Here is a 72089-nt window from a genome sequence, read left to right as displayed (position 1 = left end):
ACTCTATAACACCTCTTTGGCGAGCTTTAACCGGTCACAACTTTACTTACATCAAAGAATGCTCAGCCTCCTACATTCAAAACCCAATCATTCGGTGCACCTATCGATTCCTCACCGGTACTCTTCTAGCCCGCTGCGACCCCGCGGTCGTCAATGAACTTGACCTTGTTTTCATGGAATCTTACCTCAAAATACAAGGGCGGAGTGGTTACAACTTTAATGCACCCCTAGTACTTCTCCAGAAATGGGCCAAGTTTAGAAATGGGTACGATGATGGCATGATACATATTGTTAATGGAGGGTTAGTAACCAAGCTTGCAAAACACTTTAACCCCAACTTCAATCACAACAATGCTTACACCCCTCTTCTCGGAAAAACAAGGATCGATGAAATGTTACTTCTACAACAACATCATTGGATAGCCCTTGAGGGCTTTGATAAAAGGATAAAATGGATCATCAAAGGGAGCACCCCTATATACCTTCCCATTGAAGGTTTGACAAGGATTTCACCTAGAAGGGGCCCCCTCTCTCAAGTCCCATCTTACCTCATCCCGACAAATGCAAACCGGGCTAACCAAAACCAACCCCCTACTCCACCTCCATAACAAGAAACCCAAGCAAATGACAATGAGAAAGTTGTGATCCCACCATACCCCTTCCAATACCAACCTTACAACCACCCGAATCCCTTCATCCTCCCTAAGGATGATTTTATCACGGGTATATTTCAAGACATGCACCTACGGCAATATGAGGCCAATGTGGACAACTACTATGCTTTGTATCCACAATTCTACCGATTGGCCCGGCAAGGACACATTAGTGAGGAGGGAATGCTTCCCTCTTGGGCCCAAATGAATATCCTCTTTCCGAATTCGAAAAACGCCAATGGTGGAGCACATGGTCAAGAAGAAGAAGAGGGTGAAAAATCGATTGGTGGTGACACGGTGGAGTTAAATAGTGAGGGGGATGAGTTCATGGACTTTCATGAGAGTGATGCATCAAGAGAACCTTGGGATAGCGACTTCGGAGGGGATGATGACGACCTTTTAGGAATACTTCATGAGCTAGGTGGAGCGGGCACGAGGCACCCATCAAGGCCAAAGTGAAGTTTCTCTTATTCCCCCTCATTTCTTTTTCATGACAAGAATTTCATGATTTGTTAACTTGTTTTTTTATTGATTGTTTCCTTTTCTTGGGTGTCCTCGTAAAAAGGACTATTATTCCAACTAGGCAACATTTGGGTGATGTTAAATTAATTGTTCCCACATGTAAAATCCAAAATGAAAAATTTAGTTTCATGCATAACATTCTTGTGCATGAACTTTTCCATTTTTGACATTAGCAATAGTGTCTCATTTGGTTTTGGGAAGTTCAAGCATAAGCATTGGGACTTAATTAAAATTATGCTCTCCAACCAAACAAAAATTCATGCATCATATAGTGTAGTGTAGTTTGCATCACTTGTTTATATGTCATATAGTTTGCATTTAGTGTAGAAATCATGCATTCTCATATAGCTTGCATAATTTCCTATCGTATTGGCCCAATAAGGACAATGCCCATACTAGTGTGGGGATAGGAAATTCTAACATGACTTTTAAAACAAAAATAATAAAAAATTGAAAAATTGAAAAACCCAAAAACATGTTTATTTCATAGTGTAGTCTTATATATATTGTGTTTGTCTATCCTTTTTCACATTGATCGACTACGCCACATCCGAGACATGAGGATATTGAAGACCGGATGGTATGATCTTTCCAATCTCCTTTTCCCTCTTTATTTTGATGACTATGTGGCTTTATTTTGATTGATGCGGTATAAACAATGTGATTATAGGATTGCATTTAGATTATTTGGCATACTAATTGGTAGAAGCATGTGCATTAGGTTGTATAAATGTTAGTTGCATCATGGCAAGTAGTTGCATTTTAGAAAAAAAAAAATTGTGAAAACAATTATTTGGGAAGCTTGACAAGTGTATATAAGGTCCTTGTAGATACTTTTTCTTCTTAAGACTTTGCTTGTTAGAATACTTGTAAAACACCCTAGGATGTGTCAGACTAGTATCCTTTGACCCATGGATTAAGGCCTATTCAAGAGTACATTGTGGTGTGATAACTCATTGGCTACCGTCTATTCCAAGGTGACCCTTGAAGCCGTGCAACCATCTTCCATATTCTACCACATTTTGTCGTCAAAAAAAGGGAATGGGCACAAAAATTGTTCAAATTTGAGTTCAAGTGATGCGTGTCCTAAATATGATGTTTTACACCCTATTTTACACGTATTTCAGAGCTCAATTATGTAGTTTATGCTACTATTTTCCCTATTTTCGTCTAATTTCGTGTTTTTGTGTAATATTGCAGAAATGAGAAGAATGCAGTGGAAAATGAGCCGAATCCGTCCCCGAGTATTAGGCATAGGACCTGACGTGAAGTAAAGACTTGGGAAGCGAACTTGGTGCGCGTATCGAGGCCTGAAAGATAAATTTACGAGGCTTTTGGAGCAAAGTACCTGTTGAAGCAGTCGATCGACTGGTGCCCTTAGTCGATCGACTAGATCACGATTCCTAAATCAGATCAGAAGCTACTGTTCAGCGAAGCTTGGTCGATCGAGTGGTCCTACTGGTCAATCGACCACACAACAACTCTGACGTAAATTAAAGACGAGAGTTAAAAGCCCAATTGCATTTAGGTTTTTTAGAATAAGAGTCACGCTATACTCCTATATAACGTGAACCCTTTGTTTCAGAATAGCATCGAATTTTTAGGATTCAATACCAAGTTTTTATTAATAAACATTTAATACAATTAGCTTTATTTTTTCGTTAATAAAATTCGTGCTTTCGGATTCTGATTCCTTAATTTCAGTTCGCTTTTATTCATTCGTAGATTAAGATTGCATAGAGTAGTTTCCCAAAGCCTTATTTCGTTTATGTATCTTATTTGCTTAGTTTATTTAATCATGCATCCAATTTCGTTAATTGTTAATTTCGTTGTTGTTATAAATTTTATCATGAGTAGCTAAACCCTTCATGCTAAGATGTAGGAGACCTGTAGTGTAGGCGGCGTAGAATTCGTAAACCTGATTCGGGTCTTGGTCGATCGACTGAGCCCGTTGGTCGATCGACCGGCTCACGTAATATCTGCTCCGTTTTAATTGATTAAATTGCTTAATTTGACAAATCGAGTGCACGCGACTAGTTGAATACTTAGTAATTGACCGACCCATTAGATCGAAAGATAGGGGAGGGAATTAGACTACCAATTGAAACGACTAAATTATACCGAGATCGAAAGATAGGTAATATTTAGGCATTTAAGAATCACTTTTCAGGGCGAGAGTCAGTACTAGTGATACTTAGGGACCCGTGGCTAGATCGAAAGATGTTACCTGTTAAGAATAGACCGAGAGGATTTCTTATTTTCCCGTCTTACGTGATTATTTCAGACTTACCTAGGATACTACCATCGAAACTATAGTGAACCGACCATCTTAGCATCCTTTTAATATTTGATTTCATCTATTTTCTTTAATTGCTCATTTAATTGCTTTAGTTTAGTTTTAACTTTATTGCCTTTAGTTATAGAATCATTCAAATCAAACCCCCCGAAACTGTTACTTTAGACTTAAATTAGACAACTTTAAATTGCTTGCCTCCTTGTGGTTCGACCCTGACTGCCACTATCTATAGTAGTAGTTTGGATTATAAAATTTATTTTTGATACTCTACGACGGTATCAAATTTTGGCGCCGTTGCCGGGGAGGCAATTGTTTAATTTTTAGTTGTTTTTGTTTTAGTCTTTTTCTTGGTTTAAGGGACACCTGTTCCTTAAACTGTTCTCATATTCTACTTGTAGTTTCCTCTCATGCGCACGTCACAGGATGGTGAATTACGACCGTTAGATCCTGAGATCAAGAAGACTTTGCGTGAGTTGAGACGATCATCTAAAGTATTGCCGACAGAGGAAGAGTTGAGTACTCTGTCCAGTTATTACGAGAACGAGTTATTTGAGGAGGATCCACCTTCATCTCCTATTTCTACTTCTTCAACTGAGACCGTTACATCTCCAGATATGGCTGAAGAAGCAAGTATAGCCAGTCACTCCGAGCCAAAAGCTGAGAATCTCTATAAGGGATTCGCGTTGCCAGCCGGGACGGATAGAAAATTCAAAGCGAAACCGTCCTACATTAACTTGGTTGAGAGAAACAAATTTGGGGGAGCTGCGAATGAAGATGCAGCTAAGCATCTGGAGATATTCATTGACTAATGTTGTTCCATACCCCCACCAGTAGGTGTGACCCAGGACCAGATAAAAGAGACGATGTTCATATTCTCGCTCCGTGATGCTGCTAGGGAGTGGTACCGAGATCTGGATCGAGCTGCTAATGGGATTACTGATTGGAATTCGCTGGCCCTAGCATTTTATAAAAAATACTTCTCTGCATCAAAAACCAATGTGATTAGAGCTCAGATCACAAGCTTTAAACAGGGTTCGATGAGGATTTTCATGAGGCATGGGTCCGTTTCAAGAGACTGGTGCGATCTATTCTGCACCATGGGTTCGAGCAATGGTTCCTGTGTAATCAATTCAATAATGGGCTTTATGATGATCAGAGGGCTATCCTAGATGCTGCAGCTAATGGCATATTCCAGGAGAATAGTGGAGAGACTAAGGGGTGGAAGATTATTGAATATATGGCCACTCATAAAGCTGAGCATGGGAATTCTAGAGGAAATCAGAGAAGAGCAGCTAAATCTCCTACTACAAATTTGCAATAGAGGCCCTATCATCGCGAGATTCGACAAGTTAGATTTTGGGGGATCCCAAAAAGGTGGGATGTATAAAGTTAATGCAGTTTCAGACGGTCCCTTTACATGCAAAAGATGTGGAGGAGAGGGACATGTTTCAGAGTTTTGTACTAGTTCGAATGAAACATGTGCTGCCTTTCAACACTTTAGGCAGACTGGTACTTATCCCGATCCCTCTAATGTCCACCCCAATTTGAGGTGGACTAACCAGAATGTCCTTAATCCGGGTCCACCACTGCAGTAGTAGCAGCAAAACTATGTGCCCCCTCATAAGCAGCAGCAGTATCAAAAGCCTCCCTATGTGCCTCAGCAGCAACAATTTCAAGGTTCTGATATTTCTGAATTGAAAAACAAGGTTCAAAATTTGTCGGGTTTGCTGCAAAAGGTGTCTCTAGCTAGAGAGACTTCTACAAAAATGTTGGAGAGCCAAATTGCCCAATTGGCAAGCAAAAGTGCAACTAGAGCTCCGGGGCAATTACCGTCGCAGTCAGATCAAAAAGAGACTCTAAATACGATGACTTTGAGGAGTGGGTCTACCCTTGATGAGCCCACTATGGTCGAAGATGTTACTGAAAAAGATGAGGCAGAACCGAGTAAGAAAAAGGCTGGAATGAACAGTAGCAAGAAAAAGACGATCAGCAGGTAAAACAATCGATCGATCGACACACACTGGTCGGTCGACCACTCTGTAATGATGAAGTTTCAGTCTCGCGGAAGCGATCGATCGATCGACCTACATGGTCGATCGACTGAAGATACGTCTGATCATGAACCTTTTCGTCCTCTAATGCCAGATAACTTGAGGGACTATTTATTTCAGGGTACGATGACTCCGAAATTATCGAGGCAAGATCCAAATGCTTATGGGTCAGTTTCTATTCAAAAGTATGACCCTACGACGGTTAATGGTTTATTCCTGAGACGGGTTGAAGAAGGTTCGAGCTACAACAAGGACAAAGTAGTGGATTTTCAGCCTCAGTCCACTGATGCCGGTATGAGAGACCTAGAGGAGAGGGCTAAGTTGCTTCTTACAGCCCCTTACCCAGAGAGATTGGTGCCGACAAAGGAACAGGTATCGTTTAACAAGTTTGAAAATGTTATTCGTAGTTTAAACGTGCAAGTTTCTTTCCTAGAATTAGTTAATCAAGTGCCTGCCTATATGAAATTTATGAAACAACTGTTGTCCAAAAAGAAGTCACTTGATACTGTGTAATCTGTCGCATTAACTGAGGAGTCATCTTCCTATTTGACTCATACTACACCTCATAAGCAAGAAGACCCAGGTAGTTTTTCAGTCCCATGTAATATCGGCACCTTTTCTATTGAGAAGGCATTGTGTGACCTAGGGGCCAGCATTAGTGTTATGCCATTGAGTCTTGCTAAGAAATTGAAATTAACTAGGTTTGCAATTACAAACATGACAGTGCAGATGGCTGATCGTTCTGCGGTCCGGCCTATAGGAATCTTAGAGAACATTCTTGTGCAAATAGGAAAGTTATTTTTCCCAATTGACTTCATTGTGCTAGATATACCCGAGGATACTCACATTCCTATCATTTTGGGTAGACCATTTCTGCACACTGCTGGTGCAGTTATAGATGTTGGCTTAGGGACATTGACCTTTAAGGTAGGAAAACAGTCCATTGTTTTTTCCCAGACCTATAAGAAGAAGGATACTATGTACCCAGTAACTTGCAATGTAGTTAAATCTTATGTTGTGTTGCCTGATATGCCTGCCCCTATGCCTAATTCTTCTATAACACCTCTGCCCCAGATTGGGAGCAAATTGGAGGAAGATCCTTCTGTTTTGACTGTTGCAGGAGCTGGTTTGGGGAATTTAGAGCCGCATGTTGCTCCAGTTGTGAGAGAGCCCATTGTGCAGAGAGGCGATCTAGGGTGTCTGAGCTATGCAACTGATGAGGAGCCAGTAAAAGTTACGGAGTCCGATTTGGATTTTGATAAGACAAACGAGGTCCGTGATTGGGAAGATGTTAGAGATGTTAATCCGTTGAGTTCTGCGGATATTGGAGTTGTTAGGAGTACAGCTGAGAGGATGAGCACTGTAGAGGCTACCTCTTGTAGCCAGAAGCCGAGCAAGTGGGCCATTCCGTGGCCATTCTTGATCAACTATTAGTTGATCAAATTCTTTTAAAACTATTTATTTACTATTTTTTTGTTAGACTATTTATTGTTTTGGTGTGCGCGAAACTTCGCTTTATTTGGTTTGCATAGGATTTTATAAGACTATAGACTGTTATTTTTGGGTTTAGCGCAATTTTGGGCGCTGTATTATGTGCATTTGCAGGTTGTTAGACCATATTGACTCACGCTATTTGATTTAATTCGAAGAAAGCACTGTCCTCGTCAGGTATATCAGTCGATCGACTGGCCTGTGTTGTCGATCGACTGACCACTGCAGCAATAAGAGCTTCTGTTTCAGATGCCCTGGTCGATCGACTGGCCTGTGTGGTCGATCGACCACTTCCCATTCTTTGTACCTATTTTCGATCATTCCCCTGCTGTGTTTGGTCGTTTTGCGGAGCACGAAAATGAGTTTTAGGGAGTTTTCTCCTTGTTTTCTTTCCTTTTCATTCATCTATCGCTTTCTTCAGCTTAATTGTTTGCACATAATTACCGCTTCAACTTTGTTTTCTCGGATAATGCACGGTATTTTCTGTCCTTTCAGGTACTTATGGTAGCACTGCTGGCTACTGAAACCTCCTAGCTCACGCTGGTTTGGGGAGGTTTCCTTTTGATGCGCTTAAAGTCTTGTGAGTTCCCTATGTCTCATTCATGTCTTTTTAGTTACTATTATCGCAAATTCCCATTTCCCTTGATTATTTTCTCATATGATTTTGCACAATGAGGGCATTGTGTGATTTGGTTTGGGGAAGGGTTTTGCGTTGCATTCATTATGTTTTGCATTCACGTTTACATTTTTGTCTTGCATTGTTGTTTATTTTCCTCTTATATACAGAAAATCCAAACAAAAAAAATTCAAAAATTCAAAAAAATTCAAAAAAATGCACGTTTATTTTAACATTTAGTCGAGTCGGAACGATAGTATTTCAATGATGACATTGCATTTTCATCTGTTTACGCCTAAGCCGTGCTCATTGACATGTTATTAGTAGAGTCTTATTGCATATCTACGAGTTTTTGTTAAAATATTTGCTGGACTTGAAACTTGACTTAGATTTTGGCAAACTACTATATATTCGGAGTTTTAGAGCCCTATAACTGGCACATTCATGACCAGTTCATCTAGGATGTGAGTAGTACTCCTTATGAGACATGTTATATCAATATGCATAAATATGAACTTAATCTGCTTAAGACCTGTATGCAGTCGGGTTTGTGGTCAGTTGACACATGTGGAAGAGGCCACCCCTTTATTCATTTTTCCCATAAGCCTCACACTGCCAAAAATAGCCTTTTTGTCCTGTTAACTACATCCTATATTTAGCCAGCCCTTGTCAAGCTAGTAGTTTTAGTTTTTGGGATTGTTACTTCATTTTTGGTTGCATATGCTCTTATTGAGATGATTTTGGAAAGATGAGGAAGGAAAAGTTGAAAGAAAGATGAAAAAAAAGATGAAAAAAAAGAAAAGAGAAAGAAAAAAAAAAGAAAAAATCACATGATTGAATCTTTATAAGTTGGTGATTTTGTATTCCCATGTTGCGATTAATATTATTTGGGGAATTAAGTTTGTATGGAGAAAGTGAGATTTGTGCTTACTATTAGCACCGCTTTATCGTTTAATCTTGAGCAAGAAGTTGGAATGATTTATTAATTTGGTTCCCTTAGTTACCAGCTTGGCTTATAACTCTGTTTTTACCAAATTCGTCTTAGCCCCTTCTTACCCATAGCCTCACATATCCAAATTGTACCCTTGGAATGTGTCAATGGTCTTTAATGGTTGGAATGCATATGTACGGTTGTAGAGATTATTTTCATATTAGATTGCAGGCATGTTCTTATAGGTCGTAGTTAGGTGAGTGTCATCACAAAAATTACTTCTTTCTATCTTTTACATATATTCACCTGTACTTATGTGTGATATGAGCGATCCGTGAGAGTCCATAATGATAAGTCTCTATAGTTGACGGTTCATCAGTTTTTAACGACTACATAACTCGTTTGCATGATTCATATTACTAATTGATTGTTGATTTTTAGCATTAAACTGGTTTAGGCTTTGCAGTTTGCATTTAGCTCTGAGAATGAACGCGTTCCATTAGGCTTTAGGATCGAGTCTAGTTCTTGCTTGGGGACAAGCAAGGGTTTGGTTTGGGGAAGTTTGATGCGTGTCCTAAATATGATGTTTTACACCCTATTTTACACGCATTTCAGAGCTCAATTATGTAGTTTATGCTACTATTTTTCCTATTTCCGTCTACTTTCGTGTTTTTGTGTAATATTGCAGAAATGGGAAGAATGCAGCGGAAAATGAGCTGAATCCGTCCCCGAGTATTAGGCATAGGACCTGACGTGAAGTAAAGACTTGGGAAGCGAACTTGGTGCGCGTATCGAGGCCTGAAAGACAAATTTACGAGGCTTTTGGAGCAAAGTACCTGTTGAAGCAGTCGATCGACTGGTGCCCTTAGTCGATCGACTAGAGCATGATTCCTAAATCAGATCAGAAGCTACTGTTCAGCGAAGCTTGGTCGATCGACTGGTCCTAGTGGTCGATCGACCACACAGCAACTCTGACGTAAATTAAAGACGAGAGTTAAAAGCCCAATTACAATTAGTTTTTTTTAGAATAAGAGTCAAGCTATACTCCTATATAACGTGAACCCTTTGTTTCAGAATAGCATCGAATATTTAGGATTCAATACCAAGTTTTTATTAATAAACATTCAATACAATTAGCTTTATTTTTTCGTTAATAAAATTCGTGCTTTCGGATTCTTCTTCCTGCTTTCATTCGGTAATTCTGATTCCTTAATTTCAGTTCGCTTTTATTCATTCGTAGATTAAGATTGCATAGAGTAGTTTCCCAAAGCCTTATTTCGTTTATGTATCTTATTTGCTTAGTTTATTTAATCATGCATCCAATTTCATTAATTGTTAATTTCATTGTTGTTATAAATTTTATCATGAGTAGCTAAACCCTTCGTGCTAAGATGTAGGAGACCTGTAGTGTAGGCGGCGTAGAATTCGTAAACCTGATTCGGGTCTTGGTCGATCGACTGAGCCCGTTGGTCGATCGACCGGCTCACGTAAGATCTGCTCCAATTGATTAAATTGCTTAATTTGACAAATCGAGTGCACGCGACTAGTTGAATACTTAGTAATTGACCGACCCATTTGATCGAAAGATATGGGATTGCCTTTAGTTATTGAATCATTCAAATCAAACCCCCCGAAACTGTTACTTTAGACTTAAATTAGACAACTTTAAATTTCTGGCCTCCTTGTGGTTCGACCCTGACTGCCACTATCTATAGTAGTAGTTTGGATTATAAATTTTATTTTTGATACTCTACGACGGTATCATCAAGCATTGAAATGATAGTCAAAAAGTTTGCAATTGCATCAAAAGAAAAGAGGAGCAACAAAAATAAAAACTCCTATGCTTCAAATATAAGCACCCTTACTACAAATGAGGTAGCTTTGGAAATGTTCAAAAGAAAGTGCAAAAAGTTGAAAGTTTTCAAGTATTGAAATGCCAAACATCAAAAGAAATGGCAAAAAAAAAAGTGTTCTCAAATGTCAAATGCCACAAGAAATTGGGAGGAATAACAACAAAAAAAGAAAAATAACACATGAAACTCAAAATATATTGATCCCTTTTCCATCGAATCCACTTTTGTGCATGGTAGAGAGGGGACGACCTCTCTTCTTGTCTAGGCAAGAAGAGGAATTCTGCGATCCTCCAGTGTTTCTAAGATCATAGGGAGTCTATCTTTGACGAAAGCATTTAACGATTGAGGACAAAGGTACCCTAACTTGACACAACTTGGAGGTGATTTATTGGTATCCTTCTAGACTTAGTAGTTTGAAGAAATCATATCTATGAAGGAGTGTGTACCCTTAGATTGCTTCCCTTGTAAATAATTTCCGCCACTTAGATAAGGAAAGTGGCTATTCATTTTTGTAGATGCATCTATTACTTGTTTTGTGTGCTTTAATGCTTGGATGTGTCGCCATTTTGGCAAGCCCCACCTTGCCTTGCAAGAAGGCATCCTACCTCATGGTTGTCTTGTTGTGAGTTGAAGGGGCGGAGTGAGACCCCCTAATTGTCTCACATCGACTATATTAGTAGGTTAGTTTAAATAAGGGTCCTAATTTTTGTCACCTCTTTACTCGGGACGAGCAAAGGTTCGGTTTGGGGATGTTTGATGTGACTCATATTTGAGCACATTTAGTCCCTGAATTAACCTCGTTCCTATGCTTTATAGTGCATAATTGGGTCATTTACTATCTTTAGTTTCCCACTTTGCATATTCTTTGACGTTTTGTCCCATTGGTAGGAAAGGAGTGATAACCTTGCATTTACATGAAATGGAGCTAAATTGATCGTACCTAATGACCAAGCATAAAAGAAAAGACGATACTAGAAGGCCTATGTTGATAATAAAGTAAAATGGGCAATGACGAAAGCATCCTCGCATCCCTAAAATGATCCTCGCGGATTATAAAGGAAGAAAAGAAGAGAAGCAGTCTGCCGTGGGATCCGAGCGGATCACAAACGATCCGATCGTCTTCCTTCACCACCATCCGAGCGTCCCGCAGCCAAGACGCTCATCTTGAAGCAAGAGGATCTGAGCGTCTTCCTAACCAATCTGCTCGAATCACAGTCCAGAGAGCCCGTGCCACTCCCCAAGACGCACGGATCGTGGCGAGACTAGCAAAACGAAGATTCTCATTTCCTTCGAGAGGAGCATTTCCTCAACTTTTCTTAAGGACTTAATAGTCATTTAAGCCCTTAATAACCCTAATCCTTGTACCTAATCTTTAGTATAAATACCCCATTGTACTTCTTATATTAGCATGCTCTCTTAATACTTTCTTAATCAAGTTCAAAATCGTTCCTTAATCTTATAATCAACTTTTAATCTAGTCTTAATATAAATCTCAGTACTTAATCTTTTCTTAATTTCTCTATTGTTCTTCATTTATTTTGGGTAATTAGAAGATTATTTGGGTTTATTTGGAGGATTGACAACCTTCCATTAATCATCAAATACTTCTATTATTCTTTGCTTTATTATTTGGAATCATCTTCATAGGTATAATTCTCTCTTAACCGTGTTTAATTATCGTTAATCATTTTCATTTATTCATCATGTTTTGCTTTGCTAGTAAGATTCACAACCTTGTTAGCATGTTAAATTTGATAATGAGTGAGTAGTTTCTTTAACTAGGGTTAATGGGGAATTAGGGGAAATCAACATGGGGATTGATTCATGCTTAATCTAATATGTTTTCATAATTAATTTGCTTTCTTGTTGTGATTTCAACTTATGCACATGTTATGTTTGATGAAATGCGAGCCTATGAATCCTTGCATTTTTTACCCATCACCTATCTTTTCAATGAGACTTGTAAGCTTATACACCAACTCGAGTCTCATTAGACCATGCATATAGTTGAATAGGAAGGACTAAGTCGACTTGTAGGTGTTGTACAATCTAATCGATTCGGCTCCGGAACCCAAACCTTTTCCAACTCAATCCCATCACAACAATAAGTGCTTGCATCTAGTAGAGAACATGTTTGTATGATCAACTCCCATGCATCCCCTATGAACCAATGACACCCTAGTACTTTTAATCAATTGTGTACATCTCATTTAATCACCTTACTTGTTTTTATTAGCTTGCTTTTATATTGTTAATTAGTTTAGTTGATCTCCTATCTCAACCCAAATTGTGACACCCTAGGACACAACCATTTGCAATTGAAAATCCTACATCAATACACGTCCCTTGGGATCCGACCTTTACTTGCCTCTTTTCTAAGAGTAGTTTGTGAAGTTATAAATATTGTTTTGGTTAGGTAGCTTTTAACGACGAGTTATAAACCGACACCAGGTTTTAAGAGTGTTGTCAATAGACCAAGAAGAGCAATGAAAATGAATAGAAGAAAGTCACTGAGGGTCCAAGGGGTTTAACACTGAGTTGACCAAAACCACCAAAAGATTAAGGAGAAAAGATCAGAGTAAATCAAGACGAGTTGAAGTGATTAAGATTTTAAAATAGTCTAGGATGAAGGTCAAATTAAAGGAGTAGAAGGTAAGAGGGAGCTGACAAAACGAGGGACAGACCCACACAATATGGATGATGCTCTTAGAATGATGCTTACACATGCTAAAGAAGGCGAAACAGGCAAACCTCGAGAGGAGAGACTAACCTTATATGAGAGTATACCCCACCAAGCAAGCTACAAGAAAAGAAAATTATGATGCTGGGTACATGTGGAACATAATCTTTTAAGGTTGGCCATGAAAATAAGGGTAAGGTGAGAGTAAGAGCACTCTTTAGAATAAGAGAAAGGAGAAACTTTTAAAGTAGCACCGAGAGTTGATATAATAGTCACAACAGGGTTAAAAAGAAATTGAGTAACAAGAATATTTGATGATGAAAAAATAGCACATTAAACTCATTGTCAGAAACGTTTCAAGAGACATTGACAATAATAAGATATGAAACACATGGTTAAGGATGAGAGGATAGGTCCAAAAAGAAGGGATCTAAGAGGCTTAAGGGTATACAGCATGACTGCATCGATATTAGTCGTTTATCATACTTTAAATTCAAAGATCAAAAGAGAGGAGGCGTGTACATATTGTATGTAACACATGCAGGGGGTGTTTGGTAAACAGCGAATTGGTAAAATTTCAGCATATTCAAGTCGTTTAGCATGTTGAATGAGTAGATTGGAGCTTAATCTAGTGTTTTCCAATATGCTGCTCCACCCAGCATATTCACATTAGTGGATTGTGAAATATGAATCCGTCAACCATTTACATATAGATACAACAATCTATTAACCAAAATCTGCTAATTACCAAACACTTCTAATAAATTTGTTAATTGAAATATACTAGTCAAACCTGTCAATCTAATCTGTCATTTACAATATGCTTGACCAACCCGCTTCTGCTAATATTAATCTGCTGAGTACCAAATAGGGCCGCAATGTTAAACAATTAAAATACAAATGGTTTATCATTTTTTGTTTTATTTTACCAATTAAACCTCTCCAAACTACTATCTAAGGGAAAAAAATGTGCTATTCAATAAGTGTCGATTAGTTTAGCATTAACTACTATCTAATCAATATTTATTGTTAATCAAATATATTAGCATTAAAATTGATCTATAGACTATAGTCCCCTTTATACAATAAAGGCTAAAACATCCTTAAGCATTTTACATTTATTTAGACAATTATTTTAGAATCCGTGCAATGCACAGGCACAACACTAGTCTGTAATAAATTGAGCCAATCTACGATAAATGTGACGTTGTTATAAGAGCGTGTTACTATTAGAATATTACACCATTGTCTAACTCTCAATAGTAAATTTTTGGTTAATATGGTTTTTCACATAACTCAAATTTAAAATCATACATGATAAAATATATGAAAACTTGCTGAACCAAATCAGACTTGAACATAAAAACCTTCATATCCCAGTATCTTCTAATTTTTATTTTTGTACCACAGACGACTAATGTGCTCCAACAATCAAATGATGTCAACATTGATCTAAATTTTCTTACAACTTATAATATTTTTATCCTTTTTATTACAATGAGGAAGTAATTATTTTAATAATCCGCGGAGACAAGTGTTGGGAAATTAGCGCCAATTTCCCACGCGCAACAGAAACAACCAATTGACAAGTACACCGTAAAAGTAAAGAAATATAAGCAATAATAAGATGGGATAATATTTAGAGTCAAACCCAGGGCAAAACCTTCTAAACCGGAAATTAAACCCACAAGCCAAGTCAACTAGAATCCACTATAAAAAATATAGTACCAGTACAACTTAATCGTCCCAAATTAATACCAATTCAAAACCCACGATAATATAAGATAACAACTTCTAACCCTCCAGTAATATTAGTCAATTCCACTAATATCACCCCTAGAGTAACCTCCTAAAACTATTGTATAAAAACACCTGTTGTACTCCACCTCACCCTCAAACCCCGACTTTTTAGTCACTTTGTTTAATTATATTTTGTGAGATATTTTTTCCAAAGGAATTACATCCTTTATATAGCTTGTGAAATGACGTTATAATTTAATATCATAAATCATCTTACTTTATACAAACAAATGAATTAAATAATTCACTCGTTTTTTACCAAAAGTTTGACCAACTTTCACGTAATGTTAAATAATGAATTAACATTCATTTAACATCACCAATTGTTACATGTGCATTGTAACAATCCTAATTAAAACCTTGTGTTGGATGTTACCCAACAAATCTCCCTCTCCAACACAAGAGAACATAACCAAGGAATTAACCATTGGCCTTTTAAAATCACCAGCTGCACACCCGAGTTAGTATCCGGTTCTCACCCTAACTCACTATCACGGCCAATGCACCGTGTACAGCCTAAACCCAGTCAATAGCGTTACTTGACTCCAGAGCGAAACCTCTTACTCTCCGTCTTCCTACTAGCAGTAATTTTACCTTTGTGCCCGTCTGTAACCCGAAAAAAATCTACCTTCATCGCCTGTTCCGCAAGCGAAACACGACTTTTCCGTTTCCAGCTAGTCGTGAGGTTTTCATTGCATATCCATCCAGACGGTATAAACCACGACGTAAATCCCCCTTCACGAGGACCATAGAACCCTTAGTCACTTTCATAACTCCCCCATGAGTTTTATACCCATAACCTTCGGAGTTCAGCTAATTAACTAAGTGAAATTAGATTCCACCACAACTTTGGAACATAAGAAACCTTGTCCAAAGTGTGCACCACCCCATTTGACATTTTGATTTTCACCACCCCAATACTCATGACATCAACTATTGAGTTATCAGCCAAACTCAATTTCTTAGCCACGCCTTCCTAAAGCTCATCAAAACTATCCTTCTGAGTGCAGACATGGTTGACACAACCAGAATCTAATATCCATTCTTCCTTGGAAGACACGTCATTCACATCTGTGACAGCAAATATGTCACTATCATCGGTAAGGAGACAACCATTACTTCCTTCACCGGCAACTAAGTAGGTGCCGTTTGTTTTCTTCATTTTCCTATTTCTTAGGACAAACGCCTAATATACCCAAGGTCACCACACTTGAAACACTTCACATCATTATTTCTAGAAGCGTTCTAGGATTGAGACCTGCCATGCTTTGATCCATCCTCCCTGTTAAACGATCGAATTCTCCCATCCCGAGCAACTTCAACTGTACCTGTATTGTTGCTCCGTATCTCAGCTTTGTCCTTTTTCCTTGCATCAAAGGACATTAAAGATGTATGTGCTTGCTGCATCGTGATGGTGTCTTTCCCGCACAGAATAGTATCCACATAAGTCTCATACGTATCTGGAAGAGAATTGAGGAGTAATAACACCTTATCTTCCTCCTCAAGCTTTACTTCGATCTTCTTTAACTCGTCCAACAGTCCATTGAATAAATTCACATGTCCAATTAAATTTTCATCCTCGTCCATCCTTAACCGATACAATCGTCGCTTGAAAAGCAACTTGTTGGTCAAACTCTTTGCCATGTAGAGCTTCTCAAACTTTTCCCATATCACTGATGGAGAGTCATCATCAAGAACACAATTGATGACGGAATCTGAGATGCACAACCTTATGGTACTTGCACACCATTGTGCAAACCTCTTCCTAGTCATCATCACTCATCTTCTCCGGCTTACCATCATCTCCTTTCAAGGCTCTAGCCAAGCCAAGATGAACCAGGAGATCCTTCATCCTTCTTTGCCAAAGGGTGAAACTACTTTTACCGTCAAATTTTAGTATTGAAAATTGAGACCCCATACTTTGACATCCTTGCCAATTATATACCAGCCATCGGACCGAGCCTAGTGACTCGGATACCACAGTTGGGAAATTAGCGCCAATCTTCCATGCGCAACGAAAGCAACCAACTGACAAGTACACCGTAAAAGTAAAAAAAATATAAGCAATAATAAGATGAGACAATATTTAGGGTCAAACGCAGGGCAAAACCTTCCAAACCGGAAGTTAAACCCACTAGCCAAGTCGACTAGAATCCACCATAAAAATAAAGTACCAGTACAATGTAATCGTCCCGAATTAATACCAATTCGAAACCCATAATAATATAAGATAACAACTCCTAGCCCTCTAGTAATATTAGTCATTGCCACTGATATCACCCCTAGAGTAACCTCCTAAAACTATTGTATAAAAACACCCGTTATACTCCACCCCACCCTCAAATCCTGACTTTTTAGTCACTTTGTTTAATTACATTTTGTGAGATATCTTTTCCAAAGGAATTACATCCTTTATATAGCTTGTGAAATGACGTTATAATTTAACATCATAAATCATCTTACGTTATACAAACAAATGAATGAAATAATTCACTCGTTTTCACCAAATGTTTGAGCAACTTTCACATAATGTTAAATATTGAATTAACATTCATTTAACATCGCCAATTGTTACATGTGCATTGTAAGTTGTAACAATCCTTATTAAAACCTTGTGTTGAATGTTACCCAACAACAAGTGTCAAGTAAGGCAAAATAATTAAGATGGAGAAAGGACATAATGACATACGAGTAAATTCATAATGGAAACAAGGATGGAAGAAGTAAACGTGTTCCTTGACTTGGCTATTACATGAAGCTTTCGATAGGTATTACGTAGTATGGAGTATCATTTATCAAGTTGTTTTGCAACAGTTTAATTTGGATCATCTTCATTATTTTTTCTCCATTTTTTCTCTAATATACTTTTATTTTAATATATTTTCTCTCTCTATTCAATAAAACATGACTTTTATAAAATAATTACAACCATTAGATCGTCCCAAAATTTACTCCAGACCGTTCAAAAGTAATAAAGTCCAATTCTTTTCAAGTAATGGAGAGAATCCAGACAAACAAGAATTGGGAATACATATATTTACGCAACACATTGTGTGATAATTAGATACTAAAAAACATTGAAACCAAAAAACAGGTTGTAAGGAATCTTTGATATTATTCTTAATCTATAAGATAAAATATTATTATGTGAGATCTTGTTTTGATTTATCGTCATCAAATTTTTATAACTTTTAATAATATGTGATTAAAGATATTCACGTTGCAAAATATGTCTCAACAAGTGTTCGATAAATGTGATAAAGCAACTATCACCGTTGGTTTGGATGAAAGAGAATAATGTTTAGTTCGTCACACATGCACTACTAGTTTGTTTCACACGGGAATCAATTTGGTGGGAGGCTAGGTATGGTGGATGAGGCTTATCCACATATTTGTACTACTAGTTGGTTGCACCGCGCGCGATGCGTGCGGTACCCCCAAGATATACGATTCGTGCATGTTGAATGTTATGTAACGCTTAGTTATAGAAATTTAGTTGATTGTCTATTTTTTCGTAGATTTAATTTAATAAGGTGAGTTAAACTCCATTTGCCATTGAAATGATATCATTACATTTGGACCTATTATTATTCATTCTGAGTGCCTGTAAATTCCGCTGGCCCTTTTTTTTGCGTATTTGTAGAATTGACTTTTAGCAGCCTAGTAATTTCAGATGTACATCTGAATAAACGCTGCAAAAACATTGTCGTATGCACTTATTTCTTCGCCATTAGCTTCATAGTCTGCTGCATTTCTGAGCACACTTGATACCCAGACATATTGTACATTTCTTGTTTCGAAGTAGTGTTGATCATACTCTGTGGCAATCCAAAGGTATGGTTGGTATCGCTGTCTTTTGTAGGGTCTGTGGTTTGAAAATTTGCGCGGCCATGATTTGCTTTCTCAAATATTTTGGATAGCTTGAAAGCAGAAATGCATTGGTCAGTTGAACAACCAAACTCGGGTATCACGACTCCTGCAAACTCATCCTCATTTGCAAGCCAAACAGTGTGGATTTTGGTGACTAAGTATCCAATGCTTCTCAATATATCTTTTATTATTGTAAAGCTCATGCAAACATACCTGCCATCTTCATAATGGCCAGGTGCATTTGCCAAAATACAGGAGAATGGTTTAGTGTAGTTGATAGACATGATATTTCTGTATTAGTGTATGTTTTAGGTTTTTGGGAAAGCGTTTGAATGGTTGTTTAGATGTGAACTGAGAATGTGTTATTTATAGGCTAGCTTGTAAATTAGTTATTGATATTATATATAATGTTGATAGATTCTCCTACATGTATAGACAAAACCACTTTTGCATAGTATCGTTTCTTTTTCAGTTGTATTGAAAATGGTTCTGGAATGACAGGCATGCGCGTCACCTTTGCTGCTGCAAATGAATGTAGTTTGTCATCTAGTCTTAAACTGTTTCGATTAACCTGGCGTGGAAACATCAGATGGCCTGTAAACATATTCTACTTGTTTTTTTCTGCAATTGTTAATTTCTGGACGGTTTTCTTCCCGTTGATCTATTCAGATAAAATTGAATTTGTAAATGAATTATTGTATAATAAAAACATCAGTATAGTTTATCATTGGTAATAGAGACATGCATACTAATTCCATATTATTTGGAAAATCCACTATCTTTGGTTGTTTTTCAAATTGCTACATTTATGTAGCTATACATACATATATCATCATCTTCAGCCATGTATTTCCCTTTTTTTTCAATGTGTACGGGACCTTTTTACAGGTTGGTTTACACCCGAAGTGCTCCGAATCCCGCTTTGTAGCTATCCAAAGACATGGGCCTTATTGCGGCCTTTAAGCTACGTAGTACTCGTCCCTGCCACGTCCGACTTGTCCAAATTTCTCCGCTAATTTGAACGCCAATTTGCAGGCTGTATTATCTTCACCAAACTCAATTCGCACTATTCCATTGAAATGCATTGCTGGTGTAGAAGTAGTAGTGCACAACCCTTCAATGTTGTATCCCTGGCTGTTGAGAGTGTTGGCGAGCTTGTTCAGATTCCGTGGGACGTATTGGTCTCGTTCAATTTTCTCAGGAACATTAGCCAGAATGCAGGTGTATGGGTATACAAACATATTTGCCATTTAGGTGGGTTGAGTTAGGATTTTTGGTGTGGTATTTGTGGTTTGTATTGGTTAGATATGACTTATGGCGAAAACTTTATGCTGTTATATAGGGCCTGAATTGCTCTTGTTTTTTTATTTTTGACCGTTTAATAGTGTCTTGGGAATTTAAAGAGCACTTTATCTATTAATTGGTTGTTCATATGCATTCTTGATTCAATGGTTTCCCTCAATAATTGCCTCGTAAATGACTGATTATTTGTTGGTTTTGAATGCTATTTATTTGTTGGATTTGGATGGTGATTAATGCATACATTGAAATTATTGCTTAATGTGAAACTGCAAATTGATTGGTAATCCTTTTTCAATGGTCTGCATCTTTCCTCTGCCTAAATTAATGGCCTTTGAATTAATTGTACTTCAATGTCTAAGATACAACACCTGGTCCTTTTTTTTCATAGTTATATTGCCATATGAGCATTGGAGATAACTGTAGTCACTAATATAAAGGATGAAGGATGACAGTGTAAACCGTTGATTGGTGGTGTCGTTGATACGAAAGATTCACTTCTGAACTTACATTGGAGGTTGTTTATTATAGTTTGACACATTAGGTTCCACAACATTTTTATTTTGGATAATTAAATTTAAGAACAAACATTACATAAACACCGGTTATCGACTCTGATTAGTGGACCATTAAGTGTTACATTTGTGAGCTAAAGCTGCTCGATAGGACACTGTTTTATGGACCTGTAGTTGCCCCTTATTTTGGTGCTTTGGGTAGGCAGTCCATTCAATCGGAACTCATAGTTTTTACAAAGTTACAATTCATTGAACACCACAAGAATATTAGAGTATGCACTGTTTGTCTCTGCATCTGCAAGTATGCTTGCCAGATCCTTGACATAATCTGGTACGGCTACATAGTCAACAGTTCCTGAACGTATGTACTGATTATCCCTTGTTGTAGCCACCTATAGGTATGGCTGGACATCAGTATTGTTGCTGTTAGACCAGCCATTATAACCATGATTAGCCTTATCAAACATCTTAGCAAGCTTAAAGGTAGAAATGCAATGCTGTGGTGTACATCCGAACTCCACTCTCCCCACTTCTATGAACTCATTTGCAACCCACACTGGCTTAACCTTTGTCACCAAGTATCCTAGGCTGATCAAAGTATTTCAGAGCTTGGTAAAACTTTTACAAACCTTTTGTCCCTTGTAATAGTGGTTTGGTGCATTGACTAAAATACACGAATATGGTTTAGCAACTTCGCTAGTCATTGCAGCAATTTTTTTTTGGTGGGATTTTCTTGTGTGTGTAAATTGAAAGTAAGAATTTAAGGAAGATGTATTGATTTGTATGTTGCTGGGATAGAATATTAGTCAGGTATATTTATAAAGAAGCTACACTAAATGTACATGATTTTTATTTAAAAAAAAACAGTACTAAATTCGCCTTTCATATATGGACAAATGAAAGATTCAAGCCTGAATTTACTTTTGAGTAAAACTTTGCAAAAGTACTGATTAGGCCAATGCATGTATAAGACTGTTTAGTGAGGCATGTTGTCTATTTTTGGATTCCATACAACTTTAATTTATTTGATTAAAGTTGCTAAGGCTCTTTGTTTGTCTGATTTTGCAGTTTGTATAATCAACATCTTCTGATAGGGGATAGACAGACCAATGACATTGGTATTTAATTGTATTTCTGTAATTTATTTTAGTAATTAGTTTTAACTCAAATAACAATGTTGTCTAAAGTTATAGATGTTTTAGTATGGACAATGGATGGTTGTTTGTTGTTAATTAGTTTATCTTTATAATTGGGGTGTATTTTTAGATTTGGAACATTATCTGAATCATATTAGCTAGTGATTTTGCCTGCTTATGTTTGTAAAATAGCATAGGTTGTTCATATGCAGTTATTAATAATGATCCTGCATTGTAGCTGATGCGGCATTCTTTTGAATGTACACGCTGTGAATGTGCAAGACTATAGGCCATAAGGAAATTACTTTTATTATACAACACATGATTAAATGTAAAACATAATCTTCGAAGTGCAGTTATTACATGCTGAATTTTTTTTATATCTGGTAGTTTTGTAACTTTCAGTAGGTCACCAATTCTACGGACTTCTGTTGCAATTTCTTCAAAATCTGGCCACGCAACAAAGCCTTCGCAAAGCTTATTCACCTAGTCTTGGACATGTTGGATTAGGTTAGAGACACTTGTTTGAGCACCCACTTTAGGATTTGAGCTCGAGACAGTGAATTAAGAGGTGCAACTTGTATGTAAATTGGCGTAGTTTTCATCTTCTTCTCAATCTGGATAAGGCATTCCTCTCTTTCCTGCATCACGGATAATAAAAAAAATTTCCGTAAAAAAAAGGTTTGTTGATCTCTGGTCCGTTTGTTTAAATGCAAATGCACCTCTTTAGAAAGCTCTTTGTGTCAATGGGCAGTACCTTTGGAAGCATTGAGTATAGGGTTGATGCGCTTATTTGGAGTATTTTTTCAGAATTCTTATAGTTGGCAGTGAAGCAATAAGTCCCTGTGCTATCTACTGCAACAAATATGAACTTCATCCTGCAGTTGCCAGACCATAGATATGTTATTTTTTTACGTTTCAGTGTGGTGTATGTGTACCTAAACGATGCCTTGCCTTGGCGATGAAATAAAGTTCTCTGTAAAGTAGAGAGTACATGTATATCCCTTTCTTATGCTTTCATAACTGCCTGACCCGCAGTTGCTACACCCAAGGTAGAAGTGGATATCTTTCAGTTTAAATTCAGTCAGCTGCACACGAAACCAGTGTTTTTCTTCTTGTAGAGTATCATTTACCTTAGAGGTAAAATGAATAAATTGTATTAATCAGCTGCAATTGCATATTTATAGAAGACCTACTTATCCATTTCCTTATGCAAACTGACCTACATACACCTTCCTTAAATGTAATCTAATCAAGTTTTTCAACTATAAGATTTGCTTACGTTTTTCTTTAGGAGGCTGTCTATTATAGTTATAACACGATCATTATTGGGATTGCGACTTTGGAACATTTGTTGATGCTTTGCAGCTACCATTTGTGGGTTTGCTTTCCTCATTGTAATTTGGAATAATTTGTTAGATATAGGAAACTTCTATGATCTTAATGTGTGAGTTTGGTTGGGAAATCTTACCAGGCACGTTGTGACACCCCCATCTACCGAGGAGCCTTAATAAGGCCTTCCCTAGCAGATAAGGGCGTTACCATCTCGGTTGCCCGAGGACAGTAATAATCAAATGCCGATAAAAGAACATTTATATTAAATTACAACTTATTTAAACCTAACAAACGATACAAAAGATACGACTCGTGATAATTATAAACTAGGTGAAACTATATCTGTAAAGACTCGTGGTAGACTTGTCCCTCCAAGTACCCCGCTAAGATCCAAACACCAATATGCTAAGACTGACTGCTCACCATAGTGAATCACAGCAGACACAACATAAGAAGACAACACAACAACACCACACAAGTTAGCAACTGAGGTAACAGGTACGAAAGCAGACACAACGAAATCCAATAATATATATACACCACCTGCTCCAACCAACCACACATCTTTGACTGCCCGAAGGTCCAGTCCTGCCAGTGGGGAACCGCAACCGTTCCCACCTAAGCCCCGCTCATCAATCTGAGCGATAACCCATGTTCCTTAATGTGCACATCCCCTCTGTGGCGGGTTCTACAGAGGGCAAATCAAGGGCGTGAAGCCACTCCTGCAAGTGACTCCACTCAGCCAAGGACGCACCTCGAGAACCATAGATAAACAGCCACAACCAACCATACTATACAACAACAACAGTCAGCAATAACCAATCTGCACTACCAACAGCGACACTAAACCAATCATACAACAACAATTGACACTCTAGACAATAAACAGTACTGAGTAGGAAAACCTACCTTTAGCAGTCACAGCGATTCCGCGCACGACCATAAGATAACAAGCAACTACCAAAACCACCTATAATAACCAGCAAAACCATATATTACTACTACCATAACCATAACTGAAATCAAGGGAGACGATGATGATGACAACATACCTATACAAAGCAATCCGGTATCAAGACCGCTACCCTACTCAAGCATCTCACCCCTATAGTGTAACCACTCTCAAAAGGCTCAAGGATATGAACCATGTTGAAGGAGAAATGGAATGGCGGCATCTAGGTTTAGGAAGAAAGGTGGAGAAATGATTTGGGTTTCACGATTTTACGATTTATAATTCCCTGCTGAACTCATGTTACTCTATCGAGTAACCTACTTACTTGATCGAGTGGCCTCTACTCGATCGAGTGCCCAGACTACTCGATCGAGTAGTCTCCGCTAAATTGAGTAACACAGACTCAAAGGCTCACAACGTCACAAGGTTTAACTTGTAAGGTTTATGAAGGTTAAAATAGGTGTCTAAGGTCAGTTAACGTCCGTCAACGATTCCCTAAAAGGACGGGTATTACATACATAGTGCATCATCTTCCTGTCCTTCTGGTTCGATAGCCATATATGTTGAATGGGTAGTTGTAAGTGAGAAACCTGCATTTTTGGGATAGGAAGTTAAAAATAATCTTCTAATGAAGTACTCTAGTTCTAAATAATCATTTAATTTCCTTGAATATTCAAACCTCTTCTATAATATGACCTCACGGCTGCAAAGCTAACCACGGGAAACGATGGTGTAATGCACTGCAAAGCCTTGCATTGCTCAATAGCCAAATTTTCCCAAGCTGTTATCAGCATTATTTGTTCAGAACTACACATGTACACCAAGAATTTTAATTAAAAAAAGTTTGTTTAAAAAGTATGAATTAAGCTTATTTGAGTTTGGTTAAAGATTATTTAGGTATGTGCTAACCTTTGATCAATGATCATAACTTCACAGATATTCTCATGGCGGCTATTTTGACAAGGAAATTTGCAGGCGGTGTCTACGTATATAACAATCCCTAGAACATCTTAAATTTGTAGAGATTTACGATTAGGAATTGATGAACTTCAGATGGTATTTTGTTTCCAAACTTTTATACATTAATATATTATGTATAACTTATATAATAAAGCCTTACCATACTTATGATTAAGCTCGACAGACCTTGGAATAGATGCTATTAATATGTAGTCAAGTGTCAAGGGAGGTTTAGGCTCTGAAATAGGCAGTACAAAGGTGTCATGGGTGAAACTTAGTTCATATATTTCCTTATCTGGGTCTTCCCATTTGTCAGCAGACATCAACTTCAGTTTAGCATCGGAAATTTCGTACGTTAGATCATCCTGCATAATATCTTCGAAAACTTCTAGCTCTTGGTCATACAGTATAGTTTGAACTTCAGTTCCCTGCAGCAGGTAGATGATCTTATTAAATTTGAACTTTTTTTTGGAAGTGGAATGTTATATGGAATTAAACAGCATTTGTGTGAGAATGAGTATCCACGAAAGCATATAAATGCATAACACACTATAGTAATGCGTGTGAGTATATAACTTCTAAGTTATATCTTAATTTTTGGAATCTATGTTTTTGGGTCTATCTTTGATCCTAAATTATATTTGAGAATGGTCGTTCCTCTGTTACTACTATGAAGTTCTGTTGTTAGTTTAACATTTTTTGTTAGGAAATAAGGTCTATTGATTTAGAGTCCCTGCAAACAATATTTGAGCTGAATTTGTGATAGCGGTATCAGTTGGTTGTCACCAAAAATACATTTATCCATGAATATATATTGAAATAATTACCTCTTGATCATCAAACTTGAATATCTAATACTTCAGTTCAGAGCCGGCCATTACTTTGTGGACATTTGTCTTCTCAATCACTTTGAGTTTAATCGAACATGGTCCTGTTTTACCCACAAGTTCTTTCGCGGATCTGCTGATAGGTTTCATGTTTATATGTAAAACCATTACACACATATTTACATTAGTTAAATGTTGTAATTAAATTAATAAATTGTGAGTAAATCGGCTTAGATTATGTAGATTAATTTAAAACCTGGTAGGTAGAACGGATGTTTCTGCAGAGTTGTGTCAATAGATCACTCAAAGTTTGTATTTAAATGAACTGGTTTTGGTGGTACTGTCTTACAAATCTGCTTCTAAAAGCATGGGCATGCTTACTTAGGACGTTCAAGCCATGACTTGGATACTGTTTTTTTGCAATTTTAGGTAAAGTTACTTTTATATAGGTACTGTCATTTCCACGGTCATAGGACCCTTAGAAACTAAACATGCTATCAGCCAGTTTCTTTTCTCAGTTGAGTTTCAATTCACCTTTACAATCTATCATGTGCATATTTTGTACCATATTGAATTAATTATTACTTAAACTATGTTTGGTAGATTTTTATGGTATATTTTATCTGCATATGTAATCTGCAATTTTTGATTTTTTTTTTGGTGAAACTTGAAAATGCTGATATGGCTTTATCTCAGAGTTGTGAACTTGAGCTGCCTGATTTTCGGAATTTATATTTCTACATTGTTTGATTCACCCCGTGCTTTCTAAATTTGTAATAAACGATGCAGCTAGGTCATTAATTCAAACATTCATCGAATGCCCATCTTGCTTGCTGTTATAGCTGAACGTAAGAAAATGCAGTCTGATCTTTTTTATAAATTCATAGCACCATAAAAAGAGATAAGATTTAACACTGTCTTCTTGATTTGATATTACATCATTTTACAAACAGTATTTATAATCTATTATTGGATACTTAACCCATAGATTTCAGTTTTGAAGTTTGCGAAATTAGGATTTGTAATAGAGTGAATAACATTTGCGGCATTCTTTCTGTAATCGCATAGTTTACACTGGAGAGATTTTTTTGAGCACCTAAAAGAGCTTTCTATATCTGGCTAGAGATGATGATGGCACAACTTGAATGTACACTAGATTATCTCTAATTTGTCTTTCAATTTGGAGCAGGTATTCCTCCTTTTCCTGCATGAATAATAGGTAGTTTGTTGTTGATTTATGATTAGGTTGTAATATGTCAGTCTTAGTTTTGAAGAAGTTTTTTGATTTGTTAAATATGGAAACTCTAATGGTTTCATGTATATTTTCACTTGAGCATTTGCTATATAACAATTGTATTTTCAATTGTAATTGATATTTTATGTTGATGCTGCAAAAGTACCTGTGGAGTCATTGAGTACAAAAGAGCTGAATCGACTTCTAGAAGTATCTCTTCATTTTCATTAGAGGTCGTGAAAAAAAAAAAACTGCCGGTTTCGTCTGCTGCGTCAAATGTTACCTGCAATCTGCTTGAACTATTTTTAGATATTGTGGACAGGTAAATGCATTGGATTGACTACCTTTCTATACTAAGGTGTTCTGTACCTTGGAGAGGAAATAACACCTACTTTCAAGCAACTGCTACATGTGTATGTTACGTCCATGGCCTTGTTATTGATTCTGCCGCAGTTGCTGCATCCAAGGTATAATTGTAGTTTGCTAATGTCAAAATTAGAAAGCTCGACCTTTAACCAGTGTTCCTCTTCTTGGAGAGTCTCAGTGACCTGTTTTTTTTTGCACAGATTCGATTATATTCATGAAAAATAATTCACTGATGTTATGTGTGGTCGTTGTTTGCAAAGCTGAGTGCACACCTTTTTTTGGAGCAACTGTGTCATTGTAATAATTTTACGCTCTCCTTCTGGATAGAGAACATCTAAGAGTTGTTGCTTCCTAGCATTCAGTAGTTCTTGATGTGCTTCTCCCCTGACATTTCAGTTTTGTTAGGCAAAGTCACCTCAGAATGACGTTTAAAGTATGTGAGTGTGTCAGCTCTTACCATGCATTTAGTAAAGCAGGCTTGTTCCCTATTGGAGATAAGCTTATGACTGTTTGTTCTGTTGTCGAAAGTGAGAAGCCTACAAGTTTAGCGTGGTTAGATGTATGATTCATACAGAATGTCAAATATTGGGTTGGATTTGAATTTCCTGTGTAAATATTGAAATTACCTTTTCTATAAGATGCCCACAGTGATGTAAATGCAACAATTGGAAATGACATTGCAAGTGATCGTAGATTCCGACATTCCTTAATAGCCATGCCTTCCCAGGCCGTTACTGTCATCAATTGCTCAGAACTACGTGTTTAAAATGCACTTAAATAAGTTGTTGTATAAAAGCATGCCTAAGATACTGTAGCATTGGAATAGATTTGTTCAGAAATGCACATACCTTTGATCTACAATGAATAGTTCACAAACATTCCAATTTTCACCATTTGACCTATGTACTTGACAATTTGTATTTACATATATAAGTATCCCCAGTACATCTGGAAATCGAAAGTACTTAATTATTTGTTGCATCCAAAATGAAATTGCTATTTAATTTTTCTATATTTTTTTGTATCAACTGGTAAAATTAATCATGCCTTACCATAGCGGTTATCCATTTTGATTAACCTTGGAATGGATGCAATAAATTGGTAGTTGGTTTGGTCCCCAGGCTCCTCATCGAAAATAGGCTGAATTACGGTTAGGCTGTTGAATGACAACTGATACACTTGATCATCTACATTTTCGCAATCTTCACCAAGCAGGGCTATGATGGTGGGATTGTAAATTTCGTTGGACATTTTATTGACTATAATATCTTTATACATTTGTATTTCTTCATTGTGTAGGACACATTGCAGGTTAGTTCCCTGCAGTAGTAAGAGAATGTCTTTAAATTTTAAAAGTCTATATTTTGTGAAATGCCATGCTATTTCTGCTTGTAAGCGGTACTGCTGCTTTTGAATAGATATGTAGATGGCATTAACTAAGTTCTCGTTTGTAGGTGTACTACATATGGTAAACAATTTTGATATAAGGGCAAACTTATACTCTTCACAAATATTTAGATATGAAGTCTAATCTTGATATTTGCAGATAAACTTTTTCAAACATTGAAGCATCAATTTAGGAATTTACCTCCTCATCTTCAAATGTTATAGTTTCATACTCCAGTGTGTTATTTTCCAGTATAGAATGCCTGCTTTTTTTGTCAATAACCTTCAATTTGATAGAATATAATCCAGCCTGACCTGCAATTTCCCTCGCAAGTTTCCTGAAAGAGGTCATCTGAAACTGTTAGATTTAGGTTAATGTTAGCTATTAAGCCATTAATTGTTTGTGGGTTTTTATAGAATTATGCAAGCATATATTTTTGTGCCATGTGTGATTGCTTGTTAAGTAGTCATATAATTTGGAAGGAAGGAGGTGCCTTACTTTTATAACTGTATACGTATAGTTAGCATCACTATCATTAGCTTCCACTGTGTTATGGTACATCAGTACTGTTCATTTTTCTTATTTTTTCCAGAGTTGGTGATTGATTTGTAGGGTGGCAGTTTAATAGCGTCAATTGATTACTTGGACTTGCATTCATTACATATCATAGTATCATGATATATATATATATATATATATATATATATATATATATATATATATATATATATATGCCTGTTTTGTAATATAAATTATGGTGCTTCTGAACTTTGTTCCTTCTGATTTGTAGTTCTCTTTTTGGGTTCACCCTTTGTCTAGTACGCATAGGACATTTTTCAAAGTAATTCGTAAGCGTAAATCAAACTGAGGTAACAGTTATTTCGGTGGTTTAAACCTGAGTTAAGAGACGCACAAAACTCTACTGCTGATAACATAATCCATTCCAAATTTATAGGTTTGATTTTTCTACGTACTTCGACCTTACTTAATTGATACGTGGCCCTAAAGAAGCTGCTGCCCTACTTGTTACTTGTACATAACTACATATTTTACAGGTTTGTCCTTATTCTGCTTTAGTACGACCAGGTTGGATTTTTAGCCATTGCATTCATCTGACCTTCACCATTTGTGATTGACAGTTTCCCAATTTATCAAGGCATTTGTTTATGAAAAGTGCAAAATGTGAAGCAGTTATCTTTGCACTTGACGAGTGCTTCAAAATGGATTGCAGCTTCTATTTAGAACACGTTTCTACATGAGTGAGAGTTGTTTGATAACCCACTTCAGCACCCCAATCCTTGAGAGTGCTGCTGCTGTTCCAACTTGCAGGTAGAGGGCACTTCCCCGGATTCGAGTCTCAGCATCGGTTAGGTATTGGTGCTTTTCCTGCACATAATTTTTTTGCATTGAAATTCTATGCACATAAGTTTTTGATATTACATTAATTAACTAACACGTATGGCAGCTGCGATCTCAATTTTAATACTTGAAAAACTTGAATTTAGCATTTAAAGCAAATGGTGTTTCTTTGAAAGGACACTAGCTGCAATTGGTCTGTGATTATTATTGCTAACAGACTTTTCTAGTTTTACCGTAACTGAACTTACCTGTTCTGCCATGTTGTATAATTCCTCAACATTTTTTTCCAGCAGTTTTTCGGAATCGATATTAAATGTAGTCAACATGAAAGATCCCGTTTTGTCAATTGCTTCGAATATGATGGTCATCCTATGTTCATGATTTTAAAAAATGTTACATAAGCTTTGTGAAGGGCATATTTGTTTTTTGGGTAATCCGGTAAATTAATGTGCTTATTACCTAGGCGTAGAGTTGACACCTTGCCTCTTGCATGTTTCACAATTGTAGGTGACATTGATTTCTTTCTTGCTTGCTGTACCACAATAACTATAACCGAGGTAGAAGCGGATGTCTTTTCGATCAAATTCAGGAATGGATATATGAAGCAAGTGGCATTCGTCTTGCAATGTACCTGGGGCTTGTGTCCATCACCCAAATTCTAATAATCAGCACTTTTCTATTTGAATATATTTTTTCTTTTTTCATTTGATGTGTATAATTTAGTAATTAATACTGAAAACATTTGTACATGTTTTTCCTTTACCTGTTAGATGCCCCTGCCACATTAATTTATCTTGGTAAGTATTTTGGTGCCTTTCAATAGAACTGTGTACCTTTTTAGCCCGCGGGTTTTTGATGGTTGTTGGTATCCGCTTAGTTTCTGGTTGACGAGTTTCCAAGACTTGTTGGTGTTTAGCACATATTGCTGTCTTATTTGCGTTGTTCTTGATTTCACTCATCAAACATACGACGTTTATGGAACCTCATTTACCCTTTTAATTGTTAACGCACCCAGATTATTAAGTTTACCAAGCACGGAGGTTGTCGGCCTTATCTCCATCAGGATTGAACTTGATAAATGTTGCTGAAGTAGTAGCAAATGAGAAGCCTATTAGATTAGTTGAAATAGCATAGTTAATTGTAGTTTTGGAATTGCAATGATTGTTGTGAATGTTAATTACATATATGATTGTATACCTTTGTGATAGGAGGGCTTTAGAGAAGTGGAACCTACGACCGGTAATGTGTCAACCAATTCTTCAAGCTGCTCGCCTCCTCTAGTTGCAATCTCTGCCCAAGCTGTTATGATTAGTGCTTGCTTTGTACTGCATGAGTTAGTGTCATTGATCAGTTTATTAAATTTCCAATTTTAAAATAAATTTATTCTGTGTTCTGCAACTGTTTAGGGTTTTATCCGACCTGGGATCCATAACAACTAATTCACGCACAGGTAAGGCTGCTCCATCTGGACGTGGCACTTCACGCAGCACCTCAACATGGATTAGTATAGCAAGAATATCTACACACCAGGGATTAGTTGGCAAGTTAAGATTCAATTGCTACCTAAGTTGGTAAACATAAGTAAAGCGTTAAACCTATATAAAGATACTGAACCATCAGCAATTAGGAAAATATTTAATACCATATCTATCGTCAGCTTTCACAATTCTGGATATTGCAGCTATGCTGATGTACTCAGGACCCGTAGGAGGTTTGAACCCTTCAACAGGCGTGATGATGGTTTGAGCACCAAAGGTTAGTTGATATGGATGGTCAGCATTGCGACGATACTTCTCAGGCATTAGCTTGATCTTTGCATTGCAAATGTCATATTCCATTTTATCGTAAATGATATTTTCATATGCTGCTATTTCATCGTCATATAGCATAGTTCTTATCTTTCCACCCTCTATTAATTTAATTAGAATTATAATGGGTATCATTTCCAATGGAATTTAGAGGCATGTGTGATACGAAAGCCCTTTTTTAACAAAGTCGAAAGATTTCTTGGAAACTTTTTTCTTTACACTGCCTTAATTCTAAATTAAAAGAAATGCCTTATCTGACAATTCCATAACCTATATTGAACCTGTTTGAGTGTTTCCGAAGTCAAAAATATTTTTTATGAACTCATTTTTGGACTTGTACAGCAAGCTAATTATAATCTCAAATACCAACATTGATACTTGACCCCAAAATGTGATAATATTTCACCATTTTCATGGATTGATACATTAATATACTTGTGATAAAATAGTTTCAAGTTCAATTGTTGTTTCCAATTTACTTACATCATTTGACATTTCATCTCACTGAAAGTTAAATGTAATTTAGGAATTACCTCTTCATCTTGAAAAATAATTCTCTGGTAATTCAGGCCTTCACTTTTGGGCGAAATTTGTGTGTTGCTCTTCTCAATAACTTTGAGGCTAAATGAATGTGGCGCCACCGTATCATTTAAGTCCTTCACCATCTTTTTCTCAGGTTTCATATTTCCTGCAAAAAAAAATGAGGTTGTTTAGCAACGAGGTAAGCCTGCTAATCCGTAGTCTTAAATCAGTGCTCTTTAGAATCGAAACATGTTTCATTTCGAAACCTTGACCATCCATATATTTTTACTAATATACATGAATCAGTTTTCCATGTTTTCCTGAGGTGGTGGGTTGTTTGCTAGAATACAATTGCTAACCTTAGTTCATTCTTCTGGTTTGAGATGAATATTGTTCTGCTGTTTTTTTCTGGCTGTAACAAATTTGTTTGAATGTTATTATTCAGTTGTGAGGTCAGTGCAGTAGGGGTTCTCCATTGTCAGTCTGATTGCGCGTTGTCAATGAAATGAACAAGTACACCACTCCCTATTCTATTGTAGTGTATGCTTTCCACTGTTCTTCAGTACCTCTAGCATTACTTTTCCATAAGCTAAATGTTCAAAGTACAACTTCCTGTTAATTTATCTTGTTTTAGATAGGTAAGGACCTTTGGAAATCTATTGTCCATACCTTGAACTGTTCACTGTCATTTAATAGTACAATTGTACCATTGATTTTCCTCATTTAAATATTTTGAGGTGTGATCATTTAGCTAACTCTTTTTTGATCCGGTTGAATGCAGTACTGGGTTTATTTATTACTTTCTAAGCATAATCTAATTTTATCAGTATCATGATAATCTGGTCAATCTATTTTTAAGCATTATAATTAAATCCTGTTTGTTCAATTTATAAATTGATTCAGAAATGATTCCCTTTCACTAAATTGATATGTCAAAATCTGACAGAAATTTTGTTGAATAATGATAAAAAATAAACCACATTTGAATATTTGTTCATTTTGATGGATGAAAATGACAATTCTCTAAAGCTAGAACTTTAGATAAGCAAGTACAACCCATTACACCTTACTTTTTGCATTATTAAATTTTAAATTGATAGTACTTTGTTGGTTTTTTTTGTACTCTTGGTTGGTTTTGTAATTAATATTTAATTTTGTTGATTCTATTACCGGTTGGACCATATTTGCATCGCAACTTCACCTAATATGATATTTTCGGTGCTCATGATTGTTCGCGGTAATTCAGGGTAGGTTACTCTTTAGTTAGTACTCTCTACATATTTTGACATTTCAAATTGTAGTGATTCCCTTGTGCAATTCCTGGAATAGCATTGTTGGTTGGCACAGGCTAAAAGTAAAGCTATATGGTTCGTTTGTGGCCAAACTAATGACAATTAAACATTCATTTTGAAGACCAAAATACAGAATGTTTGGACTCTATTTGCCTTACAATTATAGACCCTAAAACAATATTGATACAGTTTCGAAATATATTAGCATTCCCTCCTAAACCCAAAAAAGCATTTGAAACCAAATCCCACAAAAGTCCTAGGCATTTCTACAAAGCAAATAAGGACATTTCTTAACAATTTTTGCTGATGAATGTCCTTGTGTGATTTGTATAGCCCTGAGTAATACGGATTGGCTTCATTTTGATGTTCCTGCAACCTGTAATTAGGTAACCATTTTAAATTGGTTAGCAGCTGATGGTACCATATATATGTAAATGGAGCATTTACAATGTAGAAGCATAATGAAATCCGTTTCATTACTTGTCAAATTCCCCTAAACCCTGCTCTTCTCAGTACCTCAAATGACACCACATTCCGCACCGAATTCCCATTAACATCACCTGCGGCTGGATTATGCAGTACTTTCAAGTCTTTAGCTGGCCGTGCTCTTAATAATGCAACGTATAATTGTCCATCCGAAAAGCAGGATCTAGGCAGGTGTACACCCACGCGTTGCAAAGTCTGTCCTTGTGCCTTATCTATTGTCATAGCAAAGCTTAACTTAATAGGGAACTGTTTTCTCTGGAAATTAATTAGAAATCGAGAATTCTTAGATGGTTTGAGTGTAATCCTAGGAAGGAAAACACGCTCTCCTTTAAAAAATCCAGTTGAAATTTCACACTCAATCATGTTTGGGAAAAACCGCTTGCATATGAGGCGCGTACCATTGCATAGACCCACTGCATGATCCAAATTTCGTAATAATATATCTGGTGAATCTTCCTTCAAAATTAATTCATGTTGTGACATTCCAGCGGGGCACAGGGAGTTTAGAAATTCAGCCGGATATACATTTGAGTTGTTATCAACAACGCTATCAAAACTATGGTAAATGTCCTTTGTTCTAGGGAATTGATCAATAAGCATACTATTTATAGAGTCAACATCAACATTCCATGGAGTCAAAATGGCTCGGTCGTTGAAAATTTCTGGGGTAAAACTGGTTTGCTTAATCTCTGGGAAAACATTGTCAATCAAGGTCTGTTCTGGTTGTTCATTCTTTTTTTTTTTCAAGAATCAACTGTTGTGGCAGGGACACTAAACTGCTTTCTTATGTCTGCAACTCCCCATTCCCCAACTTCAGTAGAAACTCTGAAAATTCAGGGTCTTCCCTTGCCCTTATATTCTCAGTTAACCAAAATTTGGTTAGTTGTGGCCAGATAGGAGAACTAACAATGCTTGCTTCAACTGCTTCTTGATCTGTACGCCTTGGAAGAACAGGCAGCACTTAGCGAAAGTCTCCCCCAAAAACTATTACCTTGCCACCAAATAACTGTGAACTATTGCATACATCTTGGAATAACATATTTACAGCCTCAATATTCTCCCTTTTCGCCATTGAAACTTCATCCCAAATGATCAATGCAGCTTCCCTTATTAAGCATGCCAACCCTCCTTTTTTAGGGACATCGCACGTTAACGTCTCTTCAGTATCAAGAGGGATCTTAAACCTGGAATGGGTGGTTCTGCCTGTGGGCAAATTTGATGTAGCTATTCCAGAGGTAGTTGTTGGTAAGTATATTTTACCTATTGAACAGACCTTCACATAAAAAGCTCCATACAATAAAGTTTTCCCAGTACCACCTGGTCCATCTATAAAAAAAACTCCTCCTTTTGCAGCCTTTACATGTTCATTGATTGCCTTATACGCAGTGCGTTGCTGAACATTTAACTGTTTTTGAGAGGCGAGCTGTAGAAGGGGCACTGGAGCGTTCAAAGCATCACTGATATCCCTTGTACACTGTAATATTGTTTCTTGTTCAAAGTATAAATGGTCCAACCCAAATTGGGTAAACGTCTTCCCCATGCCCTCAAAAACTGCTCCACCTTCCCTGCTGTCAGCTGCAATACCTTTCCATGCTCCCCAGGGAACTTCTTTCGAAAATATTCCGAGAGTGGGACGTAATATTTATCCCAGAATTCAGCAGGATTGTTTGGGCAGCTGAAAATAAGTATAGTTGCAAACAGTCTCCTAAGAGCATTTGGCATCTCCACTTGCACAACTTCGTCCATGCACATATCTGCAGCGTTATCTTCTTCAAGTATTCCTCTTTTTAACGCCGCTTCTTGAAATAAGACGTAGCAAATGTCGTCCCCTGTCTTCAGGTCTTCAAATGACTTAGGGCCTCTAACGTGCGCTAGAAGCAACCTTATGTAATAGCGCTCCCCTTCTCCTGGAGAAGCATGCGCAACCCTTTCAACAACCACTCCACGATCCCTTGGTTTCCAGAATTTTTTTTTATCATTCCATACTAAATGCTCGGGGAACTCACTGTACAGATACCTTTGGGCTCCTTCTATGCTTGAATTTGTGAAGAAAAATTCAGTGAGCATGGTTTTGGCCCTTTCTTCATCATCAATGACGTCTGCCAGTTCTTCATTTTCTGAAAACCTTACCATCTGCCCATTGGGTGTGTGAACTGGCAAAGGCTGTATATGTGGGTATGTATCAAAGAGGTTAAAACCAAAACTTCGCCAGGCTACCTCTGGAGGTGACACCTACCTACCAGATTGATACATTTCTATTTCATCCATCAACATAGAAGCAGTCCCATCCACAACATTGAATAAGATTCGATCATGACCTTTGTACACATATTTATACAAGTACTTCACTGCATTAATAGTAGAGCAAACCTCTACATTTAAGTGGCAGTCAAACATGGCAAGTAAATAAGGGTTATAAGGAACCACAGATCTGTTATCAAGCTCACCTTTTCTGACCACAACTTTTTCACCAGTAGCCCTACGCTTATATAATGGATATGAGTCTTTCCCATTTGTGGTAAACTATCTAAAGTTTTTGGGATAATTTTTTTCGCAAATTCTTTGCTTATCTTTAACTTTCATACATGTGCATTTTGGGAAATCAGCGCCACATGGCCCATGCATCATGTGTATTAATAAAACTGCTCTTAGGTGTTGGTTATCATTTATAGGTATTTCTGCTGATACATATTTGTCAAACTTTTCAGGGGCAGTAATTTTGTATGCGGGTTTGAGGATGATGAGGAAGTGTGCATGTGGTAAGCCACGCTTTTGGAACTCAACCACATTAATCATAGCCACAACTTCCCCAAAGATCTGTTTTTCCTTGATCTGCTTTCTAAGCATTGTTAGTTTAGCATGAAATACCCTGGCGACCAGATATGGCCTATTTTGTGCTTCTTCCCCAGGCGACAATTCTGCTTTTATTTCTGGCCAGTTTGGATTGCACGTCATAGTTATGAAGAGATCAGGTTTCTCATATTTTTGCACAAGTGCCATTACATTTAAATATATTCTCCTCATATCTCTTGGCCCCCCTAGGAAGGAAGGTGGGAGCACTATCCTTTTCCCTACATTACTTGCACAGTTTTCTCCCAGCTGCAATGTATCTAGAATCCCTTGATAGAGGTCTGCTCGTATAGTATCTTGATTCAACCTTAAAAAGTCCAGGCGTGTATTTTCAATCTTCACATACATGTCTACTATGTATTGCTGATAAATCATCCCTCCTCTCAGCAGAATGTTACCCGGCCTAATCTGGAATTTGTATGCGTAATATTCCCGACAAGAAATACGCTTATCTGCTCTTATATGCCTCCTAGTAGCATCTGTAAAATGTTAAATGAACAGATTATAAAACTGAAACAGCTTGAATTTGTTCTATAAATTTCTAGGCAACGACACAAAGTGTTTGTTTACAAATAGCATTCCCCAAAACAGGAACTTACTCGTTACTTCTGCCTCAATAAGAGACTCAGGCATGTTATCTGAAACTGCGGACATCAGAAATGATGAATTTGCTTCATTGTTAAACGTTGGGCTGGAAAGCTTTTTCAATCCCTGGTGCCACCCACTATCTCCCTTTGGAAATAGGAGTGGGTACTGTAGAGGATCGTAACACATATAAAAATGCCGAATACTATTGTTGTGTGAACCTCTTCCATATGTAATAATATGAGGACCTTCATTCCCTTGCATAGCTGTATTATCTGGCCAAACTACTGCGACTTCGTCAGATGTGGGTGCATTATATACACGTTGATCATTGGTTGGATCAGTGCTCAAGACTATTCTCGTATTCTTAGTGACCCCTATTTCTTGGAGTGATCTAAAGAACTTCCCATATGGATTATCATCCATAATTTCCATCAGAAGAGTCACCATTTGTTTACTCAAATTAGGGAACCACCCCAATCGGTTTTCCTTTTCATGCTGACCATCATAGAAATATAGCTGTAAGTACCTAGGAATACTATCCATGGGTATTAGATCTGGCAAATAATGATAAACCTGCCCCTGTGCTTTGAACACGTATATCCCTTTGTAAGTTTCTGACCCAAAAGTTCCCCCTAAAGAACTGAAAGCAAACAGGTTATTATATAACCTAGAAAATGTTTGAAAATGCTGTGACTGTTGATTCAAAGCAGTATACAGCTACACCAATTCTTGTGGATATTCATTAACAGCCAATTGAATTTCTCCGTTGCAGCAACATAGGCCCTTTAATTCAAACTCAAATTTCTTTGCTCCACAATGAGCACAATAGGTTGGCGCTTTTAATTTGGCAGGTTCCAATGGCACAGGCTTGCCACCCAAAGCATCTGGCATTTCTGTAAAATTAACCAGTTGAGCTATATATATTTTGCGGTGGCATGTAAAGATTTATATGTCAGATATATTGTGGACTTATTACTTTTTGTGGTAGTGCGCCGCCTCTGTTGCCCTTTGTTTGCATTTTCCATTGGCGGTTCCTCTGACATGTTTGACCGTTGAGATCTATATGGCTGTATTGCTATTTGCTCTGGTCCCGGTGATGCTGTACCTACAGTTTGTCAAAATGTGTAAGTTATAGATATGGCGATGACTTTTGGCATACCCTTTCCATAAAATGTGTCTACAGAAAACCTTTTTGCCGCCTACGCTGGCTTTTGCTAGTCGTGGGAGCATGTTCGTTTTGGTTCGTAACAGCCTGAAGCTCTGACTGACTGACCGTTTCTTGAAGGTTGCTGGTTGCATTGCCCTTGTGTCTTTTCCCAGTTGGCCTTCCCCTTCTCACATTTTTTGTATTTAGATTAACTGGTAACTTCCCTGGAATGTTTAGCTATTAACAGTTCCAATAACCTTGTAACACGGCAGGAAATACATTAGTCTCTACTGACTTGCATCCGTTGTTCACTTGAATGTTCTGATATGTCTCTTCAGATTGGCATTTTCTGATAACAATGTAAGGATATCTACTCAAATTTAAAAGGTCAACAATAAAAGTTAGAGTTCATTTGTATGAAAAGTGTGGACTGCGGGCTCTGGCACCTTAAATTTGCCCTAAATTTCGCGAATCAAAGAGCACCATCAGACTTTGCTCTGCAATTTTGTTTATTTTTTTAAAAAAGAACTCATGATCAACATAGCTGAGAGGGTTGTCATATACCTATCAAAAATAACTAACTAAACTAACTATATAGCTAGGGAAGTCAGGTCGATATCCCCAGAGAGGCAAGATATATGTAAAGGTCCGTCTATTTGGTCACAAATGGGGGGGTTTTGTAATTGGTGTTCTAAACAAAAGGTGTAAAAGGAAGAGAAACAAGGAAAGAGCAATAAAGGCAGAAAATGAGATTAAACTAACAATAGAGAGGGGACATATCAGGATTTCGGTTCACTACGGTAGTCCAATGACTAAACTGTAAACAACTTAGATAAATTACTGCGAGACGGATATGGAAAGGTCCTTCCGGTCCATTTTCTACCCTAGATTCCCACTAACTTAACTTCCGTCCTCGTCAGGGTAGTCTACTGTTCATAGCAGGTCTATTTAGTCCAATCTTCCGATCCAGGATTAAATTTAACCAGATTAAAAAGGTGACTCAGAAGCGTGCACTGAACTAAGTCGGTAAATACAGTTATATTGCTATGGGGACAGAATCTCACAATTAATTCATCTAACCTATTCACTATATCGTCACATTTCTACCGTAGATCCCCTAATCTCAACATGAAATGATTTAGTTACTCATATCGCTAATGTTGTCAATAATAACAATATTGAAATAACTAATATAAAGCATGATGAAATAATAATTAAAATGCATAAACAAAGATTAGGGCAGAAATTAAGGAAGAGCAAAACAAGTAACTAAGATGAATAAATGAAAGATTAATATTAAAAAGGGAGAAAGAGATTACAATCGCAAGAATCCGGCGTAAAGAACAAACAAATCCGAGCTAAATAACCCCGAAAACAAAGTTACAGTGAAAGAGAGAAAGCAACGCAGTCTTTACTGTGAAAGATGAAAATGATAAGAGAAAAACTTAATGCTAATGACCTAGTTATTATGCGTTTATATAGAAAAATTACTAAGTCCATAAGCTAAAACACGTTCACGGACTAATTAAAGCCCATGACAGCCAAAACAACTCGATCGAGTAATCTGAAACAACTCGATCGAGTACTTCTCCAAAATATCTACTCGATCGACCAAAATTGTTACTCGATCGAGCAAATCCTAATTCCAGCTCTTCTTGATCGAGTATAATACTACTCGATCAACCAACCTCAGCCATAGAAACCACTCGATCGAGTAACAAAACAGCTCGATCGAGTGTCCTTCCTCCAAAACAGCTCAAACTCGTGACCGACTGCTCCGTAGACCGTTCCTTCATGCATCCCAATGCAATATCTCACTCTGAACAATCCCGTCTCCTTAAAATGCATGCAAAAAGGGACGAAAATGGTACGATTCCACTACTTTCACGTTCATTCCTACCAAACGGACAAAACGAACCAAAGTAGCCAATTCGGGGCAAAATGCAATATAAACAGTACAAAAGTACATGGAAATACGTGCTGGAATAGGCTAAAAAGATTATACAAAATGCACGTATCAAATCTCCCCAAACCGAACCTTTTACTCGTCCTCGAGTAAACTAAAATGCAACTAATGGAATGGAAATGAAAACTCAGAGCTAGCTTAACTTGTCTACTTGAACCAATTTAATGCAACAAAAATTAACAGTTATAGCTATGCAGTCAATACGCAAACGAGTTATAAGTTGTTTAGAAATATAGCCGACCTATCGACCTTGCAAGACCAAGAAAATTGGACTCTCACGTGGTCACTCTTCTCTCATGAAGCAAAGGGTGAATAAAATATGTGAAAGAGAGAAAGAGAAACAGTCACTCACCTAACTGCGACCTACATAGCATGCATGCAACAAAAATGAAAGACAATTCAAGTACTAATGCACACACTCCAACCAATAATGTCCGTCACAGCCGAGGGCTTACAAATGATATGGGAATAGTGAGGTTCAGGTGAGAAAAGGCAAAACAAGTTATGGTAATTGGTACGTGCATATTGTATAGTCTTTTTAGCCTATTTTAGCACGTATTTCTATGCATTTTTGTACTGTTTATATAGTATTATGCCCCGAATTGGCTACTTTGGTTTGTTTTGTCCGTTTTGTAGAAATGAACGCGAAAATAGTAGAATCGTACCATTTTTCGTCCTTTTTGCATGCATTTTGAGGAGACGGGATTTTCCAGAGTGAGATTCTGCATTGGAATGCGTGAAGGCACGGTTTACAAGGCAGTCGGTGACGAGATTGTGCTGATTTGAAGGAAGAAGACTCGATCGAGTGGTTTTATTACTCGATCGAGCAGTTTTTATGGCCTCAGTTGATCGATCGAGTAGTTAATTACTCGATCCAGAAGTCCTGAAAAGAGAGTTACTCGATCGAGTAACTATTCTACTCGATCGAGTAGATTTTCTGGTGTTTTGCTCGATCGAGTGGATTTATTGTACTCGATCGAGTGGTTTCTGGTTGCGTGGGCTTTAATTAGCCCGTGAGTTGTTTTAAGTTGATAAACTTAGTTATTTTCCTATTTAAGCACGCTTTAGCTAGGTCATTAGGACCTATTCTTTACTTAGCTTTTATCTATTCTTCACAACAAGACTGCGTTACTTTTACTCTTCACTGTAACCTTATTTTCGGGATTGTTTCGCTTGGATTTGTGTGTTCTTTACGCCGAATTCACACCATTGTAATCATCTTCTCCCTTCTTAATAATAATCTCTATTTCGATTGCTTAAATTACTTGTTTCACATCATTTATTTTCTGCCCTAATTCTCTTTTATGCACTTTATTATTTATTTCATTATGTTTATTGTTAGTTCATTGTTTGTTGTTAGTTTTGATAATATTAATAGCGATATGAGTAGCTAAGTCTAATTCATGTTGGGATTAGGGGATCTACGGTAGAAATGTGACGATGTAGTAAATAGTTTAGATGAGTTAATTGTGAGACTCTGTCACCATAGCAATTTAACTGTATTTTTACCGACTTAGTTGAGTGCACACTTCTGAGTCATCCCTTTAATCTGGCTAAAATTAATCCTGGATCGGAAGATTGGACTAAATAGGCCTGCTATGAACAGTAGACTACCCTGACGATTACGGAAGTTAAGTTAGTGGAAGTTTAGGGTAGAAAGTGGACCGGAAGGACCTTTCCATATCCGTCTCGCATTAGTTTGTCTAAGTTGTTTACAGTTGAGTCACTGGACTACTGTAGTGAACCGAAATCCTGACATGACCTTTCTCTATTTGATAGTTTAAATCTATTTTCCTGCCTTTATTGCTCTTGTCTTTATTTCTCTTCCCTTTAAACCTTCTAGTTTAGAAAACCAATTTAAACAACCCCCCATTTGTGACCAAATAGACGGACTTCTACAAATATCTTGCCTCCCTGAGGAGATCGACCTGACTTCCCTAGCTATATAGTTAGTTTAGTTAGTTTATTTTTGATAGGTATACGACATACGTATCAAATTTTGGCGCCGTTGCCGGGGAGGCAATTGCCCTATCTGACTTTGTTTCGTTTATTTTATCCGTCTCAGGGAATTTTTATTCCTTGAGGCAGTTCTTATTTATTTTCTTTCAGTGTTGTCTATGCCCAGGTCAGACAGGTTTGAGTTAGTTTGGTGATTGAGCGGAGAGACTATTGGGCATAGACTCCTTATGCAGAGAAAATCACGAAAGGAAGACTTGAGTACTTTCGAGCCAGAGCTACATCATTCTCTTTTCGCAAAAGACCAGTCTTTAGTAGAAGACATTCCTATTTCTGCCGATCAACAAGTAAAGATGCCGAAACTTGCTGGTCACTCGGAGCCTAAAGCAGCCTCAATTCCAAAGGGTTTCAATCTCCAGACTGAGGATGGGAATACATTCGACATCCGTCCTTCCTATATCAATCTGGTGGAAATAAATCTCTATAGAGGTGTGGCAGGTGAAGACCTGGGGAAGCACATGGAGGTCTTTACAAACTACTGCTCTACTATCCCCGCCACAAAGGGGGTAACTCAAGACAAGATTAAGGAGGTTTTGTTTCCTTTTTCTTTGACCGACTCAGCCAGGGAGTGGCTGACTGATTTGGACCGCACAGCTGCAGGATTTACAAATTGGGAGTCTCTTGCTCTTGCCTTTTACAAGAGATATTTCCCTCCACAGCGCACCAATCAGCTGAGGGCCAAGATTACCAGTTTCAAGCAGGCTCCCGATGATACTTTATATGAGGTATGGTCCCGATTCAAGAAATTGGTGAGGTCTATTCCTCACTATGGATTTGACCCGTGGTTTCTGTCTAACCAGTTCTACAATGGGCTGTACGATGACCACAGAGCCATACTTGATGTGTCATCTAATGGGAGATTCCAGGAAAATACCGACGATGATAAGGGATGGGCCCTTATTGAAGAGATGGCGAATCACAGTGCTGAGTATGGAAACCCGAGGGATGGTATTAGAACAGTTCATGCACTCGATAAGCAGGTTGTGGCTCAGCCGGAAGCCATGAATGCTAAATTTCACAAGTTGGAGTTACATTCTGCTGGGGAGCCTCAGACGGTCCATATGCTTACTAGAGGGGAGACCATCACATGTGAGAGTTGTGGGAGAAATGACGGTCACACTGCTGTTGGCTGTCTTACGGAGAAGGAACAAGTCCTTGACTTTCAACAATATAGGCAAGGAGGGGGTTCATATTACAACAACCAAGGGGCAGTCCATCCCAATTTGAGGTGGACTAGTCAAAATGTGCTCAATCCTACCCCTCCTCACTTTTGATGGCAGTTGTATGTTCCTCCACATAAGAATCAACAAGGCTTTCAGAAGCCTCCTTCCTTCCCTCCTCCCAATCACGAAGCATCATCTTCTGGAGGGGTGAGTGAGATTGGTGAGCTAAAGACTATGCTGCAATCTTTTATAAAGCAGTGGCAGTTGAGTGATCAACAGAAAGATGCATCCATCAAGGCACTTGAAACTCAAGTCGCCCAATTAGCCGCGAACCAATCTGCAAGGAAACCGGGTCATTTACCGTCACAAACTGACAAAAATCCACAAGAGACGGTAAATTTAATTAATTTAAGAAGCGGTCATTCATATGAGGGACCGGAAGTGTTGAAATCAGACCCGAGGAAGGAAACAATACCTGATGAACAGTGTTATGTCAAAGGAAATGAGCTGACGGCTAAGAAGGTACTCGATCGACTAGTTTCTGGAGGTCAATCGAGTAGATTTGTTGAAGAAAGTACTCGATCGAGTGGAATTTCTACTCGATCGAGTGAGCAGGAAAAGCCAACTGCTCGATCGAGTGAATTTTCTACTCGAACGAGTGATGCTGTTGAGGAAACTACTCGATCGAATGGGAATTTTGGTCGATCGAGTAGTATGGATAACGGACAGCTTGATCGAGAGCCTGCTAGTGCTCGATCGAGTGAGAAATCGCCTGAAAGACCTCGTTCGAGAGGAAAGAAGCGTCCAAAGGATACAGAGCTTGATCCGGCTGACACGTTGGAAGAAAAAAACAAGGGACTCGAGATACCCATCACAGTTCCCTTCTCGAGGCGTCTGCAGAATACTAAAGCTAATAAAAAATTCGGCAAATTTGCAAAGATCGTGAGAAGCTTGCAGGTCACTGTGCCATTCGCCGAACTGCTGACACAGGTACCCTCTTACCTTAAATTTATGAAAGAAATTTTACCGCGTAAGAGGCACATTAGTGATAATGAGACGGTAGCCTTAACTGAGGTAGGGACGACCCTAGTTCAGAATAAGTTACCTCCCAAACAGTCAGACCCGAGTAGTTTTTCGATTCCGTGTCATATTAGTACCCACTTGATTGATAACGCGTTATGCGATCTTGACGCTAGCGTGAGTGTCTTACCGCTGTCTTCTGCTAAGAGACTTGGTTTGACAAAGTTTAATTGCACCAACATGACTGTTCAGAAGTCCGACCGTAGCATATCACGGCCACTAGGTGTAATAGAAGACGTACCTGTTAAGATCGGGAGGTTCTTTATTCCCGTTGACTTCGTTGTACTTGACATCCCCGAAGATGCACATACCCCTATTATTTTAGGGAGACCATTTTTATCTACTGCCCGTGCAGTAATAGACGTCGGGGGAAAGACATTGACTTTTCAGGTTGGGGACGAGGAGCTGATATTCCATCAGTCTAAGTTCCGGAGGGCTCTCATGCAAGCTCAACCTTGCAACGCTCTCTCTTCTATTGACCCTATTATTGACACTCCAAATGAAAATTTGGAGCATTGTGCTGCTATTGTGACACCTCCGCCTCAGGTTGAGAGCAAAAAGGTGGAAAGTTCGTCTGTTTTCCTTGCTGTAGGTACAGATGAAAACAATGAAGGAGCTGTCAAAGGGCATTGTGAAATTAATGTCAGTCAAGTTGGGAGTGACGGTGTTAAAGCCGGTGAGAATGGAGAAAGGGTGAGAAAAGTTCGAGCATATGTGGATGTGAACTATTCTCCTCCGAATGATTCAAGTTCAAGCTCATGAAAGCTGAAGAGGACGATCAATGTTGCTGAGGTGACGTCCTCCAGTCAGGAGCCCTCCGAGGGGCTACTGAATTGCTTTGGGAAGTGAGCGGGGAAATGCCCCGTGTACCATCTTGTATAAACAATTTTTGAATTTCCGTTGAATTTCTTTTATTGCTTTTAATTAGGACAATTAGAATTCAGACAATTTTTAGCATAGATAGAGACTTTAGACTGTTACTTTGTGTATTTGGTATTTTGGGATACTTTTGCAAGTGTTTTTATGCAGGTTTGTGGAATTTTACGCAAATTTAAAGGAAGAAGGACGAATTCAAGAACTTACACGAGAAAAAGAACTCGATCGAGTACTTTTTGTACTCGATCGAGTGGATTCTGTTCGATCGAGTAATGCCATATCAGTCGATCGAGTAAAGCATAAATAGGGAGTTCTCGATCGAGTAAAATTCTACTCAATCGAGTAGATGGATCCATAAAGTCCTCGATCGAGTAGTTCTAAACTACTCGATCGAGTGAAATCACAAGAGACGCAGGGAGTTTTTCCTTTAACTCCTTTACTTTTGACTCTTTATTCATTTTTCCCCAATTTTTCGACATCCCTTCCTATTTGCGATTAAAAACACCCCCAAATCTCCAATTTCTTTTGCCCTTTTACCAAATCCATCACCTACATTGTGTTCATTGTTAATTAATTGACAAAAGCCCTCTACTTTCCCCTTCATTCGTGTTGCTTTACTCGGTTTATTGAAGGATTAGGGTTCCGCGGGTTTCATTCAAAAATCGCCCAATTTGCTTATTTCTTGTCGATTAATTCTTCTTTGTAGGATCTCTAGCATAAAGTAAGTAATTCCTACACCTTATTGCATTTTAATTTCATTCATTATGCCTTATTAGGAATTAGGGTTTCGATTTCGGTTTTGGGTCGAAATTTTCGACTTAAATTTCGTTTCCTTGTTTAATTTACACTACTTGATGCTTAATTCCCATGCCTCATTGATTCTTACATGTTTAATTCGAATTTTGCGCAAAATTTGCGTTTAGGGGTCGTTACAGTCGAATTTTTCGACTGAAACCTGGTTTTCGACTGTAAGCTTGGTTTTTGCTGCTATCATATACTTCGTCAACTTCATTTGTTGCTTAACTGCTGATGTTGATGCTTGCTACCCCGCCCCTCTCGCTTTTTACCCATTTTCATTCGAATTTTTGAGGAATTTTGAGAATTTTAGGGCTGTAGTCGATTTTTTCGACTGTTTGGGAATTGTCATGCTGTTTTCACGCCGTTTTCATGCTGTTTAGCCGTTGTTTTCTTATCAATTCCCCTGCCCTATTTATTCAGGATGGATTTTAGCTCAATGCCTTCGTCGAGCTCTTCTGCCAGTCCATCTCTGTCTCTGTCTGAGACGGTATTCCCTGCTGTTACTACCGTCTCCGCACCAGCCAGCGCTCCCGTGTCCGTAGTTTCAGCCGCTGGTACTGTCTTTACGCCAGCTAGCACTGCTGCTAGCTTTGTTTCGGCTGCCACTTCGATTACAGCCACCACCACTGCTAGCACTGCTGCTAGTCTTTCTTCGTCAGTGGTGGTCACAGCAGCCACAGCCTCTACTCCAGCCATGGTGAGCACACCTGTGGCGGACTCACTTGCAGTTACAGCTGCCTTTAGAGCGGCCTTAGTCCCTCGCACCGTCACTGAACGGGCTTCTACTTCGGGTTCTAGAGGCCGGGGCCGAGGTCATGGACGTTCCCGTTCTACGCCAGCTCCTGGCACTTCCAATTCAGCTGCTCCTACTGGCACGGTCACTGTTCGAGGGGATAACTCCCTCGACTCTCACCCAGACTACCCGCAGGTAATTTTCACTAACGGTGTACATCGTAAGAGGTTTTATAACCTCCTAGGCAGTGAGTTTTTACCTACCCGGTTTTCAGATAAACCGGCACTTGAGACACTCGGCATCTACGAGTCAGTTTGTGAGCTTTTACGGGGCACGGGGATGGCCGGACTCATTACTATGAGTGGCCGTACCTTTCTGGAGCTGAGTCTTGAGTTCCTCATCTCCTTCACCTTGTCCTCCGGGGCACACGACGCTGCCCTCACTAGTCCTTCTGTGTCTTTCCGGTTGGTCAACCGGACTTTTTCGATGACTTTGGAGGAGTTTGGTAGTAGACTTTGCCTCTCCTCTACGGGGGACGCTACCGCCCCTAGGAGGGTCATTGTTCAGCTTTGGCGGACCTTGGCCCAGACCACCTTTCCCGAGCGAAAGATCGCACAGGTCCACCTTCCCCCTGCCCGTTACTTTCTTAGAGTGATGGGGAGCACCATTTTTGGCCGAAAGAAGCCAAACAACATCAACAACAACGAGCTCTCCATCTTAGGCGGTTACCTGAACATCGACTGCGAGGGTCCTTTTACCCTCAACATCGCCTATCTGACCGCCCAGTACTTCCAGGCCCAGGGGCTGAAGCTCACGGGATCTATTGCCTGCGGTGGCATGGCCACCATTCTTGCCCGTTCCCTTTTCCCCGTCTGGCCCAGTGACTTACCGTACCTCCGGGGAGAGAGGTACTTGAGCCTAGATGCCATGCACTGTCAGCATTGGCTGACCACCGACTACCAGACATGGAAGATGGACGGTTCCTTGTCTGTAGACCTACCTTGTGACACTCTCCCCCGTCTAGCCCCTTTGCCTGCTGTCGCTAGGGGCGCCCGACTTCCACCACTGCCTGACTACCGCCTTCCACTCCGACCACCTCCCACTTTACCCGCCGCCAAGAAGCGGCGTAGACTTGAGACTAGAGAGGGGTCCACACCTTCTGGGAGTGTCCAGCCTTCCACGGCTACTCCCATTCCGACCCCTACTCCCACTCCTACTCCTGCACCCACCGACCAGACACAGGCAAAGCCGGTCCTACCGGCTAATTTTGTACCTCCACCACCCTTTGAGGCATCCTCGGTCATGGACCAAGGGCGTCGTGACGGTTTACTAGTTGAGATTGCAGAGAGACAGGCTCGTATTGAGCGGGACTTAGCTTTGACTTTGTTCCCTCTATACGAGTACCACTTGAGTGGACACCGTCCGATCCTAGAGGGTTGGCCACACCCTTCCTTTTACCGGTACCCAGCTGAGGGATACCCGGAGCCTGCTGAGGAGGAGGAGGAGGAGGAGGAGGAGGAGGAGGACGAGGACCCTGAGGTGGCAGTGGAGAGAGCTCGAGCTGAGTAGAGGAGGAGGAGAGAGGAGGAGGAGGATCCGGAGTTCACGGTGGAGGACGTCCGTGACGACGAGGCCGATGAGTAGCTACTAGTCTACTCACTTCCCCAGTTTTCTGGCTGGTTTGGGGAAGTTCGTGTTTTGTATGTACATCTTACTCTTTTATTTTTGTCTCCTTTTTTTTATTTTTTTATTCTTTATTGGTTGTATATTCCCGTTCCCCTATATATATCTGCTGGTGTATGCTGGAGGACAACGAGGGCGTTGTCCGTTTTGGTTTGGGGAGGGTATTGCATCCTTTTGAGTCTGCATTTGCATTTGTTTTGCATTCACGTTTTTTTATTTCAGCTTGCATCTTTTTTTTTATTTCATTAAAAAATTCAAAAATCAAAAAAAATTAGAAAATTTCAAAAATTCAAAAATATTCACGTTTATTTTTGCATATAGGTTGAGTCGGAACGGTAGATTTTCGTGATGAAACTGCACTATAACTTGTCATTTTACTTGAGCCTTTCACTTCTGTTGATAGTTATTAGCTTTGTCATACGCATAGTCTACGAGTTTCTGTTCAAATATAGCTGACTGTTTAGACTTTACCTAATAAATTGGCAAACTACTCCATAAATTTTGAGTTTTAGAGCCCATAACTGGTGACATTCATGACCGGTTCATTAGAAATTGAGAGTAGTACTCCTTGCATAGCATGTTCATCATTTTTGCACTTTTATGACATTCAATTTCTTGTCAAATGCACACATTCGGGTTTGTGGCTGGTGTCACATGCAGGGAGGTGCTTGCAAATTTTCCCCCTTTCCTTATATTTTTCACCCATTTAGCTCCACATAAGCCAAAACTTGCCTTTTTGACCCATTAGCTACATCCCAAATTGAGCCTGCCTAGTCAAGCTAGTTTAGTATGTCTTTTGTGGTACGTTTTCCGTCTGCAGTTTGGCCCGTATTTATTTGTATGGAGATTGTGTATGAGTTTAATGAGCCGTTTGCCAAATGAAGGGCACCTGTATTCTATTTTTTAGTCAATTGAGATTCGGATGGTTTATTATGGTCCTGTTAGGAACTAGCATGACGCTTTTACCTTCACATTACCATAACTTGTTTTGTCTTTTCTCACCTGAACCTCACTATTCCCATATTATTTGTAAGCCCTCGGCTGTGACGGACATTATTCGTTGGAGTGTGTACATTAGTACTTGAATTGTCTTTCATTTTTGTTGCATGCATGCTATGTAGGTCGCAGTTAGGTGAGTGACTGTCTTTCCTTCTCTCTTTTACATATAACATTCACCCTTTGCTTCATGAGAGAAGAGTGACCACGAGAGAGTCCGATTTTGTTGGTCTTGCAAGGTCGATAGGTTGGCTATATTTCTGAACAACTTATAACTCGTTTGCCTATTGACTGCTTAGCTATAACTGTTAGTTTTTGTTACATTAAATTGGTTCAAGTAGACAAGTTAAGATACCTCTGAGTTTTCATTTCCGTTCCATTAGATGCATTTTAGTTTACTCGAGGACGAGTAAAGGTTCGGTTTGGGGAGATTTGATACGTGCATATTGTATAGTCTTTTTAGCCTATTTTAGCACGTATTTCTATGCATTTTTGTACTGTTTATATAGTATTATGCCCCGAATTGGCTACTTTGGTTCGTTTTGTCCGTTTTGTAGAAATGAACGTGAAAATAGTAGAAATGTACCATTTTTCGTCCTTTTTGCATGCATTTTGAGGAGATGGGATTTTCCAGAATGAGATACTGCATTGGAATGCGTGAAGGCACGGTTTACGAGGCAGTTGGTGATGAGAGTGGGCTGATTTGAGAGAAGAAGACTCGATCGAGTGGTTTTATTACTCGATCGAGCAGTTTTTATGGCCTCAGTTGATCGATCGAGTAGTTAATTACTCGATCCAGAAGTGCTGAAAAGAGAGTTACTCGATCGAGTAGATTTTCTGGTGTTTTGCTCGATCGAGTGGATTTATTCTACTCGATCGAGTGGTTTCTGTTGGCGTGGGCTTTAATTAGCCCGTGAGTTGTTTTAAGTTGATAAACTTAGTTATTTTCCTATTTAAGCACGCTTTAGCTAGGTCATTAGGACCTATTCTTTACTTAGCTTTTATCTATTCTTCACGACAAGACTGCGTTACTTTTCCTCTTCACTGTAACCTTATTTTCGGGATTGTTTCCCTTGGATTTGTATGTTCTTTACGCTGGATTCGCACGATTGTAATCTTCTTCTCCCTTCTTAATAATAATCTCTATTTCGATTGCTTAAATTACTTGTTTCGCATCATTTATTTTCTGCCCTAATTCTCTTTTATGCACTTTATTATTTATTTCATTATGTTTATTGTTAGTTCATTGTTTGTTGTTAGTTTTGATAATATTAATAGCGATATGAGTAGCTAAGTCTAATTCATGTTGGGATTAGGGGATCTACGGTAGAAATGTGACGATGTAGTAAATAGTTTAGATGAGTTAATTGTGAGACTCTGTCACCATTGCAATTTAACTGTATTTTTACCGACTTAGTTGAGTGCACGCCTCTGAGTCATCCCTTTAATCTGGCTAAAATTAATCATGGATCGGAAGATTGGACTAAATAGGCCTGCTATGAACAGTAGACTACCCTGACGACGACGGAAGTTAAGTTAGTTGAAGTTTAGGGTAGAAAGTGGAACGGAAGGACCTTTCCATATCCGTCTCGCATTAATTTGTCTAAGTTTTTTACAGTTGAGTCACTGGACTACCGTAGTGAACCGCAATCCTGACATGACATTTCTCTATTTGATAGTTTAAATCTATTTTCCTGCCTTTATTGCTCTTGTCTTTACTTATCTTCCCTTTAAACCTTCTAGTTTAAAAAACCAATTTAAACAACCCCCCATTTGTGACCAAATAGACGGACTTCTACAGATATCTTGCCTCCCTGAGGAGATCGACCTGACTTCCCTAGCTATATAGTTAGTTTAGTTAGTTTATTTTTGATAGGTATACGACAGACGTATCAGTAATGTGGAGGTAAAAGCGCCAAGCTAATTCCTAAACAGGACCATATAAGACCGTCTGAATCTCAACTAACTGAAAAATAAAGTACAAGTGCCCATCATTTGGCACACAACCTCACTAATCACATACACCATCTCCTCAAAAATATGGAATAAGAACGGGGGAGTGAGACCGTCACAAGAAAGAAACGAATACAGATGGACTCAAAATCAAACCAGCCTAAATATTTTTTATCTTCATTCTTCTGGTTTATTTTTTCACTGTACAACGTGATTTTCTTTTTTAATTTTTTTTCTTTTTTTTTTTTCTTTATTCACGTTTTTCCTTTTTTATTCAAATTTCAATTCTTTTTTTTTGAAATTTTTCTAATTTTTTTGGCTTTTTTGTTTTTTGAATTTTAATGAAATAAATACGAATGTAAGCTGAAAAATAGAAACATGAATGCAAAACAAATGCAAATGCAGACTCAAAAGGATGCAATACCCTCCCCAAACCAAAACGGACAACGCCCTCGTTGTCTTCCAGCATACACCAACAGATATATACAGGGGAGCGGGAATATACAACCAATAAAGAATGAAAAACAATAAAATAAAAAGTAGACAAAATAAATAAAAGAGCGAGAATAAACATACAAAACATGAACATCCCCAAACCAGCCAGAAAACTGAGGAAGTGAGTAGACCAGCAGCTACTCGTCAGGCTCGTCGTCACGCACGTCCTCCACCGTTTAGTCCGGATCCACCTCCTTCTCTCTCCTCCTCCTCTGTTCAGCTCGAGCTCTCTCCGCTTCCGCCGCCGGGTCCTCGTCCTCCTCCTCCTCACTAGCAGACTCCGGGTACCCCTCAGCTGGGTACCGGTAAAAGGAAGGGTGTGGCCAACCCTCTGGGATTGGACGGTGTCGCCTCATGTGATACTCGTATAGAGGGAACAAAGTCAAAGCTATGTCCCGCTCCATACGAGCCTGTCTCTCTACAATCTCAACTAACAAACCGTCATGGCGCCCTTGTTCCATAACCGAGGACGCCTCAAAGGGTGGAGGAGGTACAAAATTAGCCGGTAGGACCGGCTGTGTCTGTGTCTGGTAAGCAGGCGCGGGAGTAGGACTAGGAGTAGGGATCGGGGTAGGTGTGGCCGTGGAAGTCTAGCCACCCGTGGAAGGTGCGGATCCCTCTCCAGTCTCAAGTCTACGCCGCTTCTTAGCGGCGGGTAAGGTAGTAGGTGGATGGACCTGGAGGTGGTACTCGGGTAGAGGTGGTGGTCGGGCGCCCCGTGCAACAGTGGGCAAATGGGCTAGACGAGGCAGGGTGTCACAACGAAGGTCCACGGACAAGGAACCATCTATCTTCCATGTCCAGTAGTCTGTGGTCAGCCCAGTCTGAGAGTGCATGGCAGCTAGGCGCACATACCTATCACCGTCTATGTAAGGTAAGTCACGAGGCAAGACGGTGAGGAGAGAACGGGCAAGAAAGGTGGCTATGCCACCGCAGACAATATTGCCCATGAGCTTCTCTCCCTGAGCCTAGAAGTACTTGGCGGTCAAATAAGCAATGTTAAGGGTAAAGGGACCCTCGCCGTCGATGTTCAGGTAACCACCTAAGATAGAAAGCTCGTTGTTGTTGATGTTGTTTGGATCCTTTCGGCCAAAAATAGTGCTCCCCATCAATCTAAGAAACTAACGGGCGGGGGGTAGGTGGACCTGAGCTAGCTTTCGCTCGTGCAAAGGAGTCTGTGCCAAAGCCCGCCAAATTAGACTAATGACCTTCCTAGGGGCAACAGTGGCGCCCGTAAAGGAAAGGCCGAGTCGGGTACCAAACTCCTCAAGTGTCATAGAAAAGGTCCGGTTATACAACCAGAAGGACACAGAAAGACTAGTGGGGACAGCGTCGTGTGCCCCTGAGGAGAAGGTAAAGAAGCTGAAGAACTCAAGGCTCAGCTCCCTGAAAGTCTGGCCACTCATAGTGATGAGTCCGGCCATCCCCGTGCCCCGTAAAAGCTCACAAACTAGGTCGTACAAGCCCAGCCTCTAAAGTGACGTACGGAAAAGAAAGCGCATAGGGAGAAAGTCACAGTTAACTAAGTCATAAAACCTCTTACGATGAACACCGTTAATAAAAGTTACCTGGGGGAACGCAGGGTGGGAGTCAAGAGTGTCATCCACTCGGATCGTAAAACAGCCACCAGCGGGTGTAGTACGACCACGACCGCGACCCCGGCCTCTAGAACCTGAAGTAGAAGACCGTCCACTGACGGTACGAGGAACTAGAGCCGCCCGTAAAGCAGCTGCGACTGCGGGTGAGTCCGCCACAGGTGTGCTCACCGTGGCTGAAGTAGAGGCTATGGCTGCAGCTGTGACCGCCACTGAGGAATAAAGGCTAGCAGCAGTGCTAGCAGTAGTAGTGGTTGTGACTGAGGTGGTAGCTGAAACAGGGCTAGCAGCAGTGATAGCAGGCGTAAAAACAGTACCAGCAGCAGAGACTAAGAACATAGGAGCTTCGGTTCTAACAGAAGTGGAGGCGGTGGTGACAGCAGGGACCACCGTCTCAGACAAGGACGGACTAGAAGTCGAGCTAGTAGAAGGCACAGAGCTAGAATCCATCCTAAACAAATAGGATAGGGGAATTTAATAAGAAAACAACATGAAAACAGTGTGAAAATTCCTAAAGAAAGTCGAAAAATTCGACTAGCAGCCCAAAAATTCCCAGCTTTTCCTCAAAAAAATTCAAATGATAGTAGGTAAACAGCGATAGGGGCGGGGTAGCAGATGACAGAAGCAGCCATTTAAGCAACAATTAAGGCAAATGAGGCAAATGGAAGCAGCAAAGAAAAACCAGTTTACAGTCGAAAATTTCGACTGAAATTAGCCCTAATCGCAAATTTCCCATAAAATTTCGAATTAATCATGTAAAAATCAATGAGGCGAGGGAATTAATCATCAAGTAGGGTAAATCAAGCATATGAACACAATAATAGTCGATAAATTCGACCCAAGGTAAATACCGAACCCTAATTCCTAATTCACTTCATAAAAGGCAAAATTAATGAAATTAAAATGTAAAGAAGTGGAGGAATTACTTACTTGATGATAAACAACCTACAAATAGAAATTAATCGACAATCAACAAGCAACAATGGCAATTTTTTATCGAAAAACCGCGAAACCCGAAAATCCTCAATTAACCGTGTAGAGTAGCGTAAATCAAAGGGAAAACAGAGGGCAAATGACGATTTATTTGCAATAAACAAAATGTAGGTGGTAGATTTGGTAAATGGGCACGAAAAATGGAGGATTTTGGGGGTTTTTTATCGCAAATAAGGTTAAGGGAGACGATATAATGAAGAAGAAATGAAATAAAAAAACAAAGGAGGGAGTTAAAGAGACTCCCTGCGTGTAATTTCCAATTTCACTCGATCGAGTGGTTTAGAACTGCTCGATCGAGAACTTCTTGTATTCATCTACTCGATCGAGTAAAAAGTTACTCGATCGAGAACTCCCCTTTTCAGCTTTTGTCGATCGATCAACAGGAAACCATTCGATCGAACAAATTCCACTCGATCGAGTACGAAAAGTACTCGATTGAGCTCTTTTCCTCGTGTAAGCTCTTGAATTTGCGTATAATTCCCCAAACCTGCATAGAAACACTCGTAAAAATATCCCAAAATACCAAATACGAATAGTAACAGTCTATAGTCTTCTAATCTATGCGAAAAATGTCTAAATTCTAATTGTCCTAATTAAAAGCAATAAACAAATCCGACGGAAATTAAAAATTATTTTTACAAATTGGTACACGGGCCATTTCCCCGCTCACTTCTCAAAGCAATTCAGTAGCCCCTTGGAGGGCTCCTGACTAGAGGACGTCATCTCAGCAACATTAATCGTCCTCTTCAATTTCCACGAGCTTGAACTTGAATCGTTAGGAGGAGAATAGTTGACGTCCATATACGCGCGAACTTTTCTCGTCCTTACTCCTTTCTAACCATCTTTAACATCATCGCTCCCACTTTAACTGACATTAAATGCACAATACTTATTGACAGCTCTTGCATTATCTTCATCTGTACCTGCAGCAAGTAAAATAGACGAACTTTCCTCCTTTTTGCTCTCAACTTGAGGCGGAGGGGTCACGATAGCAGCACAATATTACAAATCTTCATTTGGAGTGTCAATAGAAGGGTCAGTAGAAGAGAGGGGATTGCAAGGCTGAGCTTGCATGGGAGCCCTTCGGAACTTAGACTGATGGAATATCAATTCCTCATCCCCAACCTGGAAAGTCAATGTCTTGCCCCCGACGTCTATAACTGCACGGGCAGTAAATAAAAATGGTCTCCCTAAAATAATAGGGGTATGGGATTCTTCGGGGATGTCAAGTACAACGAAGTCAACGGGAATAAAGAACCTCGCGATCTTAACATGTATGTCTTCTATGACACCTAGTGGCCGTGATATACTATGGTCAGCCATCTGAATATTCATATTTGTGCAATTAAACTTGGTCAAACCAAGTCTCTTAGCCAGAGACAGCGGTAAGACACTCACGCTAGCGCCAAGATCGCATAACGCGTTATCAATTAAGTAGGTACCAATATGACACGGAATCGAAAAACTACCCGGGTCTGATTGTTTGGGAGGTAACTTATTATGAACTAGGGTCGTCCCTTCCTCGGTCAAAGCTATTGTCTCATGATCATTAATGTGCCTCTTACGCGATAAAATTTCTTTCATAAATTTAAGGTAAGAGGGTACCAGTGTCAGCAATTCGGCGAATGGCACAGTGACTTGCAAGCTTTTCAGGAGTTCGATAAATTTGTCGAATTGTTGATTAGCCTTAGTACTCTGCAAACGCCTCGGGAAGGGCACCGTGATGGGTATCTCGAGCCCTTTGTTCCTCTCTTCCAATGTATCAGCCGGATCAAGCTCTAAATCCTTCGATCGAGACTTCTTTCCTCTCAAAAGTGGTCTTTCAGGTTATTTTTCACTCGATCGAGCACTAGCAGGCTCTCGATCGAGTTGTTCTTTATCAGCATTACTCGATCGACCAAAAATCTCATTCGATCGAGCAGATTCTTCAGCAAATTCACTTGATCGAGTAGTTTTATTTACATTTTGACATTTAAAATTTATATAGCCGCGAAATTACCTTATTTTATATTTTTAAAATTATTTAATTTAATTAATTCATTTCAAGCACGATTTTAATGAAAAGAATATTTTAAAGTACGTATTATACAAATTATAATTTTGGGACATAATTTATATAATAATAATATATATACGTATTTTTGGTCGGATAATAATAGTGACTGTAATAATATTAGTTTCCGTCTCAAGTTAAAATAAACTCGAAACACTTTTTCGTCTAGCTATAGACCGTCACATTTCACTTTGTACATGCTTGAATCCGGACCAACCAGAATTCGACAACACATCACACCCACCTAACATCCTACACTCTACTTGTAAAATATCTCCCTTATTATTATTATTATTATTATTATTATTATTATTATTATTATTATTATTATTATTATTATTATTATTATTATTATTATTATTATTATTATTATTATTATTATTATTATTATTATTATTATTATTATTATTATTATTATTATTATACTCCTATATTATTGTTGTTGTCCTGATGCTACAACCCCACACCCTGCAGAACTCGCTTTTTCCTTCCTTCTTCCTTTTCCCCCTGCGTAAAACAACGACAGCAACAACAAACTCAACTCCGTACCGCCATTTTTACCACCTTCAACCATAGATCCCTCCTTCATTCCTCAACCAAATTCCATGAATTTTGCACCAATAGCTTCCCCATCTCGTCCTCCTTCTTTCTATGCAATAAAGAACCAAACTTTCGTCCTGTTTCTTGCGAGTCGTCTTTCCGGGATGCGATTTCTGAGCTGACTTCTTCCATTCGGGGTTTGGGGTCATCCTTGGACGGTTCTTGGACGTTTAAGAGATCAAAAAACAGGTAACGGTGATAGGTTACTCGACAAATGTCGAATTCCCGTCTTTTGTATCGTTTTACATGTGCTTACTTGATAAAGTTTGGTCCTTTACTGTCTTTCTCATTTGTATGATAAATTTTGCCTCTTGTTGGTGTTTAATTTATGCCTTAACCTCGCCTTAAATGTCGTCTATAAATGGGTTGAAGTGGACTGATGAATATCGTCTTTTTTTGGAGCTGTGAAAGACGGCTTTGTACTGAAAGTGAAACTGATTTGGTGCCCGTATGGGACTGTTTATACTCGGTTTTTATGCTCGGCTTTGGGATGGTCGAAAGGGTGGTTGTGGGCAGTCTTGAGTCGGGTCTGGAACGGACTCCTAGGACCGGGTTTATGCTGCGAAAATTAGCACGTCACCCCTGTTTTGGGACGGGTGTGAATGGTGGTTATGGTAGGGTGCGTAACTTGGGTTGAATAGGGTCGTATTGACGATAACCTTTTCGTATAAATTTCCGTTTCCAAATGATTGGCTGTGACGGGTTTATGAGAACCCATAACGGGACTGTTCTGAGTCGTGTTGGTGACGGTCTTCTTTATATTTGGTAATCTCGTGTTAGATGGTTTCCTATAGTCTGTGTCGGGTACCGTGTTGATGGCATGTTCACAGGTGGTTTGGGCAGCCGCGGAGTAGTGGTCAGGCTGGTTTTGTTGGCGAGCTGATGGCTGGCCGTGGGTGGGTGGTTTGGTCACGGCTGGCTGTTGGTCTTGTCGTGTGTATGGGCGTATTACCACACCCCTTTCCTTACTCCCTTGTGTTTATTCTTTTCTTCCTTGTGGATGGTTACAAGTTGTCTTATTTGTTGGGTTGAACACTCACCATTCATTGGGCTTTGCTTGTTCTAATCATTGGGCTTAATATGCTTCACTTCTTGGATCTCCTACGACTTTTGTTGGAATTTCCTCGATTTAATGGTCGGACCTTATTTGATTCGTTTATTGGTTTATTCGAATGGTTTAATTTCCGTCTCGTATTTTATATAACTTAATTCGCTAAATATCGTTCATTATATACATTTCTCTCACATGATTAAATTGTTGGGCTTTACCTGACTTAATAGTTGGGCTTGTTATGTTCTATACGTGATTTGTTATGTTCTACGTGACGGGTCTATTATGCTCTATAGGATGGACTAACGGTGTTTTACATGTTGGACTTAAATGGACTAAATTATTGGGCCTCTTATAGCTTATTTGTTGGGCTCATAAATGAGCCACTTAAGTGGGTCACATTTTTATCCCGTAATTTTATATAACGTAAATTACTCATTGTCACTCATTATATTTTATTTAACTGACATGATAAATTATAAAAGGGAATATCTAACAATATAAGACAAGTATGAGTTACTATTATTAAATAGTTAATTGTGAAGAATCATATTCTTGTTAATGCCGGGTATTGTTCTGTTGTGAGAGTCTTGGTCCTATCGGATACTAGGGGTGAGCTATAAGCCCTCTAGTTGCGATATGATCGTTGGGACTGATGTTCCCATCCGTACTAATGGTGAGATGCAAGCCAGGAGTATGAGTGTGACATTAATAATCCCGTCCTTTTGTACTTATAAGAGTCGTATTCCTGTAGAAATGCCATATTACCATCGTATATGCTTGACATACATTTTTGCCCTGCTTGTGCTGTTCTGGCAAGCACGGGTTTGACCTACTTGTGCTGTTCTGGCAAGTACGGTTTTGGTCTACTTGTCTTTATTCGGCAAGTACGGCTTTTGGCCACTGTCTTTGTTCGGCAAGTGAGTCTTATCTTAGTCTTTCCGCCATTTTCGTCTTTGTTCAGCGATCGGGTACTCGGTCTCCTTAATAGTCGAGTCTTGGGTGCGTGCTGTGCTGGCGCACGTCGAATCGGGATGTACACCCGAGAATCTGCAGATTTAGACTAGGACCGTATTATTATCGTAGTCCTACCCGGGGAAATTATAGTCTAAGAGTGATAAATGTCTTGCATTATTTGGATGGTTACTTTGGTCATATCTCCTTGAAATACGTGCTCGTGGCTAAGTGGCCGTGTTTGTTATCTTAACTTTCTTATTATTTAATTGTCTCACATGAATAGTTTAATCGTTATCATGCTAATGTTGATCTATCTTGTTCCATCTCATTTGATCACCATGTTTAAACATAAACTTGATATCCATATTTCTGTAAGAATCTTACATGACTTACCTGTTTTAGTTCTTGTTTATGTTCGTTTCGACATTTTGTGGCTGGGAGAACCTTGAGTTACTCCCCACTGACTGTGGCGTTCATGTTTACATGAATGACAGGTATTAGTGATGCATTCATGGGGTGAAGACATGTGTGAGCTAGCGAGCACTTCGGCCTAGTAGTTGGTTTATTAGGATTGTTTAGACCTACCTTTTATTGTATTGTCATTCGAGGGATATATTACCCTCACCTTGACTATCACGTTTGTATAATTTAATCTTTATTTTCGCATTCTTTATTTGTGTTTTGGATTTTAATGAACCCGCGCTTTAAACTTTAAAAGTTTCAAAATTTTTCAAATTTCCGCTTGAATTTATAAGTTATATTTCCGCGTTATTGCGGGGGTTCACAGTGACAGTCTCCCCTCTAGTAAGCAAATGGACCGTCTGAGGCTCCCCAGCAGAATGCAACTCCAACTTATCAAATCTAGCATTTATGGCTTCCAGCTGAGCCACAACTTGCTTATCGACTGCATGAACTGTTCTAATACCATCCCTCGGGTTTCCATACTCAGCACAGTGGGTCGCCATTTCTTCAATAAGAGCCCATCCATTATCATCGTTAGTATTCTTTTGGAATCTTACGTTGGATGATGCATCAAGTATGGCTCTATGATCATCGTATAGCCCATTGTAGAACTGATTGGACAAGAACCACGGACCAAAACCATGGTGAGGAAGAGACCTCGCCAACCTCTTGAAACGGCACCAAGCTTCATAGAAAGTTTCATCCGGTGCCTATTTGAAACTGGTAATCTTGGCCCTCAGCTGATTAGTGCGCTGTGGAGGGAAATATCTCTTATAAAAAGCAAGAGCAAGGGTCTCCCAGTCTGTGACCCGCGGTCGTACGGTCCAAATCACTAGCTGAGTCAGTCAAAGAAAAAGGAAACAAAACCTTCTTAATCTTGTCTTGTGTTACCCCCTTTGTGGCGGGGATAGTAGACTAGTAGTCCGTAAAGACCTCCATATGCTTCCTCGGGTCTTCACCTGCCACACCTCTAAAGAGATTTCTCTCCACCAGATTGATATAAGACGGACGGATGTCAAATGTATTCCCATCCTCATTCTGGAGATTGAAACCTTTAGGAATAGATGATGCTTTAGACTCCGAATGACTAGCAATATTCGGCATCTTTACTGGTTGGTTTGCAGAACTGAAAATGTCTTCTTCAAAAGATGGATTCTCTGTAAATAGGAAATGCTGAAGTTTAGGTTCGAAAGTACTCAAGGCTTCCTTTCGTGATTCTCTTTGCAGACGGAGTCTATGCCTGAACAGTCTCCCTGGTTCAGAATCAGCTGGAACTAACTCCAACCTCTCTTACCTGGTCATACACAACACTGAAAGAAAATGAATAAGAACTGCCTCAAGGAATAAAAATTCCCTGAGATGGATAAAGTAAACGAAACAAAGACAGATAGGGCAATTGCCTCCTCGGCAACGGCGCCAAAATTTGACAGGGCTGTCATATACCTATCAAAAATAACTAACTAAACTAACTATATAGCTAGGGAAGTCAGGTCGATCTCCTCAGAGAGGCAAGATATCTGTGAAGGTCCGTCTATTTGGTCACAAATGGGGGGGTTTTGTAATTGGTTTTCTAAACTAAAGGTGTAAAAGGAAGAGAGGCAAGGAAAGAGCAATAAAGGCAGAAAATGAGATCAAACTATCAATAGAGAGGGGACATGTCAAGATTTCGGTTCACTACGGTAGTCCAGTGACTCTATTGTAAACAACTTAGATAAATTACTGTGAGACGAATATGGAAAGGTCCTTCCGGTCCACTTTCTACCCTAGATTCCCACTAACTTAACTTCCGTCCTCGTCAGGGTAGTCTACTGTTCATAGCAGGTCTATTTAGTCCAATCTTCCGATCCAGGATTAAATTTAACCAGATTAAAAAGGTGACTCAGAAGCGTGCACTCAACTAAGTCGGTAAATACAGTTATATTGCTATGGGGACAGAATCTCACAATTAATTCATCTAACCTATTCACTATATCGTCACATTTCTACCGTAGATCCCTTAATCCCAACATGAAATGATTTAGTTACTCATATCGCTAATGTTGTCAATAATAACAATATTGAAATAACTAATATAAAGCATGATGAAATAATAATTAAAATGCATAAACAAAGATTAGGGCAGAAATTAAGGAAGAGCAAAACAAGTAACTAAAATGAATAAATGAAAGATTAATATTAAAAAGGGAGAAAGAGATTACAATCGCAAGAATCCGGCATAAAGAACAAACAAATCTGAGCTAAATAACCCCGAAAACAAAGTTACAGTGAAACAGAGAAAGCAACGCAGTCTTTACTGTGAAAGATGAAAATGATAAGATAAAAACTTAATGCTAATGACCTAGTTATTATGCGTTTATATAGAAAAATTACTAAGTCCATAAGCTAAAACACGTTCACGGACTAATTAAAGCCCATGACAGCCAAAACCACTCGATCGACTACTACTCCAAAATATCTACTCGATCGACAAAAATTGTTACTCGATCGAGTAACTCCGAATTCCAGCTCTTCTTAATCGAGTACAATACTACTCGATCGACCAACCTCAGCCATAGAAACCACTCGATCGAGTAACAAAACAGCTCGATCGAGTGTTCTTCCTCCAAAACAGCGCAAACTCGTGACCGACTGCTCCGTAGACCGTTCCTTCACGCATCCCAATGCAAGATCTCACTCTGAACAATCCCCTCTCTTCAAAATGCATGCAAAAAGGGACGAAAATGGTACGATTCCACTACTTTCACGTTCATTCCTATCAAACGGACAAAACGAATCAAAGTAGCCAATTCGGGGTAAAATGCTATATAAACAGTACAAAAGTACATGGAAATAGGTGCTGAAATAGGCTAAAAAGACTATACAAAATGCACGTATCAATAGCAATAACCTGTTTCCGCAGGATCACCCATCTGCAAAGAGCTTATAATTCTACTATTCCAGATGTACGGCTCAACGAAAGCAGTCCCGACCTGCCAAAAATAAAAAAAAAACACTTTCTATTACATATATATCACACTGGCCAAACATGTAGCACCCATGATCTCGCCATGCACTATAGGATCTCCATTATATAATCACCCTCAAATTAGTACGACCCTGATGTTTAGCCAGAGCTCCCTCTTTAATCTAATTTTTCCAAAAAATTTGGAACTACTCATTATGAATTTAAATAATTGGTTTGATTTTTTACGAATGACAGTTGTCATTGAACTTTTAGTTTCTCTTTTCACTCATCCTAAGCACTGCCATCGCCCAATATGGCTCACTAAGATATAACGCCCACAAGAACATGAAAGTTTACTTGGATGCCATCTTACTTTAACATGGCTAAATATTACAATGTGAAAGTACAGTCACCAACAAACACGCACATGAACACCCAACATTTTACAGGCAAATTCCATATCAATAACAGAAGAAACCAATTAACACTCCATGGCAAAATAACATTCATGATTCCATACATTTAAACCTGGCACTAATACAAAAGGTCAATACCCATTATAGGACAATTCAAATGACTACCCTTGCCAAGTGCTTCAAAATGCTAGCCAAAGACATCATAGATTACTAATGACTGGATCATGTTACCTGGACTAACAATCACATGCAAGCCCACTTTATTACAAAGTACATAAAAAGCAGCTACAACTTCCTAAGGTTTTCTAGGTTTCGCTTGCTTCCCCCCCCCCCAAACAGCATGTCACCATCATTGGGTAGTGGGTTGCCTTCTGCAACTGTTCCTGAACTTGAGACGTTGTCCCGCCAAACAACCTTCGTTTTTTTTAGGAGGTGGTGGCAATGTAAAACAAGCACGTATTCCACTGTTATTTCCTTCAGGAGTTTTACACTCGACCGCAATAAAGAGAGGGACTGATTCTAGATCAGAGGCCACACAAATCTGGTTTGCCTGGACAGAACTGTACCTTCCCCGCTGAAAACCACACTAAATCTGAGAATACCTCATCCTGTTGAAGTTTGCATCTTTAACAGTGAAGCCATATATTGTCTGAAAATAACCAATGACCTTCTTAGCTAAGCTCTGCCTTACTTTGTCAACAGTTTCCATGTTGTCGCCAATGAAATACCTCTCCCTAGAAGGATGTTTGGGCCAGGTTACTGTGAAACAGCAGACATAACGGCCATTTGGCTGTGTAATGAAGTCCAGAGCATCCACAGTAACATCATATTCCACCACCACTTGAAGCCAGATGTCCCACAAGTCAGCAGTCACCATTTTAGTAGAGCTGATCAAATGGCCCAAGCCCATTGGCCCTACCCGGCCCGGCCCGGTTTTTTGAAGGGCTTGGGCCTTTAGTTTTGGCCCAAAAAAGCCTATGGGCCGGCCTAAAAAGGCCCAAAATATTTTGGGTCGGGTTTGGGCCAAGCATTTGGCCCAAATTTTGGCCCGGCCCGGCCCATATTTATTAATAATGAATATTTTTCTAATAAAACCTATTAAAGTAGCTTAAAATTATACTCAACTATTTACAAACTCAAGTATATTTTTTTAGATTTATAAAACAAAGTATACATAACATAAATCATACTCCGTATCTAAGAATGCATGATTAAGCATTCTAAAGTGGCGATTTTTGTCATTATTTTATTTTAGAGAGCAATTAATATGCATTTCATCATATTTTGTGCAATTTTATACAATATGTATGTTTTAAAAGTTGTAACTGAATATATTACGCTAATTATTTCCTAGGGTAAGTCGTAAATTTTAGGGCCCGAAAAAGCCCATTTAGGCCCAAAAGCCCGCATTAGCCCATAAGGGCCGGGTTTGGGCTTGCTAAATAAACCCACGCATCTGGGCCGACCCGACCCGACCCACACAAATGGGCCGCTTTTATTAGAAGGGCCCGGCCCAAGCCCGCATTGGCCCGGCCCATGATCACCTCTACATTTTAGGTAACGTATTCGGCACCTTGATTGTTTTATGTGTGCGGGCTTCCAACTCAGCCTTAGATGCGCCCCATTTAGCACATTGTAGAGCCTCCCGCCTCCACTTAAAAAAATCACAACAGCCCTTATAAATTCCACGCCTTTCCAAGTTGATATCGTCAACGACATTCTGTTTTTTCTGAACCAAGTAGTCCACAGCCTGTTCAGCCGCCTGTTCCTCCGATTCAGGCATAGATTCCTTCTTTTCACCTTTAAAGAAACAAGCTGCAGGCCCTACACCCCTTCGCAGCACTAAATTGGCCTTATTGAGTTCCACATTTGCGTGGCTATAAATAGGTTCAGGCCAACCAAGTGCTTTCATAGCGTCAGACAATAAAGCATAGAAAGAAATTCTGAATTCCTTCTTTTTTTTAGCCATCTCAGTAATAACCTGTAGAGCCATGGCATAAATTCCCACTTTAAAGCACATCATGCAGCATACTCTAACTTGAAGCTGATTTATGCACAGACCAACGCCTATAACCACCCAACCCGGTATTTGAATAAATAAACTACTTGTACAGGCGAAAAGCCAAAAGTACAATCCATGGTCATCACCAACATACATATATTTCGAAAGTTTATTGCAGGACAAACAATTAATTATTCCAATACAAATCAGTATACTCATAATACCACACAAACGTCGTAAATATAATTTGACATTGAGCATTACTCCACAACAACATCTTGTTAAGGAATCAAATCTTCCGTCCCTTAATCATGGAAACAAATAACAACTCTTATCTCTAATTGATAGTGTATCAACGTATCTTAGCTATTATTGGCTCTTTGTCAATTCTTTCCTTCCTCTGTATATTTTGTAAAGCTTAACCCTAGATCTTATTGTTGTATTTAAACTCTTGTATCCTCTCTTCATTAATCATCAGTTTTCATTAATAACATAACTCCATTACTTCCTATACTCTTATATGGTATCAACCGCCTTCGATCCTACGCATCGCATCTCTCGATCATGGCAAACCACGCTCTCATCCTTCCCAACTCAAACGAACCCGACACACCAATCATCTGCCCCTTCTAAGGAGGTATCCGTCTGCCAATACTGTGGCTACAAAGGCCACGCTTTTCTCACTTGTCGCAATTTCCGAAAAGCTCATCCTAACTTCACTCTAGTACCCTACTCTCGTCCCAACCGACAGCCCCAACACCAGCCTCAAGCACATACCGCCACTGCTTCCGCCTCCCCTTCCCACTCGTGGCTTGTTGACAGTGGTGCCACACACCACCTTACCAACGACCTGTCAACTCTATCCCTCCATGCTCCTTACGAGGGTCCGGATAATGTGGTAATCGGTGATGGATCCTCTTTACCCATCTCAAATATAGGTTCTTTCGACATCTCCACTTCCTCTTCTACTCTCTACTTTCGTAATGTTTTACATGTTCCATCTATTTCGCGTAATATATTATCCGTCTCACAATTCTGCTTAGACAATAATGCTGTTATTGAATTTTCTTCCTCTGCCTTTTTCTTTAAGGATGTCTCGACGGGCCGTCTTCTGCTCCACGGCAAGCTTGAACATGGCACGTACACCTGGCATCCGACTCCTCCACAAGCCTTCCTAGCTTCATCGACCTCTGCCGTGCTATGGCAACACCGCCTTGGTCATCCATCTTCTAATGTTTTTTCGTTTATCAAAAGCAATTTCAATTTACCTGTTTCCAATTCTAGTTTCAATTATTGTAATGCTTGCAAAATTAATAAATGCCATAAACTACCTTTTTCCGACTCCTCTCTTACATCTCATGCACCGCTTGAACTCATCTTCTCTGACGTATGGTCCTCGCCTGTCCCATCCCGTGATGGCTTTAAGTACTATGTTCTTTTTGTCGATCACTTCACTAAATACTCTTGGTTATACCCCCTAAAACGAAAATCTGACACATTAAACATTTTTCTCCAATTCAAATTACTTGTCGAAAAATACTTCAATCGACCGATCATACAATTGTTCTCTGATAATGGAGGAGAATACATCAAAATTACTCCTCTGTTACTTCAGCAAGGCATCTCACATCTCACCTCTCCTCCTCACACGCCCGAACACAATGGGTATGCGGAGAGACGCCATCGTCACATTGTGGAAACGGGATTATCGCTCCTTACCCACGCTCAAATTCCCACTACTTTCTGGCCCCAAGCTCTTGCCACTGCCGTATATCTAATCAATCGCCTACCAACAGCAACACTCCAAAACGATTCTCCTTACTCCCGTCTGTTTCACACCCCGCCAGATTACAACAAGCTCCGTGCCTTTGGTTGCCTTTGCTACCCATGGCTTCGGCCCTACTCCTCCAACAAACTTGACCCTAAGTCCATTGCTTGTGTCTTCCTCGGCTACTCTACTACCCAAAGCGCATACCACTGCCTCGATCCCACCACGGGTCGTATATATACCTCTCGCCATGTCACTTTTGTGGAAACAACTTTTCCTTACCCTAGCCTTGCTTCTTCCTCGACTGTCGAGCCCTCTACTACCGTCTCTGACTGGTGTGAACCACCAGTTCTCTTCCTGCCTCGCTCCAACAATCCCGCATCCTCACCCTCTCCCACCCCTTCCTCTCCCACTACCTCCACTACTCCTCCATCTCCCTCCTCTCCTGCCCAGTCCACTACCACGACTCCCACTCCCTCCTCCCCTGTTCAGTCCCCTCCCATCTCTACCACACCTCCCTCTCCTTCCGCTGCTGCCCACGATGACAACCCTGCCCCTGCCACAACCACTGATCAGCCACCCCCACCACATCCACATGGGACACGACTATCCAACAATATTAGGAAGCCCAACCCCAAATACGCCAAATTAGCCGTCACTACCTCCTCCCATTCTCTCCCAACAACTACCAAACAAGCTTTAGCCTCACCTCATTGGCGTGCCGCTATGATCGAGGAATATAATGCGTTAACTCGAAACAACACCTGGTCCCTTGTTCCCGCTCACGAAGCCCAAAATGTTGTGGGTTGCAAGTGGGTCTTTCGTGTCAAGTATAATCCCGATAACACCGTTCAAAAATACAAAGCCCGTCTAGTTGCAAAAGGCTTCCATCAACAACATGGTATTAATTACAGTGATACTTTCAGTCCGGTTGTGAAACCCGTCACAATTCGGTTACTCCTAAAGATTGCTCTTAGTCAAGGTTGGCCTTTACGGCAACTCGACATTAACAATGCCTTCCTTCAAGGCACGCTTCATGACACGGTTTTTATGTCGCAACCACCCGGCTTTATCAATGACGACACCTCTACTCATGTGTGCCGTCTACACAAAGCTATCTATGGTCTTAAGCAAGCCCCTCGGGCTTGGTACACCGAACTGAAAACCTACCTCACTCAATCGGGTTTTCGTGCTTCTCTCGCTGATCCATCGCTATTCATTCACACTCATGCCAATAACCACCTATTTGTCTTGGTCTACGTCGACGACATCATCGTCACCGGTCCCTCCACCTCCTTTCTCACGGCTTTCATATCTGGCCTTGCTGCCCGGTTTTCTCTAAAAGATTTAGGGTCTCTCTCTTACTTTCTAGGAGTAGAGGTAACCCCTAATGCAAAAGGACTCTTACTCTCACAAACAAAGTACATCCATGACCTCCTTCAACGATATGACCTGCTTGACTGTAAACCGGCAACGACTCCTATGCTCTCCTACCCGCAGCTCACAGCTCACACCAATACTACAGCATGTGATGCCCACACTTATCGTTCGATTGTTGGAAGTTTGCAATACCTCTCTCTCACACGCCCCGACATCTCCTTTGCCACTAACAGACTCGCCCAGTTTATGCAACAGCCGCAACTCACTCATTGGGCTGCACTAAAAAGGTTACTTCGCTACTTACATGGTACTATGCAGCTGGGCTTGCAATTGCACCGTCATAACCCTCTCCAACTCCATGCCTTCAGCGATGCCGATTGGGGTGGTGACAAAGACTATTACCTCTCCACTTCTGGATATCTTGTCTATCTCGGCAAGACTCCTATTGCGTGGTGTTCTAAAAAGCAAAAGGCCACTGCTCTCTCGTCCACGGAAGCTGAGTTTCGAGCCGTCGCTGAAGCTACATCCGAAATCATATGGGTTAAATCCCTCCTGTCTGAACTTGGTCTCACTTTTACTTCACCACCTGCAATTTACTGTGATAACTTGAGTGCCACTCACTACTCGGCCAACCCCGTTTTCCACTCCCGCATGAAACATGTTGCACTCACTTTCCATTTTGTGTGCGAACAGGTTCAAGCAGGCACTCTTCGGGTTGCTCACATTAGTGGTGATGATCAGCTCGCTGACGTTCTTACTAAACCTCTTCCTCGTCCTCGGTTTGAAGCTCTAATCTCCAAGATCGGACTTTTTGATGGACAGTCCGTCTTGCGGGGGAATGTTAAGGAATCAAATCTTCCGTCCCTTAATCATGGAAACAAATAACAACTCTTATCTCTAATTGATAGTGTATCAACGTATCTTAGCTATTATTGGCTCTTTGTCAATTCTTTCCTTCCTCTGTATATTTTGTAAAGCTTAACCCTAGATCTTATTGTTGTATTTAAACTCTTGTATCCTCTCTTCATTAATCATCAGTTTTCATTAATAACATAACTCCATTACTTCCTATACTCTTATACATCTTACACCTGTGACAATGCTAGCATATAAACACCAATTTAATAAAACAAGGACCTATCTACACACAAAGACACGGATTATGTATGCAACAACTATAAGCCAAGGAGCACCCAATTAATGTCATTTAAACAAGTACAGATTATACACAGAAAACACCAAATTATGCGCGTCAGAAATAAGTTATTTTCGATCATTATACCTCTGAAGTAAGCCTGTTTCAGCGCTTCTGGAATTATTACCCTGCAAAAAGAAGACAACAAATCAGGAACAACTACATTACCGGTAAATTTCGAATCTGAGGTAAGAGTAATAAATTTAACTAAACATTTGGAGCTGAACCTCTGAACTGGAAATTGAACTACCTATTTTCTGACCCAGGGAGTGGTCGTTTTATAAGCAAACCACCAAACAACCTAGCCATACCGCGCCACTGTTCAAAGCAAGTATAGTGACATCACAACACCTTACCTACCTACTTAACACACATGCTTATACACAAAACTTACCCTAACACACTAACGTCATTTCACCTTACCTCCCTCACTTTCTAATAGGATATTACCCCTCACCAATCAACTTACCCCACAAAATCCTTCCTAATATACTAATCATTTACCTCATAACACCATACCCTTACCGAAATGTCCCCACCCATGCACCCAATTCATCTTTCAGTAAGGCCAACATGTTTCTTTAACTGGAATGCTGAAGTACGTAATAAACGATATAACCGCTTAAACACGGTTTTTTTTTAAAGTCCCATTGACAATGGTAATCATATAACGACTGTCCTTAATTTTTTCTTGTAAACGTTCAGAACGCTAATGTCATCCCCTGATTAAGCCGAGACCATAAAGCAACATCTATGCGAAGTAGCCACAAACCAATCTGCCCTTTGTTTCTGGGAATTTGTATTTGTTTCACACCACAGATAATGAGTCTGATATGCCATGTTATACGAGGAAAAAGCTAAATTAAACAGCTCGCTTAATATTTATTTATGCCAACCGGTAACCTTCGAGTAATTAAATTTAAAAACGTTAATCGGCAGCGTTCTGCGAAAAACGTACTACTAATAAGAAGTGCGTTAATAGGCAGCGTTCTGCGAAAAACGTACTACTAATAAGAAGGAAAATAAATTTAAAAACGTTAATCGGCAGCGTTCTGCGAAAAACGTACTACTACTAATAATAAGGAAAAAAAGAAAGAAGATAGGTGAAGTGTGAAAGAGGCCACCTTTGAAACTGCAATCATGCTGTTCAAATAAGCCAAAATATGGGTCAACTATAACACAGGCCAACTCAAATCTGTGCCGAAAAGAAGAAAGGGCAAAGACAACCCAAAAATGTAAATATGTTCGTAGGAAATGCTAAAACAAAAGAAGGTCCAAATAAAAGGTGAGGAAAAGAAGGAAGTCAAACTGTACAAACATGCCCACAATTTCGACCAGTGAAAGTAGCCCAACAATTTCAGTCACTGCAAACCGTAAAACCTAAAAAAGCAAGGCTGAAGACCTACAAACAACAAAGCCCAAAGAAGTTGTTGGAAAAATCCAAATGCACCAACCCACACAAACCAAACCCCAAGCAATAAACTATGAATAAATTTCAACTATTCATGTTACTATTCCTTAGAATAGTAACTATCCTTACCCTCTTTTATACTCCATAAAGGGAGGATTTCATCATCCTCGATCATAAATTTATTTTTAATATTAAAGTTTAGACAATAATATCTTTTGCTTACGCATAGTTTATACACAATGCATTATCATAGACATTAAAGTTTGGACAATAATATCTTTTGCTTACGCATAGTTTAGACAAAAACTCAAACACCAAAAATATAATCAATTGACAAATAATCCGAAAAAAGGGTAATAAGTAATGACATAACATAATAGAGGAAGTAATAAATTTACAATTAGAACATCAAAGACAATTTTTCTTAAAAATAAGGGCAAGTTCTACGGAAATAAGGTTATTGCCCACCGTTTACCAAGTTATTTTGACATGTTTGATGAAGTGTTTTTGCGAGATTGATTTTTTTTTTTGTTTAAATAAGCCTACTATGTTGCGAGTAAGAACCGAATCCCCAATCTCACGATTGAAGTAAGAGAGCTCTTACTTCCTCCGTTTCATTTATTTATTTACGTTTGCTTTTTCGACACTATTCATTAGTAAGGGGAATCTTCAATACA

The 72089-nt window shown here is 39.3% G+C and overlaps 1 protein-coding gene and 1 non-coding gene across 2 annotated transcripts; one reads left to right on the top strand and one right to left on the bottom strand.

Annotated features, from left to right (window-relative positions):
* Nucleotides 1-34238: 34238 nt before the first annotated feature.
* LOC141632403 (uncharacterized) lies at nucleotides 34239-46939 on the bottom strand. The gene is made up of 10 exons (XM_074444953.1): nucleotides 46861-46939; nucleotides 38868-39050; nucleotides 38656-38784; nucleotides 38401-38572; nucleotides 37691-38319; nucleotides 36827-37570; nucleotides 36482-36589; nucleotides 35826-36394; nucleotides 35233-35715; nucleotides 34239-34973 (listed from the first exon to the last, which is right to left on the bottom strand). The coding sequence occupies exons 1-10, from the start codon at nucleotides 46937-46939 to the stop codon at nucleotides 34239-34241; spliced, it is 3831 nt and encodes a 1276-aa protein (XP_074301054.1).
* Nucleotides 46940-60932: 13993 nt separating this feature from the next.
* On the top strand, nucleotides 60933-61038 carry LOC141636427 (small nucleolar RNA R71). Its single transcript, XR_012541039.1, has one exon. It is a non-coding gene; the product is annotated as a small nucleolar RNA R71 (small nucleolar RNA).
* Nucleotides 61039-72089: the final 11051 nt, after the last annotated feature.

Source organism: Silene latifolia, chromosome Y, assembly GCF_048544455.1.
Source record: "Silene latifolia isolate original U9 population chromosome Y, ASM4854445v1, whole genome shotgun sequence".
In the NCBI taxonomy this organism is placed as follows: Eukaryota; Viridiplantae; Streptophyta; class Magnoliopsida; order Caryophyllales; family Caryophyllaceae; genus Silene; species Silene latifolia.
The sequence above is the reverse complement of the archived record's forward strand: the minus strand, read 5'-3'. Positions and strand labels throughout refer to the sequence as shown.

What these genes read in the sequence shown, in the direction of transcription:
- LOC141632403 (XM_074444953.1), bottom strand. Translation starts at nt 46,939, where the DNA reads ATGAAGTTGACGAAGTATATGATAGCAGCAAAAACCAAGCTTACAGTC. An exon ending in TTCAGTCGAAAAATTCGACT is followed by an intron (nt 39,051 to 46,860) that starts GTAACGACCCCT and finishes TAAACATTCCAG; the next exon opens with GGAAGTTACCAGTTAATCTA. An exon ending in TCCCTGGGGAGCATGGAAAG is followed by an intron (nt 35,716 to 35,825) that starts GTATTGCAGCTG and finishes ACAATATTACAG; the next exon opens with TGTACAAGGGATATCAGTGA.